We start from the raw sequence: 67,603 nt of genomic DNA, 5'->3' as shown, positions 1-67,603 counted from the left end.
AGGCCATTTGCTGCTCTTCTCAAAATGCCTGAAGTGGAGTCTAATGTGACCTTGCCATGGTTTTCCTGTGGTGCCTTACTGCCTTCTTGATGCACTTGTGTCATGCTTCCATCATGAAGCTGGAAGCTGCTAACTTGACTTTGAGTGATGATGGAGAGGAGGGAACCTGGCTGGCTGCTTCGCATGCAGACTTCAGCACAAGTCCTGCAGTTACTTTTCCCTTCCCTCTGACTCCTGGTGCTGGAAAATGTGCTGGCTGCTTGAATCCACTTGGCTGGCTGTAAATTAACACCAGGTAGTGTTGCATTTTGTGTGTGTTAAGATATTCTCCCTCAAATGGATGGATTGGTGGGCTTTGTCTTTAAAACCAACTTTTAAAAAAAAATTCGGTGGTAATGACTGTACCAACAAGGGAAGCATGATAACGGCGGTGGTTCTATGGTCTGCAATGTAAGTGACTTAAGTTGACTCATAAGATTACTTGATTAAGTTATTGTGGCTGGCTGATCCCGCAGAACTCCCCAGCTATCACTTCAGCTAGACAAAACGGAGTGTCCATCTTTCAAAACACTTCCTTGCTTGAGTTAACATTTATCCTCTTCAGCCTGCTCTTAGATCCTTGCAACTGCATTCTCCCCCTCCACTCAGTACAACTTGTTCCTTTATGCCCTGTAACAACAGCAGGGTTGTGCTGCTTTTGCAGCCTCAAACTAGAAGCTAATAGTTGAAGCACTACAAAACCGGTGGGGACAAACCCTGCGCACGCCTGACCTCCGGCCTGCTGTTGCAGAGCATGTGTGGCTGTTTGTTTGAGACTTGGTGGAATGCAAACCCTTTAGATTAAGGATTCAAATGATTTGCACTAGAATGGGACTCTTGTGATGAGGCTAGGCTTGGTGGCTTTGAATAGGCAGGGCAGCCTAGTTAAAGAGTTTAACTTGTAATAAGCTACTTCTCTGAGGGGCTATAAAAGATCCTATGTTAATGAGCTGTTAGGGCTGCACTTCTAGATTAGTTCAGACTTTTTTTTTTTTGTCTTTAAGCATGTGTCTGAATGGTTGTCCAGTAAATGCTGCTGCCTCTGACCAGCTCTGCTGTGTATTGCCGTCAGCCCTGACTCGCATCAGTCACGCTCTGACTCAGGGCTTCTGGCACTTCCCTGGCCTCGCAGCTCTCGGAGACTCTGCTGTCACCCTCTGAGTAACAGCCCTGGCCCCTTACCCAAAGCAGTGACTCAGACTTCCGAGGTGCTGCAGCACAGAGGTGAATCTCTTCTTATGGGGCTAGGAAAGGGGTGACAAGCAAAACTAGTGCTGCTTGGCAGACGGTCTGTGCTGCCCTCGGCACTGAGAGCCTTCGCTGCTCTCTCTCATTTAATGTGCCTCGGGTTGTGGCTATGGTGGGCAAAAAAACTGTCGGGCTCTGACATATGACTGCTGCCAGTAGCTGAGTTGGTGTTGGCAAAGGCAGATCAGAAAATGGCCTTGTCTTGAGCAGCCACTAACTTGCTCTGGCAGTTCCATGGTTGCTGCGTTTTCAGACAGATACAGTTGGAAATGAGTTGCATGGGGGAGAGAGGAAAGCGGCAGTATTACCTGAAATGACTGAAAGCATTCAAAGCAAGCTAAAGGAGTAGAAAGCCTCAAAAGAGGGGGTTAAATACTTAATCCTAAATCTGGAGAAAATGTCAGCGTAGGAGGGGAAAACATGCAAGATGTAGCTGCGTCCCTCTCAATTTCTGAAGGCTGGCTGACTTCAAAAATACACTTGTAAAAGTCTCTTATTTTTGCTGGAAATAATGCACTCTTGTCAGTTTTATCCTTAAATCCTTTCAGGCTGAGACTCTGCTTATAAAATGCCAAGAGGCTGTTGTTAGACAAATTATTGGGATAACTTAAAAATCAAAGCAGTTAATTAAAATCTCAGAGAGACACTCCTTGGGGCGGGAAGGAGACTGGGAGACCTGTAGCACTGTTACCCAAGCAGCTAGTGTCGTGTCAAGCAAAAACAAGGTTTCTTCTTGCTTAAACAAATTGCGTTCTGTCAGGGAAAGCAAAGCCTGCCATGGGAAGGATTTCTCTCTTCTGATGTTGCTCTGCCTTAGCTGCTGAAGGGGAAAAAGTGTCTCCACCGCAGTTCAACTAAAACTGTGCTGCTGTCTGCTGTAAAACTTGAATTCAAAGCAATGTGGCCTTGCCCCATTTACCTTGCTGCAAGGCCAACCCTGCCTCCTGCCCTTTAGCTGCCATTACAGTCAAACTATAGCAATAAAAAGAAATGTTAACGTGCATTCATGACTGTGAAAGTGCCTGCCTTGGACTTGCACCGAAATGGCCTGCATGGCACGGTAGCCAGAAGTCTCGGCGCATCAGGCGAGGTGACTGAGGGGAGCGTGGCTGGAAGGAGGGTGCGTGGCGTGATGGGGTGCTGCCGTGCTGGCCGGAGAGGAGCAGGGCCCACAGGTGGAGGGGTGGATCCTGGCCAGCGTGGTGCTAGGAGGGTGGCAGAAGCTTATTTTGTGGGCTAGCGTCCCCCTTTAAAAACAGAGAGACTTCTGCTCTCCCCCAAATGGAAATATAGTCCTTTCTGATGTCAGGAGCTTTTGCTTGGAAGACTCTGTTCCCCAGCGAGATAAATATTTATTGCAAATCCACAGCGTGCAGAGGAGCAGACTCTGGAGCCAGGATCTTGCAGGAGACTGTTTATGTGCGGGCTGTTCTTGGCGCTAATTCTAAATTTCCTGAGGCTGAGTATGAGGAGCTGGTCCTGCGCATTGGTTGCTAAATGACTTGCTAGTCCAGCCGAGCGCAGGCTTTGCAGAGCCAAGGAAGGAGTGACCAAAACAATAGCTGGTCCCTCCGCTCCTGGCTGTGACAGTGCGGGTGCAGAGATGTGGTCAGAGAGTGCTGGAAAACTGCTGCTGGCTGCTCACCCCCTGCTCAGAGAGGGGAGGAAGCCTGGCCAGGAGTCCAGAGCTCTCCGAGAGAGGAAAATGCTCCTGGGAGTGACAGGTTTCTCAAAGTACAGCTGCGTTATCCCCAACAGCACATGCTGTGTCTGCTGCTTTCTGGGCCCAAGCCAAGTCAACCTGTGCACAAGTCGGAAATGTCTCTATTAAAAAAACAAAACAAAAAAAACCCCACATGCACCAAAACCCCAGCCGGTGCTGCTGTAGCTAACTAGGAAACTCCCTGCTGTTGAAATGTTTGTTTGTATAAATGCTTACACGGGTATAGCCCGATAGAGGAGTGGCACGGATACTCCATCTTGAGTGCTTTCGTGCCGATAACTTCCTCTGCTGCAATTTTTGCTGGTGGCTTTGCCAACAGAGCAAAACTCTAAATAGCATAACTGTGCTGGCAGAGCTCAACTGCCTGGGCTAAGCCTAAATCTTTGGGCTACTACTTCTAATTAGATTTAAATGAATTGTGGGAGGGGAAGCATTCGTGGGGTGCAGCATTGGGAATCTTGACTGTACAAACAAGCTGAGATTAGCTGTATGGTGAGCCAGCTAGGAAAGGCACCCTTTGAAGTTGGGTGTCTGCCTGGCTTAATTTTGCTAACGCTCCGGCATGAGGTAGCGTAAAGATCCCCAAAATGCACGTCATGTGTTTCTTGCCAAGTGGAAATTCTGCTTGTGTGCGTGTCCAGGGAAATATTGGGGTGTAGTTGTATTCTAGGAAAGGGCAGTGAGGGCAGGCCTCTCCCTGGCGTGAGGGGGAAATGTGATATATGAAATATCCCAAGCATGAAGTATCAGCATGAGAAATCATCCTTGGTGGACAAGCTGCTTTGCTGCAGCCTTTATATCGGTTTTTTTCTTCCACAGACAGGAATGCAATAGAAGCCTGCTGGCATACAGTAGGGCAACTCAGTGAGTTGTGAGCCGGAAAAACTGAATCCTTTTTTTAACCTTAGATTTCTCCAACTTCAGAGCTGAGCCCTGGGTAGTGAAGTGTATGAAATACCTATGATCAGGTTTGTAACTACCATAAAAATCTACTCTCTTTATGAACTAGGTGTGTATTGCTGCCCATGACTGGGAGAGCCTTCCAGGGGTGCGAAATGGCTCTGCCGCAGTTATTTTCCTCCTGAGTCACATGAGAGCTCCTGCTTTCCCCTCCTGCAGTTTTCCTCTGAACCTTATCTTTATTTGCTTCGGGGCAAGTGATTGACACACAGCCATCTGCAACTGCCTGCTGAGCTTTATCTCCTCTGGCTGGAGGGGGGAAGCAGTCCTCTCCTTCCCCTAGGTCTCTGGAGGTGGGCATTGAGTATTTAGAGCAGCTATTTTGCCACCGTTGCAGTCAACAGATCCCAGCATGTGCCTGTCTGGCAAAGGACTCAATCTTTATGGCTTTGCTCTTGGTTGGTAATCGGGCAAGAGCAGTTAAACAAGTATTCATTCCTTTGTAATCTCTCTGTCCTCCTCCTGCTTGCTTCTACCGCATGGCCTGAAAGGCACGCATGGACGGTGTGGTCTGAAGAGAGCAGGCTGTGTGTAAGCAAACGCATGTGAGTTAAAAGGTAACTGAGGTTTGACTTTGTAAGTGCGGGGAAGCCTATTTTCAGCAAGCAGAGCCAGGGAGGATTCATCCCTGCTGCAGGGGAGGCACCCGTGACAGCGGGTCGCTGTCCGGAGCCCGGGATTACAGTGTAATTGTCACAGGGATTATGCCTCCGCTGCCGCATGAGCCCCCAGGAGAGCTGCTTGCGGTCACACAGCTTGAAGAATCACACAAGGAGTGGGGACAAGCGGGGGAGTGACCCAGGCTGAGGCTGTCTTGGTGGTGGACGTGCATTACTGCGCCTGCCCCCACGTAGCACGTGGGCTGCTGAGGGCGAGCACATGGGACTGGTTGTGTGGCTGCAGGGAGACAGATACCTGGTCGGACAGGGACTGGGGGGATGCTTCTCTTAAGTCACCTTGAATGAGTGACACCTTTACCAGCCAAACAGTTTGGCAGCCTGCATGTTGCTCTTGCTCTATCTTACTAAGCAAGACCCTGCTCCTTGCCTGTATTACTGAGCACAATTAAAAAAGTAAATATTTTTTCCCTCTTTGTTAAGAGGCACAAAGAGATAGCATGCAGTAACTGGCCATGGGGTACTGGAGATGCAGTGCTATCCCCTGCTGCCAGCCAGGAGCTGCCTGCAAGCCCTGGACTGTGCTTCTGTCTCTGATTTCCCCCTTAGTCCTCAGAGGTGTTATGGATTTACCTTTGCAGCTCACTGTGATGAGAGTGCACCTGTACGGTGGCTGTCGGAGAGGAGACAGGCAAGGCTGGCTTTGCCCAAAGCCACTCTGCCTTGGTCCTGCTCTAGGACTGCTTGAAAAGTGTTGTGCAAAGGCACAGTAGTATTTAACCGTGTCTGGAAGCCTCGGGGTGAGCCTGCCATACAACTAAACACACACATGTGCCTGGATGGGAGCTGTTTAACTTCTGTTCCTTGGCACAGATGCCAGTGCGGGCCGTGTGTGCTGCAAATTATGTGGGACAGACTGACCAGAAACGAGGGAGAGGTAAAATGGTACCTCCAAGCATGAGCACAAGGAGTTAGCCCAGGTGGATTTTTTTACTGCGGCTGATGTGTTGAAGGAGTTAGGTGTGACCTAGATTGAAATATTGATATTTGCTTTGCTCTCAGGACAAAAGTGACTTTTATATCCCCCCCCACACACACAGAGCTGGAGCATGGAGGGAGGGGAGGGAGTAAGGGGTGGTTTGGGGGAAAATATAGACCCTTCCCTTACTAGTCTGGCAGGAGCTGCCTCTGCTGGAAGCTCATGGCGCTTCTAATAACTTTGCTTTTAATGCTTATTGAGATGGGAAGATAGAGCTGTCTTTGCCTGTTACCTCGCTGTGTGCCTCCCTCCCTCGGAGGTCAGCTCTATTTGACTTGCACTGATCTGAGCAGCCCCGTTTCCAGCGCTGCGTGGCTCCCCTGCTTTCCTGGTTTTGGGGAACTGGCGTGCTTCGAGGGGGTGACTCAGCTCCTAACCCCTGCTCCTTTGCATGCTTTGTGTGAGCTTTAAAACATTCCTGGTTTGTGTGCTCCTGCAAGAGCTCGGTGGAAGTGAACTGTATGGAAATCCCTTCTCTGGGGCTTGGTGGTTTACAGAGCTTTGCATCCTTGCACTGGAAGGCCCCTATTGGATTCGGTGCTCTTTGGTCTGTGATGCAGGAAAACACGAGGGCCAGGGTGGTGGCTTTGCAAGGATGATCTCTTAATAACCAGGCTCCAAGGCTGGGACGTGCAGGCAGCTGCTCATGTCATCCAGGAGCCCTTTCTTGTTAAGCTGATCTAGATGTGCATTGTGGTGGTGTAAGGTGACATCTGCCCATGACAGCACAGGTCTGGGAAAGATGTTTTGTGTAATGCTGCTCGCGAAGTGATCCATACAACTGTCCCCTGGTACAGAGCCCCTGACAAAAGCCCCAGGAGCCACTTGCATTTATCTGTCCCTGCAGGCTACGAAGAGTTAACAGGTCTGCCCCTCTGCCCCCCCCCCCCCCCTTCTGCCACCTCCTAGGCTGGCCCAGCTCCATGTGCTTGTCTGGGAAAGGTTGACTTTCACCTTGCTCCTGTTTACTCCTAGACTTGTGTACACAGTGCTGGGGAGGGAGATGCAGGAGCGAGTGCTGGGTCTCCACGCCGAAGTTACAAACTTGATAAAGAGTTCTCTGCACTTTGGATGCCCGAGTCTGGGCAGGTCCGACTCCCTTTGCATCTTCCTGGCTGTGACCCTTCAAAGAAGCTTTTAATGAACTCCGGTGTGGCTGATCAGAGACAAGGGCCAGTCATAAAAACTAGTTCCATGTCTGGAAAACTTTGTCTCTGCCCCAAAACATCATTTGGGTTTTTTTGAAAGGGTTTGCAAAGGCTGTGGTGAGGATGTGTGGGCTGGGGCAGGCGAGCTGCCTGGGTTTGTTATTTCCCAGAACTAGCCAGCAGCTGGGGAAATTCACATATCGTACAGAAACTTTGCTTCCTGCCTCAATAAATAGAGGTTCTTGCTTTGAGAAGAGGCTAGTGATATGCTGGGGCTGTAAGTGAAGGCCCCAGGAGCATGAAATGGAGTGGGCTAGGGATGGAGCACAGCAGGACTGCAAGCCCCTGCCTGGGGTGCCAGGGGTGCAATTCCTGTGCCTGAACTGAGCAAACAGTGTCTGCCTTCATCCAGTAGTGCAGCCTGTCTTGGGCTCAGACATGAGACCTCTGTGCCTGGCTTTTCCAGGAATGACACTCATAGTTCACGTGCCTGACGTGCTGGTTGGCTGGCTGGGAATAAACTCTTTTTTTTCTTTTTTGCCACTGGCAGGCAGGAAAAGCTTCTGCTCCCCAGCACGTTGGTTAATCCCCCTTGATGCTTACTGGGGATAAAAGCTGCTTAACATGAGGAAGAAACCCTGGAACTAGACTCCTGCAGAAAAGGTTGTTTTCCGTACAGACCCCTCCTAGAGAAGAGCATATTAATAGTAGGGCTTGAGTTCGGCTGCCAGGGCAAGGTGGGGCTGTGCAGCCACCCAGTCCGACTCTCCCAGCAAGTCGCTGGCTCAGCTCCAGTGCTGGGATAACAGGTGGTGGAAAGCAGACTCTGAGCAGTGCTGGTGCCCTGCTCCAGCTGGCAGTTGCAGAAGGTGTTAAGCTGAATGTGGCCAGAGACGACTTGGCAAGGGCTGGCCATCGTCCTGCGGCAGTCTCCTAGCTTTTTCCTCTTGGCTGCAGCCTGCCAGCCGAGAGGCAGCACAGGCACCTTCTGTGGTGCCTCTTCACTTGGTAGCGGAGCTGTAGGGAGGACTGAATCCTCCTGGAAAGGGATGCACTTTTTAAGCAATACTCCAGGGAGCTTTTTTTATGTGGCACTGGGGAAGACTGCAGCCCTTGCTTTTAAGTCTGTGAAGGTGCCTGTGTGCCCTCCAGCAGGTGTGTATGCGAGGAATGTGCCTGCTCCAGACCTGCCCTTCGAGCACGGCACTCCAGTGTTAACTCTTCCCAGGGTGCCCATGCCCCAGCTCCCAGGAGGAGCCTGCTCCCTAGGAGAGCATGTCTTGAAACCTGGAGATTGAAGTATGGAGGTTCCCAGCAGCCCTCTAACTTCCCTGATGGCTGAACCTGTAAAATGAGGCTCATTGCCCATAAGAAAAGTTTCACATACAGTTTGAGAAGCTCTCGTGGCTTCCAGGAACTTCCCCATCCTTGCTCAAGAGGATGATGAGTTCATTCAGGGAACGCTCCCATATAATCTTATTTATGCTTGTGAGTCGGTAATTTCCTTGTTATGTACTCTGGCTTGTAAACACTGTCTGTCCTGATTTAAATAGGGTTTTCTGATAGCCAGACCTGGTGCGTTCCACAGTATGTACTAATCACCGTGGCTGGCTGCCACTGCTTTGCTTGAGGCTGGGCTGATCTGATAAGGCCAGCCTGCTGTCCAGCTGCTCAGTGGCCTAAATGTGGTTTTTTCTTAAGCTGCCCTCGTTAGGACATTAGCTGGCTGTGATTCATAATGAAGTATGGCGTGAGCTGGCACAGGGGTGCGGCTCAGCGGAGCACTCTTGCCAACGTTGATCTGCCCTGGCACGGCAGCTGGGTTATACGGCTCTGCAGCAAACGTGCTCCCCAGCCCCGGTGTCCTAGCTTGGGCAGACGGGAATTGGGCTCTTCCTGCCCCTTGATGAAATGGCCAGAAGCTCTCATGCTACAGCTACTGCGTGCTGGCAGCCGATTCCCTTGCAGGTCTGGCTTTGGCTGGGTTTCACATATCATGAAATGAATTTGCCTTGGAGCAAGTGATCCATAACGTTAGGAATGCCTGGTTCCAGGCTGGGAGGGGATTTCTTCCCAGCTGGCCTTCCTCCCCGGCCCCCTTCCCATCACCTAGTGCCAGGCTCAGGCAGAGTGGAGACGGGGTCTAGGAGGAGAGCTGGCCTCAGCACTTTGTGCCCTCTAGGCTGTTCATTTGGTTATCCTCCAGCAGAGTTGCTGGGGAAACCAAAGATGCCTCAATAAGCTAATGAAAAGCACATCTAGTAGCCACTGCTCCTTATGCAAAATGAGAAACATCTTGTCCTGACCACAAGGCCTTGTTTGTGGCAAAACCAGTATGCTAATGGGCAGGGAATCTAGGCTGGAAGCAGGGCTGGGGCTGTGGGCAGAGGAAGCTGACACATGGCTTGTGGCTGATTCCTGGCTTTCACTTGTGAGATCGATAGCGGATGTGGTTTGCCAGTTGGTGTCACGGCTGGGCTGTGGGAGGGCTACACCTGGCTGGGTGAGCAGGAAGGCTGGTCCCAGCTGCTCAGGGTCTCGCTGCTGCCCTGGTGAAGCAGCAAGCGCTGGGGCTTCGGGTGGTTCTACCACCCAGCTCTAACTGTCCCTGTGAGGCTGTAGCTCATGGTAAACCTGTATGTTAAGGAGAGCCCTCGGACACGCAGGACTGTGGAGTGCGTTAAAAATGCTCTCCTGGGTAGTTAAACCTCCGGGACTTGATCCCAAGTTCTAGGAGACACCCAGGGAACGTGTTCCCATTCTTTCTGTGGGGACAGCATGACAAAATGTTGACAGCTTAGCCCCTAGCTATGGGACCCATTCATCTGCATTGTGCTTCTCGCCGTAGGGGAAGGGGTTGAGTCCCCCACCATGGCCAGGACTTCATGGCTGTGGAAGCGTCTGGAACTGATGGAATCTGTGGGCTGGTGTTGAGCAACCCAAGAGCTCATATCTGCAGTACCCTCACCGGGGCTGGCCCCAGGGCTGTGGGAGGAGGAGAAATAGTTCTGGGGAAATCACATAACCTTGGTGAGGGCAGGAGGTTTGGGCTTGTGGCTCCTTGAAGGTCCAAGTGCAAATGAGCTCTGGTGTGTAAATTGCCATTATGGCCAAACAGCTGATTCTCTGGGAGGCTCTCCTGCCCTTTTGCGAAGGTGTGTCTGTAACTGCAGTCATTGGGCCATAGGATCGTGGACTTCATTTTACAGACTTGTTTGTTTATGTGGGTTTTAAGAGGGGAGGCGGGGAAAGATCTTCCTTCAGGCAAGTCATTACTGATAGCAAGTGCTCTTGAATGTCGCACTATATTGCACTGCAATTCAGCTGAACTGACAGACCAGTTTTTAACCCTTGGGTGATAAAATAAGTTTGTTCTCAATACAAGAAGCAAGGGATTGCCTTGGCACGAGGCTTCGGTGCTATGCAAAAAACTGACTTATAGGTGCCAGGCTTTTTCTCTGGGAGTAGCAAGTCCTTCCAAATCCCCCCTTATCACAAACTGAAGATATTGCATTTCCAAATGCTTTTGCTACAAACTCCTGACCAAGATCCTGTTGTGTTATTTTCAGCCTGTGGGTTTAAGTGAACCTCCTGAATCTGTAGCCCTCAGGAAATTCCCCTCCCAGGTTGGCTCTCGCTTCTGTTCTGAGAAATTCTAGGGGAATTCAGCTATTTCCAGGCTGATGAAGATAATGCTTTTGGTGGAGAGGAAGTTCAGCATTTAATGTTCTTCTGATAGAAGTGATGTGCTCAGCACAGGCTCTGAACTCCTGACCTTTTGCAAAATGCTTCTGAGGAGTTGCCTGATACTTAACGCTTCTCCACCCCTGTTTACAGGTGAGAGAAACTGAGACCATGGATGCTCGATGGCTTGACTACCCTGCCTCCGGAGACTTGCCAGATGATGAAGACATTGGCGAATTCAGGCCTCACTTAACTTCTGATGGGTCAGATATAGATGAGGTATCTGGGTCTGGAGGTAAGCGGGGAAGGGGGGAAATGGATCTCCCTCAGTTGATGCTGTGAAATTTATTCCAGCGCCAGCCCATGAGTGATGGGCTAAGTGCACAGCCAGAGCTCCAGAGGGAAGTACAGTGTCAGGTGGGGATGAGAAAGCCATGTGAATCGTAGTCACTCACAGATGAGAACAGTGAAAGTGGTTGTACCATGATGTTGAATCACTTGGGGAGGATGGATGGAGTCCAGCCAAGCTTGTCTTACTGCAAGTGAAAAGGCATTGCACTGGCTGGATCTCTTTCCTGTTGAACTTGTGAGAAACTTTTTTAAAAAAAAATAAAAATCTATTGTTGAGGCAGTGTTAAAAGGCTTAAAGTTAGTATCTCAGCTGAGGCCAAACGAGGTAAAGGACTAACTGCTGTTCAAGTGAACTCTGTGACATGCAGAGCTCCCCGCCCAAACCAGTTTCTGTAGCTCTATGTCCCCTTTATGTGAACATTTGTTCTCTAAAGGGGAAAGAACAAGTGCTGAAATCGGTGCCTGACTTGTTTGGGCAGATCTGGTAACTAGAGGGTTGGCGAGCTATCCTTCAGGGATGGGTGGTGAGAGCATTGCCCTCCACTGGCATTAGCTTAGCAAGCTTTAGCGGACCTGCTTTGCAGGACAACTCCCAATAATCTGCAGCAGGGGCCAATGGATCCAGCTGAAGACCCCTCCCATGTGCGAGGTGTTGGTCTTAAGATTACATCTCATGGTCTTGTGCAAAGCTATTAAATGGCAAAAGTACTAGTAGATAAGAGGGAATTGTAGTCAGCAGAGAACAAGAGTCCTAGTTTGTCTGCAGTTGCTGGTATTGCGGGAAGTGTCTGAAAAATGGCATATAATGAGAGGAAAATTTAGTGTCCTCTTCTATTTTTTTTACTTATTTTTTCCCACCTCTGCAGACTACTCGGACTTTGAAGATGCCATGTATCTGACCACCATGGATACTCCTGTGGTAGGTATTGCCTCTGCATGTTTTAAGCAACGTGTGACTACTCTGGTCTGTCTGTGAAGCTTTCTGAATACCCTTCCCCCTGCAAGTCGTGGCATCAAGATGAATATACCTGCATGAGCAGGAACAGTGTACTCGTAATGGACTAAGCAAACTTGCCTTTCCCTGCACACCCTCCTACTTTCAATTGTAGGTAGGCTGGGTGCTGCTTACTGATGGGTGTGGTTTGTCTATATTCTGTAGGTATCTGACAACTATATTCCTGGAGATACTGAGAGGAAGATAGAAGGTGAGAAGAAAAATGTAATGGTGGACAATGAAATTATTCCAGACAAAGCTGTACCTGTCGAAGAGAACCTGTCCAACAAGATCTCCATGGCAAGCACAGCCAACAGCAGCATCTTTGAAAGAACAGAAGTCCTTACAGGTAATACTCCACCTTGTCCTGATAAATCATTAATACTGTAAATCAAAATGCCTTCTATTGTTCCCTGTTTCTCTGGGGAGCAGTTCCCTGCTGACGAGGGAGCGAGATGCTTTACCTCTGTGACTACCTGTAGCAGGGTCACTTCTGCCTTCCAGTCCTTAAAACAGCAGAAGAGCCTACTGCTTGCCTTGCTGGGCTAAACAGCTCGTTTTTGAGCCTGCCAGCTGACCGTTGGCTTAAGTGCCACACAAGTCATGTGGCAGCTGCTCTGCACCCAGATACTGCCTCAACAGGAGGCGTATCTAGCCATAAATCAATGACATCATAAACTTTCGTATCAAATGCAGGTGTTTTTCTTCTAACCTCTGCCCAAGTCCTGCCTCTTCTGAGCCTTGCCAGGAACCAAACAACCCCTCTAAGGGATTTGAACACCTAGTCAACTGTTACGAATCTAGGTACCTCTGTCTAGAGCAACACCAAACTGGCTTCCCCTCAGCATGTGGGACAGATCTGTCTCAAAGCACGCTTCATCAAGCACTTGGCCTGATGGTCCGAGTACAAACCTTGGCACATCTTGCCGATCTGCAGCCATCCTCCCCATCGGAGGAGTGACTGGAAGAGTGGATTGCAAAGTCACCTAACAAAGAAGCTGATTTAGTGCAATGACTAGGTGTCACAGCAAAGGATAAACTTCACTGAAGTTTTGTGACCCTTGGTGTGAGGAGAGAGAAAACCTTGGTGGTTTTTTGTGGGTTTGCAGTTTTTGGTTGTTGGGGTGTTTTTTGGAGGGAGGTGGTGGTGCTAGTGGGATGTTGCTGTTTAATTGAAATAGAGAGTTCCCAGAGTGTGCTCACACAGGTAGTTAACAAAGTATTCAAATCAGAGCAGGACCATTTTCCTGGAGTTGACAGTGTTTGTGGGTTGTAGTGGGGCTTTTTTGGGTGTGGTTTGGGTTTGGTTTTTTTTGTCTCTACACAGGGAGGATGTCTTTTTGTCAAAATTTCTTTCTTGCACTAAACTGGGAGATTAACACAAACTGGTTAATGTAGAACATGTGATTATTTTATGGTTGGCTTGAAAGCAATTTCTAGCCTTTTCAGATAACGTCTGCTGTAGCTGAAAATGCCAGCACATATGGTGACAGGCGCATGGACAGCACTGACTCGAGGCAGTTCTGGGGGCTGGTACTCTTGAAGCAGATTTTGAGATGTAGCTGACGGAGTTGTCCAGGAGTTCAGACTTACTCCATGCTCTTTTTTCCTCCCCAGCTCTCATTGCAGGAGGGGCGGTGGGCCTGCTGTTTGCTGTTTTCCTGATCCTTCTCTTAGTCTATCGCATGAAGAAAAAGGACGAAGGCAGTTACGACCTTGGGAAGAAACCGATCTACAAGAAAGCCCCTACAAATGAGTTCTACGCTTAAAGCTCAGCAGCACCTTGTGCCCATCAAGGGACAAACAGACTGGAAACACTGTGCCCTCAGATGAGATGTGCTGAGCAAATGTTCTTTTTGGATTGAATTTCAAAGCGACTTTGAGAAAAAAACAAATTTCCTACGTGACCCTTCCCATCCTGCTCAGCTAACAAGGGCCCAATGAAATACAAAGTCTGGAAAAAAAACTTCAGTGTATTTTTTCTCTAAAGCTAGTGTAAAAAGAATAAAGAAGCCAAATTTTCTGCTTGGTTTTATAGGGGGTGTATAAACACAAAACAGACTGTATGGAAACGAACACCATGTGTTTGCATCCAGTGTGCTGTGCTCAGATTAGCTGCTTCTACAGAAGATGGCTTTCTTTAGAAACGTTGCTAATAGATGTCTTGCAGCAGGCTGTTGATGTGAAGCATTTTTGTGGAGAACTATTTATGAATCTCTTACACTACAGATAATGTTGCCTTATCAGGGAGTAAAAGGCCCATAGGGGCTCAAAATCCCTGAATGCCATAAAGGGCATATGGGAATGTCTTCCCCAGGAGACTTCTGTCTCTTCCTGTCGGCCGCAGGCAAGGGTCATTAGTCCGTGAAATCTGGACAGCCAGTTTTGTTTGGCTATGACGACACCCTTTCCTTGCCTTCAGTCTCTTACCTTTTTTTTAAGGATTGCTTGTAGGATTTTTTATAACAAAATTTTAAAGAAATATAGCCTAATGTTTATATAAAGTTTGTAGAAATTGTTTTGAAATAATAAAAAGAAAAAATCTACTTTTTTAATTTCCTCAGATTTATTTTTTCAATCCCTTTGTGTTTCCTTTGGCTGGGCATTTCTCTAGAGATGTTGTTTTATATGATTCATATTCTGAACTGAAGCAGAGTTAGCTACAGTGCATTACAGGTTTCTTCTAGTGCTATAGAAGCTACTGTAGAGGATAAAAGATATTTATGGTTTTCCCATAACTTTTTTAGAATTTGATTTTTTTTTTTAAATAGAATTATTTATAGTTTCCGAAATGGCTGCTCTTCTCATTTGGTAACTTTTATCCTTTTTATGTAAAACACTAATATAATGAGTCTCTGTGAAAACTATTTAAGCTTTATTCTGTGAACTTTAATTATAAATTCAAGGCGATAACTTCTAGGATTAATCTGTATGCAAAATTGGATTCATAATATGATTGAAGTAGGGAAAAGACGAGAGTATTTCTAGCCTGTAATATATTATAATCAGTCTTATAGACCTATATATTATATATTTTACTGAGAAATATACAGTTAAGAGTGAAAAGGCTGGAGTTAATTCTTTGGCAGCCTTAGTGTGTGTACAAGGCTTGATCTCGTTTGTACTGCTGTTTGTCCGGTGTCGTCTGGAGCGCAAGTGGGCTTGTGCTAGGGAAGGCAGCTGGGAGCAGCCTGAGCCCTGGGGCTCCGTCGCCGTGTCCGGGCCATGCCTGGAAGCAGGCTGCAGTTGGTGATGTGCCAGGTTTGATCCTCTGAGTTGGAGCAGAGATCTCCATCTCTGTTCTGGGGCGGCTTTTTGAAGCAAGCGTTGGAAGCTTGCAGTACAGAGAAAATAACTCTTTGTTTTGGGGGCTGGCTGTGCTACAGAGTCCCCCGCAGTACTGTGCCGAGTACCTGCCTCTTGCAGAAGGCTGGCTTCGGTAGCTACAGGTCTGCTGTGGCAGCAGCTCCCAGCTGGGAGCACTGAGCTTTCATAGCCGGCTGGCTCTGAACCTCCTGCAGTGGGTTTTTCTTGATATATTATGTACATAGCTCCTACCTCTACTGAGAGTTAGACCAATTCCCCCAGTGCTCCTAGAGCGAAGGGTAACGTGCGTGTCCCATGCCTCTGTTTCAGGAAGGTGTTACAGAACTGCTTTGTGCAAGTCGTCCTACTGCAGCTTTCTGAACCTGGTGTGATTTAAGACAAAATCTGAGTGTGGGTCCCTAAACTGTGTAACTGGGTAGGCAGCACAAAACCAGACAGTTGCGAAGGCTGTTTAGAAATCTCGTCAACTCCTGAAGCCTCCGTACTGAGGCTTTGTTGTAGGCTTGAGGCCAAATTTGTAGAGGCGATAGAACAAAGAAATTCAGCTTCAGCCGGTGGAAGCCGCTTCTCAGAGCTAGGCAGGTGAAGTGGGGATCGCAGGGGAGCCATGTATTGAGACACTGGTGCGAGAGAACTTTTCCCAAGGCTCTTCTTCCAGGTTGACTCACTTGGTCCCTGTACAAGTGTGCTCGGGGAAACTGCGGTTCTGGGAGGCTCTGACAACTGCAGAGAGTTCACTGTAGACTGGGAAGGAGAGGGAGGATTTTACTGCCTATGGACAGCACTGTGAGGAAGGCAGGAGCAGTGTCTGCTTCTCAGGATATTTAGATTCTCTTGTGTAATTGCTCTCGGGGATTTTCCACTGTTACTGATTATGGTGTTTTTTTTCTCAAATAAACTGGTACTTTCTAAAATTGGCTTTTTGGACTGTTTCTGATCTGAAATTCCTTTTGGGAGCTGGATAACAGGGACCTCGTGTTTGTGTAACTTCTTGGTTTACCGAAGGGGGAGGCACGCTGGGATCTGGCGTGGCGGTGGCCTGCAGCTCAAAGGGGCTTTGTCAACTGCTCCCGAGCTGTCTTCAGCATCTGACCCACAAGTGACTCCTGTAGGACCAGTGTCACTGGGTTTCTGGAGCTCCTGAAGCTCCTCCAGGCAAGTAAAGCCGTTTCAGCATGGCACAAGGAGTGAGTCCATCCTTTCTCTGATGATCAGAGGGCTGTTCCCTTGTAGCTGGAAGGGACAGAGGGAGGTAGAGATGGGCTTGTGTGTGTCCCCTGATGACAGCAGCACATTTGTGTGCCCTCAAACATAGGAGAGCAACGTGCAGAGAGCCTTGCTCAACCAAGTTTCAAGCCAACCTTGTTGAACTGATGTGGGCCTTCAAGTGGAGGTAGAGCTGGTTCAGCTTCCCTGGGATCAGCTGCTCTGGGAGCAAGTCCACAGGTGACTTCATGATGTTTTGGACTAAAGCAGCTCTTGTTCTATAGAAGGCCTGGAGGAAGCTGCTGCTTCTCCAAGCCCCTCTGCTCTGACAGCTTGGTGCTCTCAAGGGATGGGACCCATCTCTGTCTCCCCAGGTATGTGGGAGAGGGTGGGCTGTGCGGAGAGCAGGGCTGCTCGCTGGGAAAAGTGCCGAGTCTCCTAAGTAGTGCTGTATTTAAATGGATTATCGTCCTCGAGAAAATCTAATTCCCTTCTCCCTGGTGGGAACTGCTACTCTGGGTGGTTAGGATTAGTAGAGATGGAGGAAACAAATTAGTACTAGTACATAGGCTCCCTTGGGGGTAGCAAATGCTTGCTCTGCTCCTTGTTGCCTGGTCCGTCACTGGCGTGCTTTTGAAAATCTTCTGGGAATCTGCTTCTGGTACCAAGAAGAAGCCCATGCACTCACAAGGCTGATCTTTGCTCCGTGGGAGCTGCTGTTTGCCAGTAAATCGGTGACGTACGCCTGTGATCTTCATGTTCTTGTGCATCGTGTGGCTGTGACAGGTTCTTGGACGTGCTTCTTGGAACAATGTATGTTTGTCTTGTCTTTTATTTCTTTCTCTCCTGGGCTTCATCTCTTGTTTGCAAGAATCCCGTGTACTTTCCAAAACCGCCCTTAGCGTAAAAGCGCCTTGTTTTTGCAAAGCAATCTGGACGGGTACTCTGCAAATCCCCGGAGCGCAAGCCTGGCTGCCTGCCTGTGCTTGCAGAGCCGCGGTTCCTGGGATGGATTTGTCACTGTTCTCTCCGTTCTGCCTTTCTGCCCTCCCTGGCCAGCCTGCCCGTATCTGGTGTTAACCGATGGGTGACTCGCACTAATGCCTTGTGAATTCTTGGTCTTCAGCTCTGACCCCTGAGATGTCACTGGGTTGTTTTTCCTCCCAGTGCTGCTCTGGTTTTAAAACCAAAACCCTGAGGACCTTCATCTGGCTCGAAAATAGCGGGAACCCTCCTGGGTACTGATGTGATTGAGTGGCCGTGGGCAGCTCTGCCCTTCCCGAACGCTCCCTGGCACGAGAGGCTTGGGGGAAGGAGCAGGGGAGCTGGAAGGTGAAGCGTGACCTTGCTGATCCCCCTTACTTTATGGCTTCCAGGGGGATTTTGAGGTGGAGTTCACAGGTCTTTGGGTCCCTTGTTTTGCAAGGTGAGCCGCAGCGTGGGGTGGGTGCTGTGCTGTATGCCAGAGAGGTGCCAAAATGGGTCACGGAGATGGTGTGCAATAGGGTTGGTGATCGCGGTGCCTGTCCCCACCGCCTCTAACCTTCCGGAGGGGCCCAGGGCACCCACCTCTCCAGGCAGGACACCCAGGCTGCCCGCAGAGACCGTGGAGTCCAGGAGGGGACAATTCCTGGTCCCCAGAGAGACGGTGTTTCCCACGAGCGTCCCCCAGCCCGCTGGGTGCTGAGCAGGGTGCACAGCTGGGCTCCCAGTGGCTGCAGGCAGGGGACAGGGAGAGCCTGGGGGACGGGGGGTCCCGGCAGAGCCCTCCCCTGCCCACTGGGGCTGGAGGGCCCCAGTGGGGGTCACGGGGCTCCCTGGTCAGCCAGGTGAGCGGGGCCGTGCGGGAGGTAAGGGGGCAGGTTGTCCTGGGGCTGGGGCCTGCCGGGTGAAAACCGTCCTCCTTCGTTATCGCTGGGCGCAGCTGATCCTTCGCCCAGGGATGTTCCTGCGGTCGGGGCTAAACCCTTTCAGCTCCTCCTTCGCCCTCACCTGTCCCCTGGTGCTCGGTGCCAGCTCCGGTGCAGGTGCTGCTGCCCAAAGGTCCGGTGTCTTTGGGGTGCTGAGCCCACCCCGCGTACCAAAGTGGCTCCTCCAGGGTTGTGTTTCGGACTCTGAGGAACGGGGCAGCTGGGACGCTCGCTGCCGTGTGATGGAGCAGCATTGCCCACGCAGGCTAACAAGAAACACCTGGGTGAGGAGGGTGGGTGTTTTCGCACGTGGGGTGTAGCAGCGCTGGTCTGGGTTTCCACTGCAAGCTCTGGACAGCCGCCGCCTGCCCGGTTTCCCTGCCCGCGCCCCCCTGCCTGCCCACCAGCCCCCTTTTCCGGGGAGCCCCCGCAGAGCCCCGCGGCCCAGCACCCCGGGACATCCCCCCCCGGGACATCCCCCCCCGGGACATCCCCCCCGCTCCCGGGGCCGTTCCCGCCCGCTCGCCTTGTGTCTGCTGCCCTCTCCTGGGCAAACCCCTCCCGCCACGGCCGGGCCCTGCCCGCCGCCCGCCGCCCGCTGCCTGCCGGTGCTCTGCCCTCGCTTCCCCGCGGCTCCCACCGGGGAACGGATTTTGGGGGGGGCTTCTCTGCTAATTACAGGCTGCACGGCCGTGACACCCCGCCGCGAGTGGGAATTCCTCGGCAAGCAGCAGTCTCGGACGCGGGGCTGAGGACTGCAGTGGTGCTAACGCTGTTAGGAGAGCCGGCCGGCTGCTGAGAGTTTTGGCCTCTTTTTCTTTTTCTTTTTCTTTTTCTTTTTCTTTTTCTTTTTCTTTTTCTTTTTCTTTTTCTTTTTCTTTTTCTTTTTCTTTTTCTTTTTCTTTTTCTTTTTCTTTTTCTTTTTCTTCTCTGTAGTGCCTTGCAAGAGCCTCGGTACAGGTGAAGGCCCTGAGCCCTCGGCAGGAATGGGGAGGAGGAACTGAAACAGCTTCTCACCCACCGGCTCCTGACTCCCCAGACGGGAGCGAGCGCTTCCCAGGGTGCTCCCCAGCCCAGGTTTGTGCTCCTTACAGGAAGGATTCAGGGAAAGCATTACCGAGGCATTAGTTATGTCGCTTTTTGCCCCAGCTATTGCAGCCAAAGCTTGTGGGAAGCTTTATAGAGGTGGCCTGGGCTCTGAGAGGCATCTGGGACCCACAGGGAAATATCATTTCCCTGCAAAAGGTGTTAAAAGGGCCTTTGTGGGGCTTTGCTGCAGGGGGGAGCAGCACACGGCCAGACACCACAGCAGACAAGGACGGTTGCCTATAGCGGCTGGTTACTTGGGGAGGGTGGGGGGTGTGGTGTGAGCCGGGGGGAAGGGGGACCCCCAGAGTGGCCGTGTGGCAGGAGGTGTTCGGGCTGAGCAAGGGCCAGCAAGGTGCTGACCTGGCTTAGCCACTGGTACGTGGGCTGCGTGTTTCGGGAGCTCAGGGAAGCGTCCCGGGAGCTCACCCCGTGCCCAAGTCACTGCTGAGCCACGGTGGGTGAGCTGGGCTGGGTCAGGCTGCGCCTCCCCAGCAGCACCCCTGACCCCCGAGAGAAGGAGCCGCTTCGTTTTGCGTCTGGAGACGATCAGACCGTGCTGTGCCTCACACTGCAGCCCCCCTCCCACCCCAGCGCCACGGGGATGGGCCCTCCCCTCTGCCCTTCCCCAGCAGAGCAGATGGAGACGCAGATCCCCAGTCCCCACATGGAAACCAGAAGGGGCAGGGATTTCTCCTGCCGTCCTAAAATATTGGCAGCTTGGGAAAAGTGTGGATGGGAAAAGCTGTAATGATACATTCATCCTGGGAACAGATTAAACTTAGTAATGCGGGGTCACTGCAGTGAAGGTGTGTCTGATCAATGCAGTGAGACGAGGCAGAGCTCGATGGTGGGGAATGGACCCCAGGGGAGCAGTGTCTGCTGTGACCCCATGGCGTTGGGAGCTCACCCGAGAAAATCCACCCGCAGCCGTGCTGAGCACAGGGTGGCCAGGGCTGCTCTGCTCAGAGAGGGGGCTTGGGGGTGCCAGCCAGCCTGCTTCATGGAGGAACCCACCACCCACCACCCATCCTGCTGGGCTGTAGGGACAGTGGGTGCTGGCAGCCCCAGCAGCTCCCCCAGGCCCACCCTGTGCTCGGTGGGACTCCCTGCTTCTCCCAGCCTGGGGTCAGTGTGCTGCAATGAGCTGCCACGTTCACAGCTCCAGGAGCCACATCCCCAGAGCCACCGGCAAGCCTGGACCTGCGAGGGCTGTGTGCCGAGCATCGCGGAGGGTGTGGTGGAGCCAGCCTGGCTCCCAGCGGCACCCCCAGCCTCGGGGCAGGGGGCGGTGGTGGCTCGGTGCTGAGCCCAAACTCCTGGGGATCTCTGGGGCAGGGATGCTGGCTCGGCTCAGCCTCCCCATCGCGTGCTTTGCCATGGGAGAGAAGCCAAGTGGGGCCGTCCTGAGCCCTGTTGGGTGCGTCTCCGTTCGGCTGCAGGGATGGAAGCTCCCCTAGGACTGGCGCTCACCTGTGTGGCCAAGACAGCCAGATGTGCAGGGTGCTGAGTGTCTGCCACCAGCCAGTCCCTGTGTGTCTTTAGCCCGGGCGGTGCTTGTGCAGGATCTGGCCATCAAGGCTACTGAGGCTGTTGGGCTCACTGCGGCTTTGTTTTGCAAGTCCATCCTTGGCAAAGGTGATCCAAAACCCTGATCCTCCCCTTGAGCCTTTCCAGGGGTTTCCAGGAAGGTGATGGCCGAGGCCCCTTCACGCATACCTCCTTGCAGCAGGCTCGGGAAGAAGCACAGCCTGAAAGCAGAGCCAGAGCTTGGGGCTGCGTTTTTGAAGGCAACTTGCTGGGACCAGCATGAGGGGCAGGCTGGCATGCTTTCCCTTGCCGCTGCCCCCTCGAGTGGCCGTACCACCACTGACCAGTTCCTTGTTGGAAACCAGTTTGCTGCAGCTGCAAGTTCATTGCTGCTCTGCATCCCAAGGGTGGGAGCGTTTCAGTGTGGGGCAGGGCAAGTGCTGGGTGTCCCCAGACCTCCATGGGGTTTGGCATGGGCAAGGATGGACACGAGTGCAGATGTCCCCGTGGCTCTGCCCAGCCAGGCTGGCATGAGGGCTCGGGGTGCTGGGGGTGCTCCCAGTGCCGAAAGGCACCGGCTCACCCATGGACACTGCCCTTGCCGCTGCTGCATTGCCCTGGGCAGGAGGGAGGCTCAGGGCGTTTTGCCCAGTGTTGACATTGTGGAAGGAAAAGACCTGGGTTTTAATCATGGGCTGGTTATTTTGGGGAAGCGGGGGGTGCAGGAGGTGGGCTGGCAGCCCCAGGCGTGCGTGAGGGAACAATGGGGCCACTGTGCAGCCGAATGCCCTGGCTCCTGTCAGAAAGGTCCAGCAAGGGATTTTCGGCATGCTTCTATTCCGCCACTCAGGTATAATTACACGGGGGAACAAAGAGTCCTTCAAACCTGCCTGCTCCCCCCGGCATAGCCCCGGGGGGCTGTACGCACGCATGCTGGCTCTCGGCAGGGTGCGAGGGGACGGTGACCATGCACACCAGCAAAGGCAGCCCGGCAGGCCTGGTGATGCTGGGTAGTGGCATGGGGACAAACCCTGGGTGCATCCCCAGCTTCTCTGGGAGCCACGGCCAGGGTCGGGGGGCTGCTCTCCTGGAGCCACACTCTGGGTTGTGCACCCCAGGGCAGAAAGCAAAGAGCGAATCTCACCCTGCCTCTCAGCACTGATTTTCTGCTGTTAATGTAGCCGTAAGCTGGAGTGGGTTTAATAAAGCGCCTTTTCTTCTGCCCTTTGGTGCCTTGTCCCATGCATAGGAGCCCCTGTGAGCTCCCTTGCTGGGTGCTGGTGTGGGGCAGCAGTGGGGCAGCAGTGGGGGCTGCTCCCTTCGCTCCTGGTCAGGCAGACAGCTCCTGGCAGCCCCTCTGTGCGGGGTCGGGATGGATGGCCCCCTACAAGCAGCGTGCTGGGGGCCTCATGTCAGTCCCATGTGGGTCTGGCAGGTGAGGACCACACCGAGCATCCCCATGGGGAGTGGATGTGCGAAGGGCTAAAGCCCCTGTGCTGCTCCCCTGTACCGTGACGCCTGGCCCTGGCAGGGCTGAGCCCTTCTGGCAGGGACCCGCTGCAGCCCAGCTCAGGCAGGGACGGTCAGGCAGCCGCAGCGGCAGGCAGGGTCTGGCTGGGGCAGCCCCGCTCCCCGGGGAGGTTCCCAGGGCCAGGCTCACTCTCTGGGAATGGGTTTGCGCTGGACTGAGCTGTGCTCACACATCAAAGCTGTAGCAATTCATTCCCTCTGTCTTTTTTTTTCCAGCCCATGTCTGCCGCTCAGCCCACACCCTGAAATCCCGGTGCTGCCCGGGGCTGCGGCTGGGGCCAGGTCCCTGTTCTGGTTGCAGGGAGCAAGGACACATCACTGCAGGGCCAAAGCCCTCCAGCTGCTGCTTCTCATCCCACCACTGCTCCTGGCAGAGCCCGCCACGTGTCCTGACACCCCAGTCCCTTCACAGAGACCCGCCAGAACACCTGATGCAGAGGTGAGGGGCACAAATGGGCGAGTTTGGGGCTTCATCCCCAAGCTGTCCCAGCACAAGCCAGCCAGGGCAGGAGGCCAGATTGAACAGGGCAGCGGGCACGGGGGTGCTTGCAGCCAGCACGACTGTGCAGCCGGGGGGCCGGCACGCTGCACGCACGGCACTGCACAGTGCTGCCTGCTCCCCGCGGTGCTCCGAGCAAAGCCACGCTAGGGTAGCGTCAAGCCCAACAGCCCTGGGGCTGCGGACGAGCACCCAGGGGTGCTGCTCAGCTCCTCTGCCAGCGGCTCCACAGACGCCGAGTCCTCACTGGGCTCACGGGGAGGGAGCTGCACCCAGTCGGTTTTTTCTCAGTGCTGATCCTAACCACTGTAACTGTCTGCCTGGTTTGCATGCCTAATTACAGCAATGGTACATGGAAATCAGGCCTGCATTTTTCAAGCCTCGTTGTTTATTTAAGCTGTTTAAAAATCTACTTTCCCTCACCAGTGAACCCTGAGAAAACTATCCATGTGTTTCTTCTGAGAGTGGGACGAAAGAAGATTGCCAGCTCCCTCCATCCTGCCCCAGCTAGCCGGGCTCCCCGGACCCCCCAGCAGCGCTGCAGAGTGGGGCTGGCCACAGGGAGCCACGTCCAGCGCTGAGCCCACACCCCTAATCCCATCACCAAGCCCCGGCTGCAGCCCCGGGGCAGTGGTCCAGCCCTGCGTCCCAGCAGGATGCTGCTGGCCCCTGGGCTCGGTCCTTCCCTGGGCTGCAGGGAGTCCAGAGCTTGCTAGGAGTGAGCTTGTTTTTAACTTGCTTTTCTTGTTTTAAGGAAAAAAAACCCAAAAAAGGAAACCAAATTTTCCACAGGCTTTTTGGCTGCATGGGCAGGGCTGACCGCCCGGAGCTGTGGGCACAGAAGCGTGGTGGTCTCTGCCCCCGAACAGCCCGTCTCGGGACAGGGGCTAATAATACCTGCTCCTAGCATCGCCAGTGACACAGGCACCCATGGGTGTCTCCAGCTTGCTCCATCCTTAATGCAATTTGGGTTTTTTTTTTTAGAGTCTGGCAAGCGGGGCCACACGCCTGGGCAGTTCCCGAGGCACTTGGAGTCTCTTGAGCAGGTAATTGTAATTTCTCAGCGACCCAACTCAGCTTATTTTGGCCCTGGCGTAGTTTTACATACTGCCGCCCAGCTGGGTTATTTATAGCTCTGTCAGAAAAAGGATAAAGTCAGCACAGGTTTTCTGGGCACTGCCCAAACCTATGGCCCCGTACGCAGGGCTGCGCTGGGCTGGGGCCAGGGGTGCCCTTGGAGGGATGCTCAGGGTAATGGTACCCCCTGGGGTCTGCAGATAGGGCTGGGACCAGTGCGAGGGATTGGTAGGGAGGGGGATTTTTTGGCTCATGATGCAGTAACCGGCCTCTTGGTTCAGTCTTGTTGGCCGAGCCCTGTTCAAGCACTGCACCAGCCCTGGGCATCAGCCCCGGGCATCAGCCCCAGGGGCACCACGTTTCCAGGAAAGGGGTTTTTCTCTGCACCTTTCCACTGGCTGGTGGGCAGAGCAGCATCCCCGCATCCCCTGCTCTCGTGGGCTGGGGATACAGATATTTACACCGAGCAGCGTGGGCTGTGGGCCTGCTGGACCACCTGGAGTCTCTGCCTGGGGGTGTGGGACAGGGACAGCCCCAGGCAAAAGGGCTTAGGGCTGGGGGGGACAGGCTGCTCCGGTGGTGTGGCCCCGCTTGCCCTGTGTCTCCGGCGCTGGCTGCAGCAGCTTGTCCTGCCACTGGCTCCCCGGTGATGCTCGCCTGCCACCCCGTGCTCCTCTGCAGGGGACGGGCAGGGGCCTGGGAGCGCTGCCACCACCCTGACCACTCTCGTTTCAGGGAGGTGATGAAGCCACAGTGCAGCAGAGGGACCTGCCCTGGCGTGCCCTTGCCGGGGAAGGGCAAGCCTGCCGGTGCCGAGCTGCCCTGGCATGGGACAGCCCGGTTCCTTACAGCCCCCTGGCCAGCTCCCCCTCTCTGCCCACCCCTCACACTCAGGGGGGTGCAAAAATCCCCTTTAACCGGAGTTTTTCTGGCCTTTCTGCAGGTGTGGTTGCAAATTGCCCTACAAGCAAGCCAGCCCGCCAGCCGCCTCAGTGCCACAAACGGTGTCACCAGGCTGGATTTGGGCTGGGTGAGCAGGGAAGGGACATTCCCCACACCCCCCGTGTGCCACGGCTGCCCCTTGCTCTCCAAAAAACACTCAACCAACCCATCAGGAAACCTGCTGTATGCTCTAGGTCAAAACGCAAGGCCATGGCTGTTTAAAAAAAACCAGCCAAACCCTCTGGGTTGGGCAGAAGAGGTCCCCCGGGGATGGCCAGAGGTGCCCAGGTGATGCCCAGCACCCAGTGTGGCTCCCGGGCTGGCCTGAGCCTCTGGGCAGCGTGGGCACAGGCAGTGTGATGAGTGCGGCGGTGCTCAGCAGGCAGGGTGCTGGTGGCTGGGCTCACTAGATGGCAGCAACTCTTCTTCCAAACGGCCAGGACAGTGTCACACAGCCCAGGCAGCGAGGGAGCCAGAGCAAGGCCAGACTTCATGTTCCTCTGGGATATTGTTTTACAGAGGGAAAGACTCCATGGAAACAGATTTTATTTTCTGGGACCTGAAATGGCTCCTTGGTGCCGTGGGGCTCCGGGCAGCCCCAGCTCTGCCCCCCAGCCCGGCAGGAGCAGGGGATCCCCGGTGCCTTCGAGCCTTGCCATCACCCGGGGATGCTCATGCAGTGCCACAGCTGCACGCAGCATAAGTTATCCTGAGCATCCCTAAGGCATTTGATGCTTTTCCTAAATCCCCAGCTCTTGGAGTGATGTGAAGGTTTTTTCAGGCTTCATTTTATACCTGTGTTTCTGGCTGCCTTGGGGACAGGGAAAAGCTCCATGTACAGTTCAGGAGCACAGAAAAGAGCTGCCAGACGGCTCCGATGGGCAGCCCAGCTCTGAGCAGGCAGCCCAGCTTGCCAGAGCTCGTGGGACGGGCCATGAGTGTTTCCCTGACACGCGTTGGGTGATTGTAGGATCCGGCAGAGACAGGCGCTGCTGACTCGTGAGCGAGTGAGAACATACAACTGGATGGCTGGCGCCTGTCCGAGACATTTGTGTTAATCAGTGATTATGCAAATAAACAGCTCTGCCGATGCTACCAGCTCCTCCACCGCGACGTGGAGCATATGTTCCCCGTATATGTTCCCCATGGCAGGGAAGTGCCTCCTCCAGGAGCTGCAAAGCTCCTCATTTCCATTTGCAGGACCTGCTGTGAAAAGCAGATTAAACGCAGCCCGTGGCTGGTCGGGAGAAGGCAGGAGCCCCTCGAGGCCCCAGTCCACCCGCTGCCACCTCTCCCCTTTCCCCATGTGGCTTGAATTACTACGGCTGTTTATTTAATCCATCAGGCTTCAAGAATGAGCCACTCGATGCTTTCTTGGCCTCTCCAGCAAAGCGCTGCGCTGTAAACATAACAAAGCAGGCTTGTTCCAAGCCCTTGAAGTCAATAAGCAATGCTCCTCCTGCCCTTCGGGACCGGCTGCTGCTAAATATAGCCGAGGGCGCTTTCCATTCATAAAATGGGAGGGAGGGGAGCGGGTTGAGGAGGCCGCGGGCTCCAGACACTCCTGCGTGGGATGCAGCAGAAACTGGAAGGCTTGGCCCCATCCTTTCACTGCCCTCCAGCCCTTCCCCCAGGAGATGGGGGGGAAATGTTTTCGGGGGAGATATAAGGGATCCTCTCTTCAGGTTGATTGAAGGATTTTCTTGCATCTCATCCTCAGTTACATTAGGGCTGGGTTGGATTTGCTGGGGACGCGAGCGTAGGGAATGGTAAGTGTGGGCCGATGGGGTGGCCCAAGTGGCTGTCGCACAGGGGAAGCCCCTGCTGCCCCCAGAACCTGCATAAGATGCTCAAGCATTTGCCAGGAATGGGAGCAGTAAAGTCTGGTACCACTGCTCCCAACACATCATGAGTGCACCGGGACCTGCCTCCTGCTCGAGGGACTTGCTTCCTTTTGAAAGCCCCTGCGGATCTTCACATGGTTACCCTTCCTCTGTCCTCCAGCCCTTTCCTCCACCAGCCTTTGGCTGTTAGCATGCGCTGTAATATTCTCCCTGAGTTTTTCCTCCAGCAGCTGCAGCTCCAGATGCACACAGATGTGTCTGCCAACAGCTTTTCTCCCTCTGTGAGATTCCTGTTTTGGGGCAGAAGGAACACCATCTCCTGGTGGAGTTTAGGGAGGTGTTGCCCCCTGGGAAGCCCCGGAGACCCAAGCTCCTGTCTTCCCATTGGAGCTGGGGCCATGCACAAGCTGCAGAGGGAGGAGGCCAAGACACGGGGCATCACCGTGCGTCTCCATGCTGGGTGGCACGAGGCCGTTGGTGCCCTGCAGCCCCAAATTCAGCATCCTGAGCTGCAGCGTGGCAGGGGACGCACACGGCGAGGCTGAGGACGGGCTGCGTGCCGGGGCTGTTGGCCTGCGCAGTGCCAGCGTCCGAAACATGCTGGATGGCATGAAACACGCAGGTAAGCTGGGTGATGAGCCAGGGACCCCGTGTGCAGGGCCGGGCGCCCCGCGCTCCTGGGGTGCTGCGAGTCGTGGGGCACCGTGCTTCCCCTGCTCCCCTGCCCGCCGCTGCCGAGTTCAGTGTGGGTTACACACCTCCGTGGGTTTGGCAGTGGGGTTGTTTCAAAACCCAGCTCAGAACTGCCAAACCAGCAGGTTTCCAGGTACGCCACGGGCCTTTTGATGCCATGGAGATCTGAAGACTAAATAAAGCTGTAAGACCCACCCTGTATAACGCTTGGGTCCAGCTCCAAGAAACCTGACTTCTTTTTATGGCATCTTTAGATCAGCAGTTTCCTGCTGATGTTAGCACTGCAATTTCTGTGTGTGTGTGTGTGTGTAAGTGTGTAAAACAACAGAGCTTGGCAGAGCCACACCAGCTAGGAAGGGACTGGGTTTCATACTGAAGTTTTTCTTTCTCTCTTTTTCCCTTTTCCTTTTGAAATAACCCCATTTGGGCCTCCAATAAAAAAACCAAACCATCTGGTACCGAGTATTTGGCTGCTGGAAATCAGCTCCTCATTACTGAAAAGCACAGAAGCGATGCAGGGATTCCTGGTATAGATCAATAACACTTTAAGATCATTCATTCATCATCCCTGTCCCTCCTGGCCTTTGAATATATGGACTGAGGACATCAAGGGAGCTGCGATGCTCTGTGCCAGCACGGGAGGTAAATCGTGAAGGTTAGCAAAGAAGCAATTGAATCCGTAAAGAGTCCTTGAAGCCTGATTTATTGACACTCTCATATGAGATCTCAGCAGGGTGAGGTGCTGCCATGAAGAGACAAATCAGCAAATCACAGTAACACGGTGGGCATTTGATGCGTGGGGAGGACCCTTCAGCGGGGCCACCCCGAGCCCTGGATGGGGACCCCCAGCACGGCTCAGGGCTGCTCCCCTTCCCTGGGGCCAGCAGCGAGGCCAAGCCTCTGCCCGCCCAGCTTGCTAGCTCTGCATGAAGAGGTGGAAGTTGGTCCTGGTGAACTCCTGATGGATGCTGTCAAGTAATTTGTCTGAGTCCTGGGGGACGTCCGAGAGGACCTGCTGCCCTGGGATGAAGCTCTGCTCCGGCGTGTAGGTGAACGTGAACGAGCTGGAGTAGATGAGGCCATCGTCCCTGATCAGCAGGAGCGGGACCGTGATGGGGTATCGCAGCCACCTCCAGTCACTGCCGAAGGCAGAGACGTCAGGGACGACGCACATGAGGGACTTGGGGCTCCTGGGAACAGCGCGGGAGAGGAAAACATGCATTAATCCAGGCGGGTCCAGCGCAGGAGCAGCCGGCAGTGAGTGCCGGCATGTCTCCTCCAGCCTGGAGCTCAGCATGAAGCCTCCAGCCAGTTTCCCCTCTCCTCCCCGGTGTTTCGTTCCTCTCTGCCAGGATTGCTTGCTTGTTTGCAGCCCCCAAGGTCCCCACGTCCCTTGCCTACTGCTATCCCCAGACTACATCCAGAGCCAGCAGGCACCAGCCAGACTCATCCCTGCCTCTGCTTGCAATGCTCATGCTTGGTCCCACAGAACGGGCAGTGCAAGTGCCCCCGTCCCCGAGGTGAGCAGCCACGTCCCTCCCAGAGCTACGCAGCGCTGCCCAAACCCGGCTGCCGTTCCCTGCCTGCTCCTTGGCACCCTCGGCCATGTTACCTGTACATCGTCTCTGCTTCCACATCTCCGAACCAGACCTTGAGGTGTGTGTGGAAATACTCCCCCTGCACCTCCAGCATGGCCACGTCCCCGCCACCCGTGAGCTGTGATGGGCAGAGTGCATGGCAGTGTGTTACATGGCGGAATGAGGCAGACTCCTTCTCCCACAGCATGCTCTGCCTGTGTGTCCCGTCCCCGCTGCAGCAGTCCAGATCCAGGCATCCCCGCAGCATCCCAAAACCAGGAGATGCTGAGTGCGGGTGCAAGGACTCAGCAGCAGGAGCCATGACGGAGGCAGGCGATGGAGAGGCTGGGGTGGCCGGCGGCTGGCACTGTGCCTACCTGCAGGGCAGTGATGAGTGGCACGGGGCTGACGGGCTCGCGGATGCAGGCCAGGCTCTCGCTGAAGGTGTACTCCACCATCTCGGTGCCGATGATGGTCCAGCAGGAGCCGTCGTTCAGCAGCTCCCGGTTTGCTTCCTTCGGGCAGGGAGATGCCTGCGGAGAGTGTCACAGCTCCAAACATGCCGCAGCAGGGACGGCAGGGGACCGGGGCCAGGACGCCTGGCTTCTGCCGCCAGTATCTCAGTTCCAGCAAGTGACTCAGCCCCTCTGCTTCACTCGCTGGGAAACGGGGATCATGACACCTTTGCAAAGACCTCGGTGACGATGTCCCCACCGAAGCAGGCAAGCTGGAGGCAGATGGCTTTGCAGCGATTCTGACCTTAATTTGGATGAAACCCCCCTTCACTGGAAGACCCCTCCCAGTGACATGTTCCCCAGCCACTGGCAACACAGAGGAGCTTGGAGAGAGGACAGGGAGGACCCCAGGAGTCCTCACTCCTCCTCGCACTGCTGTACCTGGAACTGGATCACTTTCTCTGTGGAGAGACACAAGTACATGCGGTCGCTGCCCTGGAACTGGAAGGCGCATTTATGGAGCTGGGAGATGGGCTCGTCCACGTCCAGCATGGCATACTGCTTCATCACCTTCCGGATGATCTGCGGGGCGGCAGCATCATCCCAGGGATGGTACCCATCGCTCAGAGGCACAGAGCAGCCAGCTCCGCGTGCCTGACACCCGCAGGGATGGAGGCTTACCAGGGGAGGCAGGGTGACGCCGGTGGCCGTGCAGACAAGCTGGACCACGGAGCCGTAGCGGATATACCCTTCCCGCAGGGGGAACTCGCTCCAGGTGCAGCGTTCGTCGGCTTGCCAGGAAGGAGACAGGCAGAGTCACTGCCCTGAGCAGCCGGGGAGCAGGTCAACCTGCGCTGCCTTGCTACCTGCAGGTCTGGCCGTGCTCCCGGTGCTTTCTTACTGCTTTCTCTGCTCTGCAGGTGCTCGCTGCTTGGAGAGACCACTGCTCCCTGGGAGCCCAGCGCAGGAGCACAGGACTGGGATGTGGTACCTTGCAGGGACACTGCCGGAGGCAGCGTGGGCAGGGATGCTCTGGGCTCTGGCCTCTTCCAGGCAAGTTACTTGCTTGGATTCATGAGCCTCCAGGCCAGTACAGCTCTTGCTGCCCCGTTTGCAGCCCGTGTGCTCTCAGGGCATGATGCCAACCCTCAAAGCCAGTGGGAAACAGCCATTGGCTCCAGAGATACACCAGGAACACGAGGCAGAGGTGAGATCTGAGCCAGGTTCCCACATCCCCAGGCTAATTCCCTCCCCTTTCGTCCCCAGGAACTGGCTTTGCAGGAGGGGAGAGCCGGGGATGGAGGCAGCCAGCCCTGGGCATGGCCGGTGTCAGTGGCCCTGCGAGGCTCCTTACCCAGGTGGAGGGTGAAGGCTGCCCACTGCCTGGCACTGGCAATGAAGGCTCCCCCCTCGACAGAGAGGTAGCGGGTGCTGACGGTCTGGGAGCGCAGGCGGTTGAAGAGGGAGACTTTGGAGCCCGAGGAGATGCAGACTGTTGGGAGAGGTGGTTGTGTTAGCGCTTGCCACGTCCACGTGTGGCTTGAGCTATGGCTTTTGTCAAGCCAAGGGAGGACAAGTCCCGGGTACTGGTGTAACCAGCCCAGCAGGAATCAGCTCCCCCTCGGCTGTCTTCCTCTGTATGTGAGTGCCAGCCCACCTGGGCTTTTCAAAGGTGAAGCCCATGGAGTGGGGAGCACGTTGGCATCAGCACATTAACATTGTGGTGGGTGAACCCTTCAGAAAAGACACATCAATACGCCCAGATACATTCCCCCTCTTTTGGGGATGCCCATGGGCTTTAGGTCCAGCCTGGACCACTCTGGAGCCAAGCTGTGAGCTCTCAGAGAGCATCCCACCCTGGGCTCATGCCCGCTTTCCTCCCCGCAGAGCCATCCCCGTACGCACGGTCCGTGTTCTTCAGCGACTGCTTCTTCTGCGAGGGCTTGGAGATGACCTTGATCAGCTTGCTGTGGAAGGTGCCGATCTCCTGCCCGTTGCTGAAGAAGAGCTTCAGGACCAGGCGGAAATGCTTGCGCTTGTCCGCGTCCGAGATGTACAGCGCCTTGGCGCAGCCGAAGCCCTGCCAAGGGCAGAGAGGGGCTGCCGGCAGCTCCAGCCCAGCCCCGCCAGCCTTTCTCGCCCTCCTCACCCTCCTCACCATCCCGCAAGGGCATAATAGCACCCTTTCAAAGAGCCCCAGGTTCATTTAAAGGGGGAAACGACTGGAGATGTTATTACAGGTGGAATGAAGAGCTGGAGATCGGCAGAGGCTTTATTTACACTGGGGGCAGAGAATTCCTCATGGAAATGACTGTTCACATGTGATTTATCCCACATAACATGAGAAATCACCCTGGGTTTACAGTTTCCCTGCCGTCCTGGCCGATATGCCGTGCTTTAGCAGCAACTCAAGCACTGCAAACAAAGGCTCTTTTTGTAAAGTTTCTGGCCCGACTCAGACCCTGCGCTCTTCGGGGACCCCAGATAATGCTTTTTCTTCTTTCTTTCCCTATCAAAAGATGCCAGAGCTCTGCTGAAGCTCTTGAACTTTGGGATCGACTGGGGTTTTCTTTAGCTGTTTATCTGCAAATGAAAGACCAGGCTTTCATTTTGCGACAAGCGGCAGTGCTGCTCATCGGGAGAATGTACCGGGGCTGAGGGAGCTCTGCAAATTTCGCCAGCTTGCCTGTGACGGGGCTGTGGACCTGAAAAGATGGTGCCAAAGAAAGATGGGGCTCTTTGCAAGGCAGGGGAGCCTGCCCGGCTGCTCGGGCTGCCACCCGTGCCACAACAGGGGTGGCAGAGCAGGAGCGGGGAGCGATGGCTAGGAAGGAAGGACCACGACATCCCGAGGAAGGGGATGATGCGACATCCCAGGGCATGGGGTGACACCAGGGACAGCCCAGCCCGTGCATGAACAGGGTCCCCATGGGGTGCCACTGCATGGTCCCGGGCAGCATCAGGCTTTACCTTCGCGTCTGGCTGCTCCTCAAAGCTGAGCTTCTGGGTCTCCATCAGGCTGCTGCCCATGCTGTCCAGCCCCATGTACCCGCACACCTGAAAACCCTCCTCTCCCAGGTCCCTGGCTGGAAGAGACAGGGAGAAGCACCCTCCAGCCCCTGCACAGGCACAGGCGTGGGCTCGGCTCCTCCTGGCGCGGTGGGTTGGCCCAGGCTCCAGCCCTCCCCGGGTCTGGACCGCAGAGGGCTCAGCCTCGAGGGGGAAAGAGGAGTTTGGGGGCAAAGAAAAAATAAACTGGGTCACTCTCCCCTTTGTGGAGGCGGAGGGCAGCTCTCCGTGGCACGGGAAGGGAGGGAGGAGAGGTGCAGGGCTGCCGCCCAGTGCTTACCTTTTATCTGCTCCTGTTTCAACTTCCATCCCGGCCCACTCAGGTAAACACAAGGTGGGGGGCAGAAAAACCTGCAGAGGCAAATGGACAGTTTCTTACTGCACTTCAGCATCCAGAAAAGGTGCTCGGGGGTGACGGGATGGCTGTGCTGAGATTGGAGACCTTCACTCAGGGCTCGCTGGCGCCGGGAACAACCCTGCACCCTGGGAGGTATGTGGTGCTGCAGCGAGGGGCTGGGGAGCCCGCGGCTGGGGGCACGGGCAGGGCTGGCCGGAGGAATTGCGCTCTGCTGCAGCAGCTGTCTCAGCCTCTCTGCCCTGCACTGGCTGCCTCCAGCTGCAGCCACATCTGGTGGCTGCCACATCTATCGGTGCTGCTGGTGGCCACGAGCCCATCGGCCATGGGACGGCCCCAGGAGGGGAGGACGGGGCGCCTCGGCCCCCTCCTGCTCAGAGCCAAGGGGGGATCGGGCCCCCTGCCTCTGCCCGCCTGCCATGTGGGCGTTTCGGCAGGTCGGGAACAGAGTTTGCATTCACGGCCAGATTTGGAGCCCAACGCAAATAAATCTATAGCCAGGGTTTTGGAAACCTATTTTCCTGTGTTTTATTTGGGTTTCCACTGTCTTTGCACTTGTGTGAATGGTGCAAATTCATCCTCTATTGATACTGGGTAAAGCGCTAGCAGAGAAAACACTGATGCAGAGGGGTGGGTATTTCAGAGCCCTGAAGTCCTGGGTACAGGTTTATTTAAACAAGTCATCCACAGCACAGGCCCCTGACTCCCACCATGAAGGAAAACGGCACCAGCACCTTTAAACTTTAAGCTGGGAGCTCTATGCTGGTTTTCTCTCCCTCTCCAGACCTGGCACCTGATTTTCATGCTCATCCCTTGCACAGGGTCCGGAGCAGGGGGAGAAGGCTGTTCTGAAAGCTCAGTGATACACGGGGGCTTCCCTCCTGGCTGGGAGACCCCATCTCGAAATAAAACCTTTACCTGTGGACCAGCAGCCCCTGGCAGGAGGCTGGATGTGATGAGGACTTTGTAGGCACAGCCAGCCCAGCTTAGATCTGTCTCCTGGGCTCTGGGTGCAATTATGCCTTCGAGGTAGAGCTCGTCGCCTCATAGCTACTCCACACCCGGTAATAACAGAGGATTATTTATATCACAAGGATTAATGGAGGATTAATTATATTACACTGCCACAGTCTGACGTCACTGCCCAGGAGTAGCAATTTTGGAGATTCAAGCCAGAACCTCAAGGTGTTTTTGCAGTGCAGAAAAGATTTTCAAAAATAGCAGCTTTTTGGAGACCGTGGGCATTGATGGAAACTCCCCAGTCCCTGCTGTGGCCATTCAGATTTTAAGACAAGATTTCCAGAGCACTTAAAACACTAACCTTTCCTCCTCTTCTTCTTGAATAATTTATTTCCTTCTTTTACTTCATCTTTCTGATCTCCGTTATGTCACGGGAGGAACCTAACCATTGGGAATGTCTAACTGGGATGGATGCAGGTGGGGGGTTAATATCCTTAGTTCAAGACTAAACAGTAGTTTTAGATGCAAAGAGGTCATGAATGGATGGAGAGGGGATATGTCAAATCATTTGCTTCACCAGCTTAAATCAGAGAAATCTAGCAAGGTTGAAATCGAGCTTTAGGTAGCTGGGTTTGGAAGTGGCTATCAGAGAAGCTGGGGCCGTTTCCTACCTTTTTTCATTGCCGTATGACTTCTGTGCGACTTTGGCATGCAGTATCAGTACTGTCTGGTCTGCCGGCAGCTGCAGGTACCTCCGCACACCGTCTCGAAGCAGGTTGGTTTCGTACGGGTTGGGTCTAGAAGACAGCAGTCCCCCAGCACTGTAACACCAGAACTGGGCTCCTCGCCTTGCCCTACCAGCCCTACGCTGAGCAGGGAGCCTGGAGCACCCTCCGTGTCCAGCCTGACGGGTGGGGAAGGCAGAGAGGCTTTCCCATCAGAAAGCACTGGAGCTCAGAGAGCACCTCAGCTGCTGTAAGACCAGGGTGGGCACTGAAAAATATAAAGTTTGGATAACTGAATAACTGCTTCATCAGTTTTCAATCAAACACACACAGGGCACTATGTTTATAGCTCTGAAACGCACCCTTCTGAGACTTCCAGTCCCATGCAATGGTGGCAGTGCCCTAATTGATTACTAATTTGTTTTTCCACCTGATGTGCTTGTTGCTGTATGGCTTTTTGGTGAGTTGGGAAAGGATGCTGCTGAGCCGTGAGTGCAGCTGGGGAGCTGTCACGCAAGGAGGAGCTGCTCGTTGGCTTCTGCAAGGGCTGTTGGGTAAGAATAGCTGCATTTTTCTCTGAGACCTAAGAAGTGGGTGGTTTTACTGATTCTTTCTGCTCTATTAACTAGAAGGAGTTCCCATGCACCCGGCACTTAACTCTGCTAACTTAGTAGGTTGGGCGTTAACGGGCTGGAGAGACATGAGGTGGGTCCAAGGCCGAGGTGCCCAGCTCTGCCACCTGGGACACGTGTGCAAGAACTGGGGGAGGAGAGGGGAGAGTTATGGGTGTCTGCTGGAGAGGCCTTTTGTGGCGTTGACTTGCTCTCAGAGGAGGCGAGATTGCCCATCTGAAGAACATCAGCTCCTGCCCTACTGACCGCCCTTTGGCTGGATAAGAGGAAACCAGAGGAGAGGGTGCTGCCGGGGCAGGAGCCCCTCGTTGACACATCTGCCCATGTTTGGGACGTGGCAGCTGGGCACGCTCAGGAGAAATTGCTCCTACCAAGGGGACCCAGCCTGGCTGGTTATGAAAAGCTCTTGACTTAAGCCTGAGCTTACTTCTTCCATGCGCTGAGCTCCCTTGACTAGCTCCAAAGGGGTGTTTGTGCCTGCTGGTATTTGGACAACGGCTCTGTGTTTCTGCTCTGCATGCCCAGGGGATGTTTTTGGACCCACTTGGATGAGCATCAGACCCAAACCAGATCCAGCACCCTCAGGAGAGAGAAAGCTGTATGGAAACTGGCTTCAGGCTCTGGCTCTTGACCCTCCCAAGGCTGCTGGGAGTCACCCGTGACCTCTCCACACAGCGATGGCCTCGGATCAGAGACAGAGAGAAACAGCAGTGGCCAGAGAAGGCTGGGAAGCCCCAGCCACAGCTGCAAAGACAGTGCTGAGCCACTGGGAGAAAGCGGCTGGGGACTGTGGGCAGCGCCGGCGTATCGCTCGGAGGAGAAGCGGTGAGGATGGGGGGCATCAGCCATGGCCACCCAGGGAAAATCTTGCAAGAGGTGGAGCATTCCCATTAAAAACAGTCTCTCTTCCTCTTAAATGGGCTAGAAATGGAGAATAATTGAGGGCATAAATGATCAGATGTGTGAAGAGAGGTAAATCTGGTCCTGCCAAGCACCCCAAGGCAGGCTATGGTGAGCTCTTGCTGGGCTCAGAGGCCAGAGCAAGCTCCTAGGTAGAGAAGCACCAATCACCGCCATCCCAAGCAGCCTTTTAGAAGAGTTCATCAGCCAGTTTTGCTCTTCCCAGTGCAACATGTGTACTTTAAAGAGGCTGTGCCCTTTACAGCTTCTAGGACCTACATTACAATCAGCCTTAAACTTCTATCCCTTCACTTCCAGCTTTCCCATGTTGTGGATGGGGCTGATGCTCTCCTGTTTGTGCGTGGAAGACAAACACGTCTCCCATACAAGCAAATACTTACCCAGCGTCTCCTCTGGGTAGTCCCATGGGGACCTGATGCTTTGCACTTCACAGATTTTCCCATCACTGCTGTGTTCACTTATTAGATGAGCAAATAATCTTCTGCCCTCCTTGTTCTCAATTCGTTATCCTAGATGTGTTAGCCAGATCACCAGCAAGCATAAATCAACAGAGCTCTGCCAAAATCAGATTTACAGCCGGTGCCAGTGTCACCCACAGCATTAGCTGCTGCTCTCTGTCTGAGAAATGAATGTTTTATGGCCACGGCAGGCCTGTTCCTGACTGCAGAGCACGGCTTGCAGAGCACGCGCTGCAACCGAGCTCCTCTCCCCGCGGCAGCCCCAGCACTGCTGCCAGCACACGGCTCTGGGCTCAGCCACGGCTCGCTCCGGCCGGCACTCATGGCAAGCCAGCCGTAGCTCCTTTGCCAGACAGACCCTCGGATCACCCTTAATGGCTCCCGTGCCGAGGCTGGATCGGTTCCCTCCGACTCTCCATCGCGGGGCTGGGAGACTCCTGCTCCAGCACGCTGAAGTTGAGCTTTACCAACCAGTATGCCACCAGTGCCCTCTCTAGGATGAGTTACTTAGAAAGGCTGGAGTGAAGCTTTTCAGCAAGACTATCTCCTGACTGGTTTATATCTTTGCACAGCCAAAGAGATCCCATAAGAAAGTTATTTAACCTTTTTCCATAATAGCAATCTGCAGCTGTCTCACTCCTTTGCTGCCAAGCAGTAGTGTGATTTCAGCTTTGATCCGCCTTTGCTACTTTTCCCTTCATCTGAAAGCACCATTTGGGAATGTCTCTGCAAAAGTCTTTTGTTTTTACAGAACTAGTGATTGTGATCAGGATAAATATGGAAAAGGCTGTCCATTGGACTGACCTTGGCAATTCTTTTACACTAATACAACATGGTGAAAAATGAGTACTAAACCTTGCTGGCTCCGTTCAGTAGCATTTTGCCCTCAGTTTGTCAGAGACAATGGGCACAGAGCAGGGGAGAACCAGGCTGGGTGTGTGAATTTTTCTGGTGAGTCTCATCGTTCAGTATCCAGTACAGAACGAGGAGTGTAGCTTTGGGTCCTTGCTCATGTCTCAGCTGCAGGGACACATGTTCCATCCCTGTTAGCATCACCCACTAGCACCGACGCGCTCACCAGTGCCCATCCACATAGCTCATGGTCTGCCCGGGAAGAGCCGATCCCCATGGAGCTGCTGGGCTGGGCACTGCTGGAGGGAGCCTCTCCCATTAACCCATCGGCAGAGTAAGGAACAGCCTGCTACCGAGACCAGGCAGCGGCAGGGAGTGTTCAGGAGCAAATTGCCAAAACCTGTGGATTAAGACGTGTGCTGACAGCGTGGCCAGCAGCAATGCCTGCTCCGCAGAGCCTCCCACGGCACCAGCTCAGGGCAGGGCCAGACTTGTGCAGGTATCACTGCTCCTTGCCATCCGTACATAATACCAGAGGCATGTGGGTTACTGCCCGGAGCTTATTAAAGGGCCTTCTGGAATAATTATCCACATGCCATTTACTGCTTAAAGTGGGAACGTGCATGCCAAAGGCGGGTAAACAGACCGCAGGTCTTCAGATTTGATGTCTGGCTGGAGGAATGACTACTAAGAAACTTGTCTTTCTTTCTTTGTCCATTCTCTGCAGCCATTGCCTTCCAAATTTTGGGGCTAAATTGTTTCAGTGATGTATTTCTGAACAGTGCTCACCATTCTGCCCGCCGAGGTGACCACCCAGCATCCATCATCTGGTTTAAATTTACCTTCAGAGAGTGAAAGGGCTATTGCTAAAGCAGCTCAATATACCCACTTGGCTCCTTCTGGCACCTACAGCCTCCTCAGGGTTACAGGGAATTATTCACTCCTTCTGACATTTATTATATTAAATTATTAAAATGCTTTGATTGTAGTGCAGTGTTAGTTCAGTGTCATGTTAGCAGCACCGCACGGGCTGGGCTCTTAGAGCTCAGGCTAAAAGCCTCCTTTTCAGAGCCTGAGGTCTCAGCTGGGACTCGACCGCTCTCGCACACAGTCAGGCATTATGTGGAAGCAGGGGGGGAGCAAGGGGGGAGCCAGCACCTTTCTCCTACGCTGATTTTTGTAAGCCTTTCCCCCTCCCTGCTCAGCCTGGCATCGCTTACCGCCGAGGCTTTTCCCTTGCTTTAGGTCAGGATGTGCCTCAGCAGAGGGTGCGAGCACGCTTTGAGGTGCATCTCTGGGTGTTGGAGGTGGGAGAGACCCAGGGCACCTGTGGGTATTTGCAAGTCCTGCCCGTGTTTGCTGTGCCCTCTTCCATGGGAAACAAAGCAGCAAAGGAGGAGCACCCTGTGTGCTTTTCACAGGAGACACACAGCCGGACCATGGCGTGAAGGGCTGTTTTATCTGGGCATGCAGGGAACCCAGGCCGGCGCTGAGAGGCTTTGGTAGGGTTGGACCCTGCAGTCACATTGCTGATTTTAGGAGAGCTGATGTTTAACACCACAGCTGAAAATTAGCCCTCGCCTTCCCATCAGCGAGCGTGAGGGGCCTCAATGAGCGCTTTGTCCTGCCTCCAGCCGGAAAATGCATTTTCTCCTTCCTCGGTCCCGGTGGGTCGGGCAGGGCTGTGCATTGCCGGCTACCTCCTGCCGCAGAGCACTGCAGCTGGGGGGTCCTGCCTCCCCGCTCGGGCTGCCGCCCTGGGTGACCGCCCTGCCGCAGGCACGGCTCCCGCCTCTGTCACAAACAGGGGGCAACCCAACCAAGGGGCCTTTTCAGCTCAGCCTTCCCCTGCCACTGGGTTGCATGTCCCCGCTGAGCCAGCCACGCTCATGGTGTGGGATGTATCCTGGTCCCCACATCACCTTCTGCTCTGCGAGGGCAGATCAGGCCAGGAAGTCCCACAACACCCCGTGCGTGCACCCTTGGGCAACTGCAGCAGAAAAAGCACTTTACGGGCACCGGGAGAAGCAAACCACCTTCTGCACTGCTGCCTTCCAGTGCACCGATGTTCACCAGCTCAGTCTGCAGAGGAAGGGATCTGATTTTTTTGGTCCCCTGGGAATGAAAGTACCCAACTCAGGAGACCAAAATACGATCCCGGCAGCTGTTGTTTAGAAACTGGGTCTTCAAATCAGCTCTTTATACAAGAACTTTAACTCATGGTAACAGTGTCCTCAAGTGCAGGTAACACTGAATTCAAGTGCAGAGATTTAATTTGCTGCTTTTCCCCCACAAAGGAGCTGCCGTTTGCCTTGCTCAGGAGATGGCTGCCCTGCAGCTTGCTGGGGACTCGCTGCCACAGAAGGCAATTGTTCTTTCCTGGGCTTGGGGAAACCAAACGTCCTAATAAAAAATATCCATTTTAGAGGTCTGGGTTATATTTTGTACAGAGCAGGGGAGAAAATGCCTGCAGTGCTCTTGGGTATGGAGTCAATGCAATGTTTATGCAAAAGGAAAAGCCATTAGAAATCACAGAAATGAGAAGCCTGCAGTTTCTGGCTTCCCTCATTTTTCAATACCTCCTTTAATCCAGACCAACCCAACCCACAAGCCCTTGTATATGCATGGGTATTTATAAATCCTATATTTTCCTCACTGCACACACAAGTGAAATTCAGCCTTTTCTGGGCTTGGGGGATTTATCGACCACACCAATGGCAAACACCGGCCGAGAACAGGAAGCACAAAAACCCTGCGGCGGTGGGCTCTGCGGGGGACCGGGGGCCAGCCGGGGTGCTCACCCCGGGCATGTTCCCGGCTGCCCTGCGCCTGCCCCAGCAGCACCAACACCCTCAAAATGCCCAAGTTTGATAATGCAGTATTGACTTGTTTGCTAGAAAATCCAGATAATGTGGGTGATTTACTGTAGTCTCCTTTCTCTGTTCCTCATTACGTTATTGCATGGAGGAAGGAAAGTGCTGTTAAAGCACTAAAATACAGTCCTAAACTAAAGCACTAAGCACTAAACTAAGCACTAAACCTAGTGGTGTTTCCTACCACCACCAGACTGATGTAAGTGCTGAGAAGAGGTGGAGGGCTGGGAAGATCGATTCCAGGGTGTCTAAGAAGCCTCTGCTGATGCTCTCCATTGCTACAGTCGGGGCACATCCATTGACCTTCTTGCTGGAAGCTCAACCGGAGGCTCTACAGCCCTCAGAGCTCTGGTCTGCAGCCCCCTGGCCCAAACCCACCTCCCCTCGCTGCAGCCGCTGCCTGCAGGGGCTCCTAAACTCCCAGGGCGCAGCAGCTCAAGTGGACGGTAAGCTTGGACTCCCCTTTTTCCAGGACCTTCCGAGTTTATGGGGCTCCCGAGCGCACTCCCACAGCGGGGGAAGGTGAAAGAAAGAAAAAAAAAGGAAAAAAAGAAAAAGAGGGAAAAAAAGAAAGAAAAAAAAAAAAAGGAGGCCTCTCCCTGGCCCGGAAGTTCGCCGCAGGCCAGGGCTGTGGATGATCCCGGCCTGGGCACAGCTCCACGCCGATGCCGCCGCACACCTCTGGCCACCGCCGTTTCCACCTGCGTGCAGCTCCCGCTTGCCCGTGGGCACCTGCACGGACACGACCCGCGGGGCAGGGGGCGGTGGGAGCCCGCGGGCACCCCCACGCAGGGGGCGGTGGGACCCCCCCGCATTCCCCTCCCGGCGCTGCCCCGGGGCCGGGCCGGGGCGCGGCGGCCGTGCCCGCCCCCCCCCGCCCCCCCGCTCCCCCGCCCCGTTAAATGCCGCGCGGGGCCCCGCCGCCTCCCAGCGCTGCTGCCGCCGCGCACCGCACCGCGCTCCGCTCCGCGCCGCCCCGCGCAGCTCCGCGCCCGCCGTACCTGGCCCAGTAGCGCGGCGGGGAGCGGCTCCGCGGCCGGTACGGGTGAGTGAGGGGCTCCGCGGGCGCCGCCGCCCCTGCGGGAAGGGAAGGGAGAGGAGGAGGGTGAGGGCGAGGGTGGCCCCGGCCCCGGCCCGGCGGGGCTGCGCCGCGATGCTGTGTGCAGCGCCCAGCGCTGCCGCGGGGGTTGGCAGCCGCCGGGGGGGCTTTTCCTTGGGGGGGGGGGGGGCTGGCAGCGAGAGGAGCAGCCATCCTGGGCATGACGAGCAGAAAGCAAAGCCGGGCGAGGGGGAGAGCAGAGCCTTTGACATGGGTTTTATTCCCAAAAGCCGGGGGCTGGAGCCCGCCCGAAGCCCCCCCGGCTGTACGGTCTGGCCCCCCTGCGGCGGTGCCAGCAGTTGCCCTCCCGAGCGTGCTGGGCTGGGGGGCACGTTTTGGTGGGGCAGTGAGGGGCCATGGTACCCCGCTGTCTCTCGGGGCCTGTGCGGAGGAGGTAAGCTCTCCTCCGCTGCCGGGATGGGGCAGTTTGCAGTCTGCCTGCTCTGCTCGCCTTTTGCCTAGCTTTCGGGCAGGTTTCTGCTGATACGGTCGAGGATCTCTTTTAGCAGAGAATAATAAGGTCTGGTACACCTAGGCAAGGCGTACTGAGCAATAGGAGATCAAGATCCTGCAAAAAGATAAGCTTTAAAGTGTGCCCTAAGTTTGTTATGCACCGTTTCTGCACGACTGGAAAATTGGGTCTGTGCATACTCATAAATATGTTTGCACAAGCAATCACCCACCTTTGGCTTATAATCCAGCCATTTCACAGGGAAAAATTAGCTTTGGGCACTTTTGTTCCAAGCAATTACATGGGAAAACATGTTTGGAAAATCAGATTATTCTGCACTCATCGTATCTGTGCTAACACGCAGCCGTCCGAGATAAGTGGAGCCGAGCAGATGCACGATGTGGTGGTATGCGCTCCGCTGGGGTTTTCCCCCTCGTTCTACGAGGACAGCCTTTGCTGCGGTGCAGAGAGCTGCCGAATCCATCCAGGAGGCAGAGCTGCAGAGCGGGAACGGGTGTCGGTGAGGAGGCTGGCAGGGAAATGGGACAGTCCCGCTTCGAAGGAAGCCACCACGTGTGTGCAGTGGGACTGGGGGGGGAAGAGGGCTCCAAGAGAGGAGCCTGTTCAGCCCCGACTCTGAGATGAGGCACACAACTTTACCTCTTCTGCTTAAACCCATAGGATTTTTGCTTCAGTCAAGCCCAGTTTATTTATAAAGTTACTATGAAGTCCTCCCGCTGTAGCATCTCTTGATAGTAAAGACTTTTTTTTTTCTTTTTCCAAGAACAAGAGCAGTTAATCACAGGCAGTGAGTGTGAGGTTCTCAGTAACAAGTAGAAACTGCATTTCACAAGCACATTCTTGTGATCTCTTCAGGGATTCATTAGATTGGCATGTGGTGTCGGCAAAAAGTGTGTGTGGGGAAATCTGCTCTCGGATCTCAGCCCTGATATTTGCCACCGGGATATGGATAAATTTGGCCTCATCCGAAATACAAATTCCCATCTGGAAGGCATGCAAGAGATCTTGGTGCTTGTAGTAAAATGACACTTTCCATCGAAGCAGGCAGCGTATTGCTGCATCCAACTGGAAAAAGTTGTTGTTGATTTTTGTGGAAGTTGTAACTTTCTTTTTTCTTGGAGAACTAAAGAAATTTTACGTGATTAGTACAAGATGGGCTTGGGAGCTGCCCTTATTGGTGATGGTAGCAAACAGAAAAGACGAAGCCAACAAGGCAGCCCGTTGTAGGCAGTCTGCGGTCACAGAAGATGTTTGTGCTCCGATTGCTCATAACATAGCATTTCCCTTGAGGTTGGCATTAGGGGTTAAAGGTTTTCAAGAGAAGCCTTTGTTTAAACATCTTTAAAGTTTCCAATAGGGGCCCCTTTGTTCACTTTCTGAGCAGCGTGCCTGCCTTGTTAAAAACTCAGCGCTCATAAAATGCCATTTACAAATGCTTGATGAATAGGGCTGGAACATGGAGGGAGAGATAAGTAGTGTTTGTATCTACATGCACATGTGAGTTACAGGCAAGCCCTACTGTAAGTGAATAAATGGGACCTAGAAGAAACACAGCAAAAAAAAGATTGAGTGGTGCTTGTAAAGAAACTTGTAAAAATCAGCTACTCCTCCAGAACCAGTCAGTCCCTTTTGTGCCAGATGTCACACGCGTCTCCTCCAGCCATGCCAAGAGGCTGAGCGACTCCTGCCACTTGTCATTACCTCTCAGTAATCGTGTTTTCTCCACTTTGGGTCCAAACAGTAGCAAATTGATCACTTGGGCTCCGTTGGCTGGAAGGGAGCTCATGCAGCTGCCATAAGGGCTCCATTGAGCAGCCGGGTGCAGGGACCCGGACTTTGCGCTTTCTGTTACCTGCTGTGGGCTGGCAAGAGCCGCCCCGCTGTAGGTACTTGCAGCACAGATGTACCTTTAGGTATCGAGTAACATTTTTAGCACTTAGAAGGCTTTGGTTCCCTCTCCCTTCCTGGCTAAATGTAAAGGGTTTAAAAACAGCTCTGTTACAGCAGGGGAGGGTATAGGCGTGTGCTCAGGAGACTCCAGAGACTGGTGCACAGCTCTGGCAGTGTTTCCACGCAGGATGCTGTCGGGCTGCCGTGCCTGATCCTGTGTCTGAAACTTTTCTGGTTCCTAGGCAGCTTGTCCTTCCTGGTGTTTTTTACTGGAGGCCGGATTCGTTTTCCCTAGCAACTTTCCACCTTTGCCTGTGTCTCTTTGTCTGCAAACTTCTGATCTCTCGCCTTGCAAGCCCTTGGTTGCACACATGAATCCATCGCTAACCTGGTCCCTCTGGTGCCCATCAGGGAAATCTATAGGGATCAGCTGTGGTCCCTTGCAGAGAGGTGGCAGTGACTTGGTTTCTCTCCACACTTCAGCCTTCCTGTCTCTGGGCTGTGTCACGCTGCTTCGCTGGTTGATTGCCAACATGTAAGTTTGGGAGTCTTTGAGTTGTAGTCTGCAGACCCATAGGAGTCCATGGTCTATGGTAGGAATCAGTAGGAGCAGATCTGTTGACAGCGGAGGTAACCCACTATACAAGAGTCTGTGTCTTGGCTGGAGAATTAGCAGGGTCCACAAGCTGAAAAAGATGGAAAAACCCTGCCTTTGGGTATTCACAGCTCCTATACTTGCAGCCAAACTTGGATGGCTTCCCCAAAGTGTCACGTTAGACATCCCCCTCGTTCTTTTTCTCTTTTCACAGCATCTTGCTTTGGCTTTAACAGTACCAGCTAGGATGAGAGTGACACAAAACATTTCAGTCTGCACCCAAATGCCAGGCAGGAATCTCACTATCACTCCTCCATTTTGCTCTCCCTGTCATCTGCTGAACCTCTCGAGTCAAGTTGTTGAGGCAGATGATGGGCTGAGAGCGGCTGCCCCATGCCCAGGTTCCCTAAAGCACATCTGGACATTCCCTTGACTGTCTGAAGTGCCCTTGTTTCACCCTGGCTGGGTCTGTGCCCTCATCCCGGGATGCAGGTGGGAGAGCCAGCCCGGGTCCTGGCTCTGCCACAGGCTTCCCACAGTCTTGAGCAAGTGGCTTTGTCACTCCTGGTCTCTGGTTCCTCATGCCATGCTGTAGGACTCTCCTTGGAGAGCCTCATGAGGCCTGAAAGCCTCGGTGAAGCAACCTCAGACTGTTCCCTGATCTGTCCTGGAAGCAAAGACCTCGTAGGCACCTTTGGCAAGAACTCGATAAATGCAAGAGAATTAGATGATTTCAACTAGTTGCTCACAGGTTGACCAGAAAGGTCTAGTCTCACATAGGGGTGAAGTTGAGGTCAAGTGGTCCTCAGCCATGGCCCCAGATGCTGCTTTGAGTCCCTGGGGAGGTCTCACAGGAGGTTTCCATGCAGCATCTGTGTGTGCTGACAACAGGATGATACTGAGGCACAAGGGTCCCCAAGGCACCTGCTCTTCAGTGTGGGCAGAAGTGAGGCCACAGGCCACTGCAACGCTGGCGGAAGGTCTTCTCTGGTGCATCTCCTATGGGCTGACAGCATGCTGGTCCTGGAACAGCAGTTCTCCTGCTGTCAGAGAGACGTGGCAGTTATGAATTTAGGTGGGAGCAGTTTCCCGTGGGACCTTTGGGGTTCTCCCTGTGAAAAGTAGCTAGACAAAGAATTCAACCAGCTTGCTTTTCTGTTTTGAGGAGGGCTGAAAAGTCTCCGTGTGCTTTTCTGCAGCCACCAAACGCTCCTTGCTTTCTGCTATTTCAATTAAACACATAGCAGGATGGGTAGGATAAAGGGGAGAGGCACAAGAATATTCTCCTGGTGTATTTCCTTATGCCAACATATTGAGTCACGTCTCCAGAGTGAGAAATATGATATAAAGATTTAGAAGAGGAGGTCAGGCAATGAATATATGATTGCGGGGCTGAAATAGCAGGCGCTCTCTGTGGTTGTCTGTGCCGTGTAAGCTTGCTGGAGGTCAGCTGGGGATATTGGTCCCAGCAGATTTGGGAGACAGATGTCCTGCTAGTAACTATCAGTCTCATTGCTTAGAGATGCTGGCTCTGCTGCATCAGGAGCTCAGCTGACAAACTCTGCACCAGCCCAGGAGCTGCTCTGGGCCATTTCTCTTTCCTTTGTGGTTGAACATGCATATTTCTGTGGAAAAAAATGCTCTCTAACACCTTCCTCCCAGAGCAAGAACTTGGGCAATGGATTGCTGCCTCAGCTTCTGGATGGCCCAGACTTCCTTCCCTCCAAAGTTTGAAGTCTCTTGGCCCAGTTCAGCTGTCCTCCAGTGGCCCGTTTGCAGAAGACCATCTGCTTTATAAAGAGTCAGTAAAGTGGGTCTTTCCCCTGTTGATCACTCTTCATCAAAATCTGAAAGTATTCCAAGATCCTTCCAGTTTTGCTTAAAATACCAGTTAGGAGCAGGGCTGACTTTGCCTGTCATGCAGCTCAGGGGACAAGTGCAGCCTAAGGTCTTTAATAGGACAGAGAGGAACAGAGAAATGCCACCAGCAGTCCTGAAATAGGAGCCATCTCTTGACATGATTAGTTGAACAAGGGGAATTGGCTGACCATGTTTTCCTCTTGGCTAGATCTTTAACACGCGCTTCGAAAGGCCATGTTTCATTTGCAAGTGAATATGGCATTCATTCTTGCCAGCTGTTGCTGCAGCAGCCCAGGTACAGCGTGTTTCCGTGCAGAGGCTGGCTGGGCAAGAGGCTTTCCTCCTAGCTGAGTTGCAGAGCACTGGGAGGTCTTTTAGAGATAGATTGGTGGCAGAGAAGGACCATGTGCTGTCGTGGAGAACATCTAAAAGGGGATGCTCTGTCCATTGCTATACCCAGCATTTCCCTCCCAAGGGGAGTTCAAATGTCATCTCATAGTATAAGCCTGTCGGGACTTGTATGATGTTAAGTCCATGAGCTGTGAGACAAAGACGTCTGTCACTCGGCTTGCAGATGGACCTGGACAAGAAACCTGTCTTCCTCCTGCCCTCCCTGTGAATACGCTAATCCTAGTGAGTGCAGGAGTGGGCCCCATAAAATGGGGAATTGGCTTTTTGGGGGAGCCAGGGGAGAGAAAGAGAAGTCCCTTCTGCATCCAGCAAGGTTTTCCTTTTACAGCACTCCTGACGATTTGCTCCTGTTGGGTTTGGAGCCATGATGTGCTGTTTGAGAAATACAGTCTTGTTTTTCAAACAACGTGTCCTTCCAGGTGGCACTTGGCCCAGTAAAGCTGCCATAGTGTTGTAACCGGAAAGTACTGTGATGTCCTGGAAAGAGTCTGCTCTTGTTCTCCCACACGTGTGTTTGGGAAGAACCAAGGACACATCAGTCCTTAAAAAGGGGAGAAAAAAAACATTTTGGGCTGAAAATTCGTGCCATTTCCCTGGTCTTGACATGCTTGTGCTCCCTGACTCTTCCTTACTCTGAAAACTGCATTGCTGTCCTCTCTCATGGGATTTGCAACTCATCACCCAGCTGCTGTGGAGGATGAACATTGAGATGCTGGAGCTATGATTGAGTGCAAGGGCAACACTCTCTGTAAAATGGTCCTGAGGGTGGATTCAGTGCTCACGGGCAGCAGAGGCACTGCTGAGAGCCGTACACCTGCAGGCAGGGAGCACCCCGAGGTTGTGAATTGTGTTGGGAGAAACCAACCTTTGGGCAGCCCTCCAGGAGAGGGTGGATCCAGCTCCAGGGCTGTCCCGGGCCTCATCCATTCACACAGCTTGAGGGTCTTGCAAATATATGGACAACGTGCCAGAGGTCCATCGGGGTTTCCACAGCAAAATCTGACATCAAGAGGTGCCTCCAGGTTGATGTAAGTTGTCTGCATCTCTCCAGGTTGCTCTGGTTGCTTCATTCACCCCTGTGCCTGGGGCAAGACACGCTTTGGTCATCCTCTCTTGGTCCCATGTGCACTTTTTGGGCAGCCTTTCTCTTGGGCATGGACCTGAAGGATGACTTGCTGTCCTGCTGAGGAGATGAAAATTTGTCTCCCCATCATCCAGCCTGAGGCCAGCTCTTGCTGTCTTTCTGCTGTTGTCCTAGCAGGACTCTGCTGTCCTAAGCACAAGGAGTCTGTGTCCAGGCTCCTGAGCCTATTTTGGGTTTTTTTGACACTTTCATCAAATAACACTGATGTGGGAGTTGAATTATGGCCTGCCAAAACTGCCTGCTTGGGTCTCTGCAAAAAAAAGCCCTGCAGAACAAAATAGGGTACATGGAGAGGCAGGCGAGGTGGGTGAGTCTCGGGAGCATCACATTTAGGGCTGCTCTACTGTTGGCCAAGGTTTCCAGCACAGAAATACATGCTGTTAGCTGGTAGCACATGTGGCATCAGTGCCATGCACCCCTGCAATGCATGCCCAGGCACGCTGTACGTGCCTCCTCCTGTGCATGGGCACGCTGCATGGGAGAGCCCTCCAGCTTTGCTCGTGTTGGGTAACAGCGTGCTCGGTCAGAGGCCCCTGGCTGTGCCCCACTCCTTGCAATGCACGGCGATCCCTTGTCCTGGCTTCTCGCGGGGTCTGGAGCCAGGCCAGAGCTGCTGCTGCTGCTCCCACAATGTGCCAAAGGTCTGCAGGTGGCTGGAGTCCTGTGTTTTTTGCCGTAAACAAAAATCTCAGCTAAAGGCTGATGTGCCCAGATGTATGAAATCTTGCATGTGGTTGTACCTGAGACCTGGCTCATGACTCCATAGCCATGGTCCACAACCTGCGTTCCTCCTTGTGACACTATGGTCGGGGCTTTTCCAGGGCTATGAATGCACTGCCACCTCCTGAGCCTTTCACCCCTTCTTTCTCCATCTGCTTCATCCTCTCTACAATTCAATATATAAAGCTCCCACCCCTGTAACGAGGAGGGTATGGAGCTGGCTGCATCCCTCACCCTGCTCCCTGCCATACCCTGTCCTTTGGGCTGGCCCAAGGGAGGATGCGCCTAGGTCCGACCTGTGCGGATGAACCAGAAGGGGAATATTCAGAGCATTTCTGTTAACCTGTAGCCAGAAGAGAGTTGCCAAGGAGGCCGCGCTGAAACCCGAAGCGGCTGTTTTTCCCGAGACTCAGCATTTGGCAGGGAGAGCAGACAGACAAGTGGCGGAGCGGGGAGGGATGCAAGCACCCCGGGGAGCAGCACTGCCCGTGGAGGTGCCCAGGGAAAGTGCCCGGGGAAGGCATGCTGGCTTACCTGTTTGCCTCTGGGGATTCATCTCCATGTCCACCTTGCCTGAGATCACAAGGAGAGTCAAGAGGAGGCTGGGGTCATTGCTGATCCTTCTGCTCTTACATGTGACTCTTCCCTTGGTCACCCTCTTTGTGCCATGTACTGAGCATCTCCTTCAGCAGGGACAAGCAATGGCTGCTTTTCCCCTTGCGTTGCTCGGAAAGGTCAGGAGATGGTCCCGGTGTTCCTCTCAGCTCGACCGCCGCGGGGTTTGGCTGAGCCAGCCCAGCCGGCAGCGCTCGCCCCGCCTGGACCTTTTTTCCTTTATAGCTCAGCGTTATCTCAAGGTCTGTGGCATTGCAGCCGGCGCTGTGTTTGCCTTGCCTTGCAGCACCTGCCTGCCAGCCGGTCGTTTCCCACCCATCTCCCTCCCACTCCTGGGTGGTGACAGGGGGCTCGGGGGGGCATGGGAGCCCTCGGGCTTGGGGCAACCCCGATGGGGCTGCAAGTCAGCCCCAGTGCTGCCAGCCCCGGGGGAGTGAGGACAGCGAGTAGCAGGGGAAGTTGCCCAGTGTGGGATGGTGGGAGAGATACTCGGGGTAATCTGTCCTGTCAGCTTTGCTTCCCTGTCCCCATCAGCCTTGCTGCTGGGGCAGGGCTGGGCATTATAGTGACTCGGGGACCAGGGCACTGTCCCAGCCTGGGTCTCTGCTGCCAGGACCGGCGCTGGATGCATGGCTGAGCGACCGTGCCCTGTCCAGGCAGCATCAGCCGCTCCAGCCGCGGGGAGTGCCAAGACTTCATCCAAAGCTCAGATGCTGTTAAAAATAGATCAGTCATGAACTGGTTTTCTCCTCCTTGGTTCCTGGCCCGAGAGCTCATTCCTCTCTCTGGCCTGGCTTGGAAGCTATCTGGATGCTGCGAGACGCAGGCAGCGTGCCAGCCTGCCATTGCAGGGAGGCTTGGAGAGCGGAGAGATGCAGAAACACTATAGGTGGCATAGCTGTCCCCAAAATATTTAGTGGTTAGTGAGTTCTTTCTCCCAAAAAAATGCATTGCTGGAAAAAGAATCTGTTAAATAAATGGGGAAACGAAGCTGGGATAGGAGGGGCTGTTTGCTCCTCCGCTTGTACATGGTGCTCTTGTGAGGGGGCACAGGCATCCGAGCCCTCCCGGCCAGTGCTGGCGGCCACAAAGTGATGCTTGCCTTGGCCTGTGGCTTCCTAGAAAAAGCCTGCTGGGCTGCAGCCTCCTGTCGGCCCTGTGGCCCGGAGCGATCCCGCCAGCCCCTCCACCACACGGCTCTGCAGGAGCTCCCAAGGCCGGCTGCGGAGCTGCCACGTGCCGGGCTGGCTGGGCTGCTCATGCTCCCCAGGAAAAGGCCATGTCTCCCACTTTGAGACTGGTATTCCGGATCACAGTTTCCTCTTGTAGCCCTTTTCTGTCCTTCTAATTCTTCAATATCATTTTTCAGGTGTGAACACTGAGTCTGGAGACAATTTTAAGATGCAGCTGTGAAACCTATTATCAACGTCGCTGCTATCAAATACATTAGGTTCAGGGCTGCACGTAACCACTGAGCAATTAAATGGCAACCCTGGTGATGAATTACAACTGAGACCTCCTGGGGCTAAATAAATATCGGCTGATAACTACCAATAAAGTGAATTTCCGTGTGCTTTTTTTTTAAAGCACCCTTCCCCTATCTGTGCCTGGTCGCGGCGCTGCACGTCTCCCGGGGGAAGCGATGTTAACTGTGGCATTTCCCCCCTGCCCAGCACCTTGGGTTTCCAACCAGAGCTGGAATAAAAATAAACCAAATAAACCTGTGTCCCTGCAGGATCCAGGCAAGGGCAGGGAAAAGCAAGGCAAGGCAACACAGCGGTGGGCAGGGAGGGAGACAAGTGACAAGCTGAGGTTTTGGGTAACTGGTCTAAATATCTTTCCCCCAACTATCCCACCTCAAACACATGCAAAAACTGTTGGGGTGCAGAGTATGCCTCGGAAAAGCCAGCAGGATGGGGAGAGCTGCAAAGCGCTGGTGACAGAGCGGTGGGGTCCCCCCGGGTGATGCGAAGAAGGAGAGGAGCAGGCTGGCAGTGCTTCACCCAGCACCCTGCCCGGGGGGAACGGGTGCAAGCCCATCCGCATGGGCACCGTTACACCCTGTGCCTGCGGAGGCTTCTGCTCCCTGCTCTCCAAAGGTAGTTTGGAAAAAGGCAGAGAATAAATTTATGGAGCTTCTTGGAAAAATGGTCTTTGCCAGTGACTTTGAGAGACTTCGGAGCAGGTTTTGTCTGTGCTGGCATTTCATCTGGGGGCTTCTCTTCCCGGCACATTGCTGTGTGGAGGGACTGTCAGGAGGGCTGGTGCTCCACGTCCCTGGTGCAGCTTTCCCACTCTCCAGCTGGCTGCGGAGAACAGCCACACCGCCAGTGAAAAAGCATTTGGCTGAACATCCCATCCGCCTGGTTTGCAAGTGAAAATAAGGCTTGTCTGATGGCCAGCTCCACCCAGAGCAGAAAATCAGACCCTTTGGCAGATCATTGCTACTGTAATGAAATTTAGCTGTGCTGAGACTGCCAGTCCTCGAATGGGAAAAGTCCCATGTGGGTTCAGAGAAGTTTGGGGATGGATCTGTCACAGCCGCTGCTGCTCAGGGATTTTGGCACTGCCTGGGGACACCCACCCCAGGTGAGCGTGGCCCCGCAGCTCAGCCCACCCTCAGCACCGATTGCAACGTTGTCTTCTCCCCGCAGCGAGTCCCCCGAGCCCCGGAGCAGTGTGGTCTCACAGAGCCGTGATGAAGCTTGTGCCTGTTGCCCCTCTCCTCCTGCTTCTCCTGACAATGCTGGAAGCCAGACCAAAACCTGCAGGTGAGCCCTGGGCAGTGGGAATTGCCTGCAGGAGAGAGAAGTGAGTCTGTCAGGGCAGTGAAGCCCTCAGAGGATGGCTTGCTGCTTGGGGGGACCTGATGCTTCTTCTTCGGGGGCATCCCCAGGAGGATGGAGGATCCCCCCAGGCCTGGGACCCGAACTTCCCAGTGCTGCCCAGGGGAGTGGGAGCCCGAGCCTGGCCCCGGTGCGGGGGGTCTGGTGCCACTTGCTCCGGGCACGTCCTCAGCCTTGGCACAGCCCAGCTCAGGGCTTGTCGCCCTCCTGCCCGCAGGCTCTGACCTCGGCAGGAGGCGGAGGCGTGAGGGGGACAAAGCAAACCCAGGGACACCAGCCTCTCTCCTCCCAGGGCAGAAGGAGCTAAATCAATTCCAGTTTAAAAACAGTGAAGGCACGAAACGGAGAAAGGAGTGGGTATGTCTCAGAGACCTTGGGAGCAGTTGAGATGACAGCCCAGGTCTGGGCATCATCCCAAAGGGACTCAAAGTGTTTGCTTACCTTACCCTAATGGGCCAAATCCTCCCAGGCTTGGGTACACACAAGCCAAGCAAAATATGTTCATTGGCATTTCACTTGCTAAACACTCTCCCGGTTTGCACTGGGAAGTAGCACCCATATGTCCAAGAGAGGCTCTTTGGCTCGATCCGCACCGTGTGCATGCCCTGAGCTGTGCTTTTCACTGTCTCATTTTCTGCCCTTAAAAAAACCAAAACCAACAAAGCAAGCCCTCATTTTAGGCAGAAACTGGCAAAATGCAGTAAAAAACAGGGGAAGCTGGAGCTGCAGGGGGAACAGAAGAATTGCCCAAAGCAGTATCTTTGTGCTCGGCACCGCAGCAGCAGGAGCCCGTGCGGTGCAGAGGTCTGGAGCAGGAGCTGCAGCTTGCAGAGGACAGCACGAGGCACTGGGCTGTTTTACACTTTAATGCTCTGATTTGCTGCAGAGATGAAGACGCTGCTGCCTAAACCTGAGCCTAAACCTTGCCAGGGCAGATGCCAACAGACAGAGAGGCGTTTCTGCCTCTGGGGCTGTCGGCTGTGAAAATGCAGGGAGCAGGAGCTGGGTCTGGCTGCAGGGACAGTGCTGGGGAGGAGGGGACACTGCCATTTCCCCACAGCCCACAGCCAGGGCATGTCTCCCCTGCCTGTCATCCCTGCTCCCACTCTGCCAGCACCCTCCATGGGTTTATTTGGTAGTGGGAAGGTGCTGGTCTGTGGAGGCTGCCCAGACCTGCCCTCTCCATCCCCCACTGAGCACCCCCCCAGCCACCCGACAGGGATGTCTCCTCTCCCAGCCCTGCTCCCCACAGGCAGCTGTGAGGCTGAACCATCTCTTTGCCCCCTTCCAGCCCTGAAGTGCAGGACGGGTCCCCTGGACATCGTGTTTGTGATCGACAGCTCCCGCAGCGTGCGCCCCTTCGAGTTCGAGACCATGCGGCGGTTCATGATGGACATCATCGGCAGCTTGGACGTGGGCCCCAATGCCACGCGGGTGGGGGTGATCCAGTACTCCAGCCAGGTGCAGAACATCTTCTCCCTCAAGACCTTCTTCACACGGGCGGACATGGAGAAGGCCATCAACAGCATCGTCCCGCTGGCCCAGGGCACCATGACGGGGCTGGCCATCCAGTACGCCATGAACGTGGCCTTCACCACGCAGGAAGGCGCGCGCCCTCTGCACAAGAAGATTCCCCGCATCGCCATCATCGTGACGGATGGCCGGCCCCAGGACCGTGTCACCGAGGTGGCCACCCAGGCCCGGAACGCTGGCATCGAGATCTACGCCGTGGGCATCCAGCGGGCAGACATGAACTCGCTGCGGGCCATGGCCTCGCCGCCGCTGGAGGAGCACGTCTTCCTGGTGGAGTCCTTCGAGCTCATCCAGCAGTTCGGGAAGCAGTTCCAGGACAAGCTCTGCGGTGGGTGAGAGCCAGGGCTGCAGGGTGGCAAGGGCTGCCCTGGTGCCTGCTCCTCATCCAGGCTAGCAGATGACCTTCAGAGGGGTGTCTGGGGTGGCTGTCCTTGCTAGGAGCAGCGTGGACAGGGAAGCAACCTCCCCAGTGGGATGCCAGGACAGACGGCCTTTCCTCTTGCTCACCTTTCCTCTTGCTCACCTTTCCTCTGCTGGGGCGAGATAAGGAGAGCTTCAAAAGCATTGCAAGCAAGCGCTTTTCTTCACCCATGCCCAGTAGATCTGCCCCAAGCCAGGACGTCGTGGCAGCAGTGATGGGAATATTAAAGAGCAGGAAATGTGGAGCTGGTTTCCCTGGGTGTGACGGTGTCGCGTTAAGAGTTACTGTCGTGTAGGAGTCTGAGGAGTGGCTGAGGGGGGGAACCCTCCCGTTGAGTCACGAGGTTCAGACAGGACCCCCTTGCTTTCTAAACTCCTTCTCAGAGAGGAGTCTAGGTGCGGCTAAGTCCAGTCCTAGTCTCAGACTTGGTCAACGGTTATTTTCTAAGGGCTGTATATGCAGCCATTCATCAGAGTAAAGGCGACAGCGTTAATTTAAACGCGCTGCACTCCCAGTCTAGTCGTGTTGCATGAACTATCACGGCCACATTAATAAAGAGTGCAGTTTATTAGAGCAACAGACACACAGATTCTTTGGATTACCGGTGATAAATTTACTGTCTGCAAAGCACGTGCAAATACCAAGAGTATGAGTGACACTGCCGGCTATAGATGCATTAGAGATAATAAAGCAACTCTAGAGAGATTTCTAAGTTTCCTGGGGAGGCACTTGGAATAACCAAGTGTTCGACTCTTACCCAAAGGCGTCCCGATGGGGGGGAAGAGAGGCTCAGCCCGTCGACTGATCCCAGACGTCAGAGTGGTACGAGATGGTGTCTTCCCTAACATTTGCTTTCTCTTAAGCCGTTTTATACTATCTTTTACCTTTCAGGTGGAGCTTGAGTGACTCTGGTCATACATCTTTGTTTAGGATTGGTGTAAAGTTTTCTCGCTTCTCTTTAAAGGTATAGGCTAGGAAAAATTCAAAGCGCAAGCTCAGTGAGGAGTGGTCGCACCTTGGAGGCGGGTAGCTTTTGGGATGGAGGTGTGTTTTGGTATTATAATGATTTTATAATGAGCAAAGTTCATCAAAGGACAGCATTTTGTCAGAAACATGACAGACTGTTGGCCCAGGGTAGCAAATGTGCAGCTTACTGGTCACACACAATACCTTTGAGTTCCCATTTAATTGCAGAGCCTGGCCGCGGCGTCTCCACACCGCTCCACCCTCCGAACAGTACCTTCTTAGAGTCAGCACACCAAGCTCCCCTGGCGTCACCGACGTCTAAGGTTACAGGCCTAGGGAACTTCCATGGAATGGCCTTGCATGTCAACTGCATTCCACCCGGGAATCTTCTTCAATGCTGTACCTTACCTAAAAGTGTGAATATAAGTTTAATTTCTAAGTCACCTCCAGCTATTATCCCACAGATGGGGACAGGCGACATATCCCAGAGCTCCGTATACATTTCGACATGGCTCTAGCAGGGTCTCCTCCTACGCAGACACGTGCGTGGCATCTGCTGCATGCACATTTGTGTTTAATAAAGCCCTGGCCGCGTGGTGCTGCTCTGCAGTGTCCGGCCAGTCTTGGCTGGGAGCCGGGAGGCTGGTTCGCACCGTGGCCATGCTGGCGCAGGTCGGGAGCTCGCAGGCTGGGACCTGTCTGTCCGCCCCCATGCCGGCAGGCTTTGCCAGAGACCTGGCACTGCCGTGGGCTGGTGAGACCTTGCTCATGCTCTCTGGCGTCTGTCGAAGGGCAGAAGGCAGCTGCCAGCCTCTTTCAGGCAGCGTTTCCTAGCCAGGGGTGCGTGCGTGCCTGCAGGGCTGCATTAGTGCCATGGTGTGTCCCTGCTTGCTGCGGCAGGGGTCCAGGGCTGACCAGATATTGCTCCCCCGGGGCCCTGATGTGCTCCTGTGCCTGACGCCTTTGTTTACAACACCCTGCCCGTCGCCTGCCTGCCCTGCTGCCCGCTTCCCGGACGGCTCTGCAGGCTCCTGGCCGCACAGACACACAAACCTGGCTCCTTCAGCGTGTTCCAGCTGAGCTCAACCTTTCGCTTACTCAGCTTAAGCTGTCAACAGTATCAATTAATGCTGAGCTTTGATTTAGTACTCGGGTAGGTGTGAAAGCCGAGGCAGTTCAGAAACCTGGCCCGTGCAGTGTCCGTGTCCATGCACTGGAAATCAGTGGGCGAGCAACTGGGGCTGGAGGGCCTGGGGCCATGCGGGTCGTCCCAGTGGCTTTGGCTACGGAGACAGGGTGCGTGCCGGAGCCGGAGTCCTTGTGCATCCGGCGTGCCCGTGGGCCGCTCTGATGCCCTTTCTGTCTCGCAGGGGTGGACATGTGCATGGAGCAGGAGCACGGCTGCCAGCACAGCTGCATCAGCACCCCTGGCTCCTTCTACTGCGAATGCAACCCGGGCTACAGGCTCAACGTGGACGGAAAGACCTGTTCCCGTAAAAACCCTTTTTTTATCCTAACTCTCGTAGAGGACTTGTAGTTACAGGTCTCATGAAAGGAAGCTGAAATGCAGCAGAGGGCCCTGCAAAGCCAGCACAGCCTGGGTGCTCTGTTCACCAGGCACACTGCCTCCCGGGTCTGTAACGGCTGTGGATGGTGCTCAGCATTGCTAAATCCTGGTCACCTCTCTGGGATGGGATACTTGGGGCTCACGTGGGCACAACCAGCTGCCCGTCACCTGAGGGAGCTCCAGGCAGTGGGTACCAGAGGATGCACGTCCCAGCCCAAGTGCACGGTGTTTTGGCCCTGTATTTTGAGTGCAAAGCTGCATTAGTTGGTTCTGGCCACCACCCCGGGACTTTTCCTTCTTGTCTCAGGGTGCTGGGAGCTTCCTTGAAGCCCTGGAGCAGTCCCTGCTCAGCTGCCCCGGGGAGACCGGGACAGGAGGGTGACGGGTGTCCTGTTCCCCCGCAGCCATCGATGCCTGTGCAGACGGGAGACACGGCTGTCAGCACCAGTGTGTCAGCGCTCGTGGGTCGTACTCGTGCCGCTGCCGCGCGGGTTACTACCTCAACCAGGACAAGAGGAGCTGCACTAGTAAGTGTCCCTCTCCTTTCATTTGCTTCTCGCTCTCCCTCTTCCTCTTTTGCCTTTCCTTTTCTGCCCACCCTTCTTCTTCTCTCACCAGTGATCGATTACTGCAGCTTCGGAAACCACAGCTGCCAGCACGAGTGCGTGAGCATCCCCAGCGGGCACTACTGCCGCTGCCGCAGCGGGTTCACGCTGCAGCCCGACAGCAGGTCCTGCAGGGGTACGTCCCGGTGCGGCGGCGCAGCGCAGGCTGCGGTGTGCGGCAGATACTTTGTCCTGGCCGGTCCCCAGGGGAAGGGCTGTTCCTGGGCCACCCTGCCTGGGTGGGGATGACCCTGTGCCCTGGCTTGTCTTGTCTTTCAGCCACCGACCTCTGCAACGGAGTGGATCACGGCTGCGAATTCAAGTGTGTGAGCACCGAGGGCTCCTACCGCTGCGTGTGCCCCGAGGGCCAGCAGCTCCAGGCTGACGGCAAGGCGTGCAGCAGTGAGTACCGCGACCTGGCTCTTGGCATCCTCCTCATCTGGGCTCTGTGCTCCTGGCGAGGGCTTACCTGAAACTAGGCTGGGGTTCTAAGCGGGACTTTGTCTGAGCTGGGTTGGAAGAGGGTGGAGAGCTGGCTGGGCTTGGGGGAGCGCCCCGGCTGCTGCGGGGATGGATGCGGGCTTGTGTCCTCAGAGACATGGCCCAGAAGATGCAACAGGAGCTTTGAGGAAAGGTTCAGGAAAAGGGAGACCTAGGAGGGACTTTCAGGGGACGCTGGGGTGGCAGTGGAGGTTTTGGGCTGAGCCCACTGGGCACACTTTGCCCTGCTTCCTGGCCTCACGCTGGCTGCAGGTCCAGGGGGTCCTCGCGGTGCCCCAGCCCTGAGCATCTTCACCCTAACGTGCCCATGGCCAAGCCAGTCCCTTCTCACCTTCCCCTGCGCCTGCAGAGTGCGGGGCCGGGCACATCGACCTGGTGATGGTGATCGATGGCTCCAAGAGCGTCCGGCCCCAAAACTTTGAGCTGGTGAAGCAGTTTGTGAACCGCATCGTGGACCTGCTGGAGGTGTCCCCCCACGGCACGCGGGTGGGGCTGGTGCAGTATTCCAGCCGCGTCCGCACCGAGTTCCCCCTCAACAAGTACCACAGCGCAGACGAGATCAAGAAGGCGGTGATGGAGGTGGAGTACATGGAGAAAGGCACCATGACAGGCCTTGCCCTCAAGCACATGGTGGAGCATAGCTTCTCTGAGCTGGAAGGTGCCAGGCCTCTCTCCCACAACGTGCCCAGAATCGGGCTCATCTTCACGGACGGGCGCTCCCAGGATGACATCTCCGAATGGGCCAGGAGAGCAAAGGAGTCAGGTGCGGGGGCCGGGGAACCCAAACCGCAGTGCCGTGGGCATCTCAGGATGGTTCCTCGGGGTGGCTGGCTCTGGGGGAGGCTGCAGCATCCAGCCTCGGGGTGCTGCATCGCCTGGGTCCGCAGGGGCAGATGCGCCTCTGCCATGGTCGCAGGGTGCTCTGAGCAGCATCCTTCGTGCAGCATCCTGCACCGCAGCGGTGGTATCACACTCCCGCCCATCCTTCCAAATTCCTGTGGTGTATTTGGGTAAGCCTGAGGGAAATCCTGCATCCTCGGCTGCCCAGGGGAAATCCTGCACCCTCAGCTTTGCTCCCTCTGGGCTTGGGGCTGCTTGATGTGCTCAGGATCCGTCCTTGCCGTGCAGGGATCGTCATGTTCGCGGTGGGTGTTGGCAAGGCCGTGGAAGAGGAGCTGAGAGCGATCGCCTCTGAGCCGGTGGAGCAGCACTTCTCCTACTCGGCGGACTTCACCACCATGACCCACCTCGTGGAGAACTTCAAGCTGAACATCTGCCCAGGTGGGTGCCCCTGGCCACACCGGGGGGCTCAACCCCGAGCCGGGGGAGCCTTCCTCTCCCTGCAGAGCTGGTGGGGTGGTTTGTGTGTCTATCACCCTGTGTCTCGTGGCCGAGCTGGGCTGGTGTGAGCCTAGGGTGTCTCCATCTCACCAGGCTGTTGTGGGTCTAAAGGTGGGTCTCAGGGAGGGACTGGAAAAGGAGAAGGTGGAGCTGGGGGGTTCAATGCAAAAGGGATGGCGTGTGAGCGGCTGCCCCACTGCTGTTGCACGGGCAGAGCCTGGGGTCGCACCCTGCCTTGAGGGATGCTGCCCCAGCTCCGAGGATGGCCTGTCTCTTCGTCCAGACCTGCGCTTCTGCTGCTGCCGGGTGCTGGAGGACCACGATGGGTTACTGTGAAGGTCTCCCTGCCCTGGGACGGCCTGGGGCTCCCCAGTGCTCTTGGGCTCTCGTGGGGCTGCAGACATGGGGTCAGCACCACCCCCCCCCCAAACCAAAGCTCCACACTGGCTGTCCTCGGCACGCTGTGGCACGTGCGCAGCAGCTCCGCGGGATGCCTGGTGGGATGCCTGGCAGCAAGCTCGCTGGGCTAGCAGGGATGCAGCCTGGTGAAAAGGAGCAAGGATGGAAAAAGAGGGGAAAACAGGAGAGCCCCGAGGCTCAGATCCGGCCGCAGCGGGTGGCTCTAGGGACGAGGGACTCCTGCTGTGCGGGAGCAGGGGAGAGCCAGGTGCCAGAGGGCTGTGCCTCTGACTGCACCCCACGGTCACAGAGGAGGGCAAAGGGGAGACGGAGATCCGCAGCCCGTGTGAGTGCGAGGCGCTGGTGCAGTTCCAGACGAACACCGTGGCCATCCTGCAGAGCCTGACCGAGAAAAATATCCTTTGGGGTGATGCCTGGGCTTGCCGGGGTACAGGGCAGCCCGGAGAGACTGCACACAGGGAAGGAAGGGATGGATAAATGGGAGAGGGGAAGACTTTAGGCTCCCCTTGAAAGGGGAAAAAGCCCTTTGCCCACCAGACCGTCCGGCTCACGCTATTTCCTTAGCACGTTCACTTGCTCAGATGACAGCCAGACTCGAAGACTTGGAAAAGCAGATTGCCAACAAGAAGTGATCCTTGCAGAGGGCTGCAGTGCTCACACGGGGCACGGGGACGTACAGTAGCTACATGGCATTGTTATTGCTAGGTTATTGTAAAGCATCAGTGTTCGTTCTTGTATCGCAAAATCCCAAGGGGGACGTGGATTGTATTTAAAAAACCAAAAATCCTAAAAAAAAACAAAAAAGAACTCGAGCAAAAACCCCTGCTGCGAAGCCAAGGGGTTCAGCCTTTGCTGCTGCCTCGTTCCTCTGAACTGGCAGGTCAGGGATGAGGTGGGATGTCTGCGTGGGCAGGCAGGCTTTGAATGAGGAGACGTGACACCCGGCTTTTTCCCAAAGCGGCTGGGATGAACCAGCCCCTGCGCAGCCCCCTGGCCCCCAGCGCCCAGTAAGCTGCTTTGCAAGAGAAAAAACCTACAGTGATCGCACCCTGAGAGCTTCTGCCATCTCAGCGTCTGCTGCCGAGTGGTGGGGCAGGGAGAGCCGGGTGCCGCGGGCAGTGCACGGGGATGCGTGCCATCCAGCTCAGCCGGCCGGCTCCCGGCACGGTGCCCGGGTGTGCACCCATGGGAAAGCGGGTGGCAGGAATCGGCAGATCCCCTTGCCCCTGTTCTGGCAGAATTGTTTGGGAATTGGTTAGTATCTTGTTTGGTTTTTTATCACATAGCAAAATGGTAATAATTCTTTCTATAAATATCTACATGTGTGTATATATATATATATTTCATTTTGAGAGCAGGGTAGTGCTATTTTTAAACACTTCTTTTATATATGGAAATTTCTATCCTGACAATAAACACCCTGAAGATTTGTATGACATGTCCCTCTCCTTTCGGCTGGGCTGCAGGGCCACAGAGGCAGCTCTGTGCCAGAACCGAGGCCTCTGGCTTTTGCAAAGGCCCCCGCCGTCCTCAGGCTCAAAAAATCCTTTGGGAAAGTCCTTGCTCATGGGCACCCCAGGATGGCGCAGACCAGCCTTGGCTGCAGGGAGCCGATGTGGCACAGGTGCTGTCACCGTCCCCAGTGTTTGCTTTGGAGCCTGCGCTTGTCGGAGCAGGGGGAGCTCAGCGCCTGCACGTGTAAACGTGCCAAGTCGGTGGTGCAGGGCCACTTACACCCACGGGAGACATGGCTCTGGTGCCGGGACACATGTGCTCGGGGCAGGAGAGCCACCGAGCTCCCTGGCTGGCTGCACGGGGAGGGATGCCGAGGCAGCCGGGGACCCATCTCCTGCAGGTGCATGGTGCATAGGCGGCTTTTTAATCACAGGAGCCCACCTTGGTGTAGCCCTCGTGTCCCACACCGAGGGGAAAGGAGGTCTCCACTTGGTCCTGTCTCCTGCATGTCCTGTCCCCTGCGTGCAGGCAGAGGCTGCTGGATGGGGACAATGACAGGTTTTTGGAGGGGGCCTTCATGTACCCACCTTGCTTGCTGGTCCCGTACCCAGGAGGTGAGAGCAAAGCAGGACTGAGAGGAGCTGTTGCTGCTGAACTAGCAATTCATGCAGGAGAGATTCATGTGCCCGGGGGGGCTCATGGGGCTGCGCAAGGTGCTGGGCAGCGCTGGACTGGAGGGAGGAGGAGGAGGAGGGTTCGAGCCCTGGGCTCACACTGCTTCAGCACAGCTCAGCTGTGCCCTTTCCTGCTCCAGGATGCTCCATCACGGACCTTGGCCAATTTGCTTTGCAGAGTCCGGGTGTTTCCACTGCCGTGAATATTCCTGGTGGGTTTATAGGGCACTTTCAGGGGTGGCTGAGGGGGCCACATCCTGCTGGTCCTGCTTCCAGGAGTCGTTTGCTCCATGGGACTCCTGTCCTGGGGGCGTGAGAGCTGGGTTATGGTGAGGTTTTGTGTGCTTGAGGCTGGGATTTGGAGCCAAGGAGCAGGAGGCTGAAAGCAGGTCCTGGGCTGGGGTGTGGGGCTGGCTGGGACTGCTCTGGGGAGAGGAGCTGGGAATGGCTAAGGTATTTGCTTTACAAGTCAAGGAGTAGCTCTTTCCACATGCAAGCAAAAGCAGCAGTTCCCCAGTTCAGCGTGGGGCTTTGATGGCTTGTGAGCAGGGCTCTTGTCCCGGTTGGCGGGGACTGGGGCATTTGTGGCCTCGTTATATCTGTTTGCTGGGCTGGCAAACGAAGCACTGCTCATTAGCTCTGCAATATCCCAGCTGGCAGCCCCATGGCCCTCCTGTCAGCCCTATATCCCACCCATGAGCCCCATATCCCATCCACGCACCCCTCCCAGCCCCAATATCCCTCTCACTTACCCCGCAGCCCAGCAGACAGCCCTGGAGGAAGGTTAGAAGGGCGCTGATGGGCACAAGCCACATCCAAGCCAGATCCTATTGCTACAGAGCACAGTGATCAACAAGCCACACCAGTGTGCTGCAAGCCTGAAACTGGGGGCTGGGACTTCCCTGCTTTGTATGCAGCTCCCTCAAAAAGCACACAGTAACTGCAGGGAAAATTAAAAAAAGGGGGGGGGAGGGAAAGAGCAATTAGCTGAGTTTGGGATTTAATAGCAGGCTTGATTAGAGCAGATAATGGCACACCCTGAGGACCTGAGTAAGCCTCAGTTGGCCCAATGTAACTTTGGGAAATACTAAAGGAGGTTCTAGACAAAGTGGAGCTGGGCTGACAGTGAGATGAAGAGGCTCGATGAGGGCTGGCAGCGTGGTGTGGCCTCAGGGATGGAAAATCATCGGCATGGCGGCGTGAGAGGGGAGGCAGGAGGCACAGGGAAGGGCAGCAGGAGCTGGGCATCAACTGAGGTGAGATTTTTTTGGGAAAGCATCCCTGGGACAGGCTGTGGGATTGCATCTGGGAGCAGGGCCCTGTCTGCGCCCTCCTGCAGAGCCTCATTAATGGCTTTTCACTAGATGGCACCAGACACCACCGCTAATGGGGGTGCGCTGGGCTGGGGGCACCCCCTTCTCCCAGCACCCCGAAGCGGTGGACCCGGCCCGGGGGCGAGCGGAGCATCCTCAGCCATGAGCTGGGGAGGAATGGACGGAGCTTGGCGTCAGGCTGAAAGCATTGCATCGCCTGGTAGGGGACAAGGGTTGCTTGGTGGGGCACAAGGTGTCCCTCGGGTGCTTTGTGCACCCTGCTAAGGCTGGGGCCTGGCCATGGTCAAGCCCCGAGCTGGGGGACCTGGGGCTGCTGGCCTCCTTCCTTGCCATCCCTGGGTAAAACAAACCAGAGAGCCCCGGCCCGGCTGGGAAATTGCAGCGTCAGCTGGCAGCGTCCTCGGCATTGCGCAGCTCAGGCCCTGCTGCCTCGGGAGGAGGCTCACGAAGGGCTTTTCATGAAGGAGAGTATGAGAAGCGTGGGATGGGGATGGCTCTGCGGGACCCTGGGGCAATGGGTGCTGCACACGTGGCAGAGCGCAGCTTGGGGACTGCAGGTGGTCCTGTGCACGGCAATGCCATGGTCTGGGTTATTCTGTGGGAGTCTGCAAGAGAAGCAGGTTTTAGACTTTTCGCCTATGGACTAGCTATGGATAAAGCACTATCAAGAGTCCTTCAGATGGATTTCTCCCCCTGCCACCTCAGCTTCTCTGCAGCTGAATCCAAGCCTTGCTCCTTGGTGTTTTCTCCTCTCGCGGAGGCGCAGCCCCAAGCACCACCTCGGCGGGCCGCTGGCACCAGCTGGGAGCACAGCACTGTCCTCTTCAGCCCCAGCAGCAGCTGAATGCCAAAGGATTGCTTAAAAATTAATCCAATGCTTGTAGTTCTCATTGAAAGTGCTGAATTGTTGGTGCATGGCCCAGAAAGTCTATTTGGGTTGGCCAAATACTCTCCTGGTTATTTAATAGATGACTTTACAAAGAGCTAAATGCAGCCACAGAATCATTAGGGAAACTGTACAATAATTAACAGCTATCCAGTAAGTTAAGGTCCAATTAATGTGGCACATTGAGACATGAGAGGGGAAGTCTGAGCAGGAAAGGGCACAGTGAGATGCCCACCATGCCCTGGATGGAAAGCGGGGGCTCCAGGGGCTGGGGCAGGGCGATGGCGGGGGGCTCAGGGGCTGCATGGAGCACGTAGGTGCGATGCCTGGGCTTTTGCTGCTCCTTGCCCTGCCCGGTTGTGAAATCAGGGGCTGACCCAGCCCACCCTTTGCAGGAGCACAGGGTGTTTGGCCATGGGGTGCCTTCACCTCCCAGGGCATTCCCAGCACCTGTTTCCAGACAGCTCAGGTTCCCACCAGCCCCAGAAATCCCAAGGAAGGGCTCCAGGAACCTGTTACACAATGCGAGGGGGACATTGACCCATTGGTGGGAAATGGAGTAATTTCCCATTGCCCAAGAGCACCTAAAGAAAACAGCTTTGCCTGGGAGGGGGGTGCAATCTGCTTGTGAGGGAGAAGATGGAGGCCTGAAGGCTAGTGAGATCTTTGCCCTCAGAGCAAGGACTACAGTCCCTTATCCCTACAGCCATCCAGAGTCAGGGCTCAGTCACACAGGGATGTTTGGCCAAGGACAGGGCTGTATGGAGCTAACGCTCCTACCCCGGTGAGGCCAGCCACTTTCTTCCAGCACCAACCTGCTTCCCTCATGGCAGCAGCCACCCAGAGAAGATGCTGGGGTTCAGGTGACCCCTGCAGAGCTTGGGAAAGCTCACCCTCGGCCGAGCCAAAGCTGCTTTCCCCACACTATCTTACACCACCACCAGGGCAGAGCCCGGAGGGTTTGGGGCTGGGGCAAGTTTCCTCTGGGAAAACCTCAGAGGATCATCCCTGGGAAGGCACAGGCAGCCCCATGCTCTTGAGCATTGCTGATCTGGATCATGCTGTAGGGTTTGGTTTGTTGGTCCCGCAGGGTACTGAGGGAAACGCATGTAACGGGCCCCAGAAGGGAACACAGCATGGTCTCCATGATGGTTTCTCCTGGTGAAGCGTGTCTGCCCAGGAGAGAGCAGCTCCACTGCCTCCAGCCTCCTTGGGGGACGATGCCCTGGACCATCTACCCTTGGCTTGTCCCTCACCCCAGGTGTGGCTGCAGGGCACAGTTGTGCAATGGAATAACTGCGTTTTGAGCAGTTGAACAATCCCATTTCTATCTTGTGCAAAAGGTTTCCGGAAAACCCAATGCAACAGCAGAAGAAAAAGGTAAAAACATTGGCAGGTGCCCAGCCCCATTCCCCACCCCCATCCTCCCCAAGGGTTTAAACGTCGGCATCCCCCAGCTCTCCACGCTTGCACCTCTCAGAGACGCTGCTGCGGCATGAAGTCGGTGGCCGCCCTCCTCCTGGTGGGGATGCTCCTCCTCTGGACAGAGCTGCCGACAGGTATGAGATGTCCTAGGATAAGGTACAGGGAGGAAAAGCACAGGGGCTGGGAAGGAGCCATGTTCACAGGGATCCTGTGGGATGGGAAGGGAGGGGAGGGGGATGTTTTCTGGGGAGCATCTCCCCAGGGCCCCTTAGCTGCTGGCAGCCTGGAGCAAACAACTCCCTCCTCTTGCAGGCAGCGCCTGGTCCTGCCCGCCCGTCCGCTTCACCTGCGCGATGCTCAACCCACCGAACAGGTGCTACGTCGACCAGCACTGTCCGCGGTTCAAGAAGTGCTGCAACACCTTCTGCGGGAGGAGATGCATCTCGCCCCCATCTGCCCTCCCAGTCTCCTACGGTAGGGTCTCGGGAGCCCCTCCTCCTGCGCCCACCTCCCTGGGTAGCAGAGGGGATATACGGTGACAGTGGCTGGGCAGGGAGCTGTGTCCAGCTGCCAGAGCCTTCTACTGTCAGGCTGGTGGGGTGGTTGATGGCCAAACATGTGGGCTGGGGTTACCCTGAGCACCAGACCCAACCCTGTTGCTTTCCCTCCCTTTCCCCAGTGTGAGCTCTTGCTCCCAGGACAGACCGAGGGCCTTCTCAGCATCCCCATGCCACCCAGCCAGCTGCCCACACCTCTGCTAAGGCTTGTCCTGCCTGATGCCAGCTCCCAGGAGGATGGGAATGGCCACCAGCCCACGCTCAGAGACCACCCCAGCTCCAGGACCACCCTGCTGACAGCTGCCACATGGTGCTACATGCCGCCTGCACGCCCTCTCCCTCCTCTTCCCCACTACTGTTTTAACAAATAAAAGAGCTTGTCCCAGGGATGCTCATGATGTGCAACTCCTTTCCCCACCTCCTCCTGCCTCTCTCCAGGCTCATCCTGGCACATGCTCCCACTGCTGCTTTCACCCCACAATTTCTGCCTGGGGAATATGATGGAAACAGTCTGGCTGCGCACCCAGAGTACGGTTAGGGGCTGGCTCGGGGGAGCAAATCCATCCAGAGGCATACAAACCCCAGGAGAAGAGGGCAATGGGAAGGGGCTGGAGTGAAACATGACGGGACACCTTAGGGGACTCTCCCGGCAGGCTGCAAGGGGCCCTGGAGAGCAGCGTGTGTCCCCAGGCACACCCAGGACGGGCAGGGCTGTGGGAAGAGGACTGACCCTGCCTGCCGGGGGGATGCAGGAGGCAGAGCCTCCCTGTGGGTACCCCACCTGGGACACGTCTGGAGGGTAGAGGAGGGGGTTTACGTAGACCCAGACCCCAAGTGGTGCTGAGCCCCTCACCACACCTGAGCTGGGGGGGGGCGGGGGAATTCAGCTGAAGAGAATTGCACGGGAAAGCCTTGAGCCAGGGCACAAACCCACAGCTCTAAAGGGTTCTTGTAACTTTTGTACAGCTGAGTGCCAGGGCTAAAAATCCAGGAAATGCTGAGAAACATCAGCAGAGGAAGCGTGTGCAGCCTGAGGGACCAGCCCGGCATCTGTGCAGTGCAATAGCAGAGCCGGGCATTGCCACCACGTGTGGCGTGGGCAGAGCGTCACCCAGCCCCTGCTGATGCCCAGCAAACAGTGTCCGCCAGCCCCCCCCCTCATTACATGGAGCCACAGCTGGTGCCAGGCTTGCATGTCCCATCAGCATATTCTCAACAAGCAGACCCAGCCCAGACTGGGAGAGGAGCCTGGTCTGTCTGCACGCACTAGAGAGATCAGAGAGGAAAATTAGTGAGTGTTGGATGACAGAGGAAAATGAGCACTTGGGTGGCTGGCTGGGAGGAGGCACTTCGCCTCCATCTCCTTCGACGTGCAGCTCCCAGCCAGGCAGACCCCACAAGCAGCCCAGCTCCCAGCCCCTCGCATCTCCTGCCCGGGAGGAGCATCTTGCAGGCACTGCCTGAAAGGCGCCTGGTGCGGGAGCTGCTGCTGCGTAAGGGCTGAGCTAATGCTCCCCACTGCCGGGCACCAGCAAGGCAATCTGGAGAGCAGCATGAACTGGTCAGATATTTAAACCACCCACAAATACAGCGGGATGAAACCTCTGGTTGTGGTATTGACATCTCACATGGCCCAAGGCAGACAGGAAAAGCTCCCCGGCCAAGGCTGGGGAGAGCATCTGCTGGAGTGAGTCCTTCCACGGTCACCCCCATGTAGGAACTGGAGGGAGGGAGGCAAAGACTCAGAAATTATGCAATCACTGAGAAGGAAGAAGTCCTATGGTGAAAGACCACCTCTCTGCTTAGCTCAGCCAAGGGAGGGCAGAGATAACTGGAACGCTCATGCAGTGCCAGGGGAGGCTGGAAACGCCAGGTGATCTGGCAGGGACAGACAGAACAAGGGCTGGGAGCTCATCAGCCAAACGCAGTGTAAAATCAGACA

At 55.0% G+C, this 67,603-nt stretch overlaps 4 protein-coding genes across 4 annotated transcripts in view; 3 read left to right on the top strand and 1 right to left on the bottom strand.

Annotated features, from left to right (window-relative positions):
* SDC4 (syndecan 4) overlaps positions 1-16,038 on the top strand; it is a 19,969-nt gene extending 3,931 nt beyond the window's left edge. Inside the window, exons 2-5 of the mRNA XM_072879367.1 lie at positions 10,612-10,753; positions 11,676-11,728; positions 11,969-12,152; positions 13,421-16,038. Coding sequence (XP_072735468.1) covers positions 10,612-10,753; positions 11,676-11,728; positions 11,969-12,152; positions 13,421-13,572 — 531 coding nt within the window. The 3' untranslated portion in view covers positions 13,573-16,038. The remainder of the gene's footprint in view (positions 1-10,611; positions 10,754-11,675; positions 11,729-11,968; positions 12,153-13,420) is intronic.
* A 12,325-nt stretch (positions 16,039-28,363) lies between these two features.
* RBPJL (recombination signal binding protein for immunoglobulin kappa J region like) lies at positions 28,364-49,077 on the bottom strand. Its single transcript, XM_072879532.1, has 12 exons — positions 49,050-49,077; positions 41,326-41,401; positions 34,535-34,660; positions 32,829-32,899; positions 32,450-32,565; positions 31,385-31,559; positions 30,834-30,971; positions 30,161-30,270; positions 29,921-30,061; positions 29,402-29,557; positions 29,060-29,163; positions 28,364-28,637 (listed from the first exon to the last, which is right to left on the bottom strand). The coding sequence occupies exons 1-12, from the start codon at positions 49,075-49,077 to the stop codon at positions 28,364-28,366; spliced, it is 1,515 nt and encodes a 504-aa protein (XP_072735633.1).
* Positions 41,280-60,043, top strand: MATN4 (matrilin 4). The gene is made up of 10 exons (XM_072879056.1): positions 41,280-41,369; positions 51,785-51,901; positions 53,268-53,837; positions 56,868-56,990; positions 57,082-57,204; positions 57,348-57,470; positions 57,919-58,332; positions 58,698-58,850; positions 59,620-59,724; positions 59,904-60,043. Exons 2-10 carry the CDS (start codon positions 51,829-51,831, stop codon positions 59,960-59,962), a joined length of 1,743 nt encoding a protein of 580 aa, XP_072735157.1. The 5' UTR covers positions 41,280-41,369; positions 51,785-51,828; the 3' UTR covers positions 59,963-60,043.
* Positions 60,044-65,101: 5,058 nt separating this feature from the next.
* Positions 65,102-66,048, top strand: LOC140659567 (caltrin-like protein 2). The gene is made up of 3 exons (XM_072879361.1): positions 65,102-65,238; positions 65,417-65,578; positions 65,784-66,048. The coding sequence occupies exons 1-3, from the start codon at positions 65,175-65,177 to the stop codon at positions 65,786-65,788; spliced, it is 231 nt and encodes a 76-aa protein (XP_072735462.1). The 5' UTR covers positions 65,102-65,174; the 3' UTR covers positions 65,789-66,048.
* Positions 66,049-67,603: the final 1,555 nt, after the last annotated feature.

The sequence above is a fragment of the Ciconia boyciana genome, chromosome 14, assembly GCF_034638445.1.
Source record: "Ciconia boyciana chromosome 14, ASM3463844v1, whole genome shotgun sequence".
In the NCBI taxonomy this organism is placed as follows: domain Eukaryota; kingdom Metazoa; phylum Chordata; class Aves; order Ciconiiformes; family Ciconiidae; genus Ciconia; species Ciconia boyciana.
The sequence above is the reverse complement of the archived record's forward strand: the minus strand, read 5'-3'. Positions and strand labels throughout refer to the sequence as shown.

What these genes read in the sequence shown, in the direction of transcription:
- RBPJL (XM_072879532.1), bottom strand. Translation starts at nt 49,077, where the DNA reads ATGGAGATGAATCCCCAGAGGCAAACAG. An exon ending in TCATACGGCAATGAAAAAAG is followed by an intron (nt 32,900 to 34,534) that starts GTAGGAAACGGC and finishes TTGCCTCTGCAG; the next exon opens with GTTTTTCTGCCCCCCACCTT. An exon ending in AGGAGCAGCCAGACGCGAAG is followed by an intron (nt 31,560 to 32,449) that starts GTAAAGCCTGAT and finishes TGCCCTTGGCAG; the next exon opens with GGCTTCGGCTGCGCCAAGGC.
- MATN4 (XM_072879056.1), top strand. Translation starts at nt 51,829, where the DNA reads ATGAAGCTTGTGCCTGTTGCCCCTCTCCTCCTGCTTCTCCTGACAATG. An exon ending in AGCCAGACCAAAACCTGCAG is followed by an intron (nt 51,902 to 53,267) that starts GTGAGCCCTGGG and finishes GCCCCCTTCCAG; the next exon opens with CCCTGAAGTGCAGGACGGGT. An exon ending in TGACGGCAAGGCGTGCAGCA is followed by an intron (nt 57,471 to 57,918) that starts GTGAGTACCGCG and finishes CTGCGCCTGCAG; the next exon opens with AGTGCGGGGCCGGGCACATC.
- LOC140659567 (XM_072879361.1), top strand. Translation starts at nt 65,175, where the DNA reads ATGAAGTCGGTGGCCGCCCTCCTCCTGGTGGGGATGCTCCTCCTCTGG. An exon ending in CTGGACAGAGCTGCCGACAG is followed by an intron (nt 65,239 to 65,416) that starts GTATGAGATGTC and finishes CTCCTCTTGCAG; the next exon opens with GCAGCGCCTGGTCCTGCCCG.